The sequence below is a fragment of the Bactrocera neohumeralis genome, chromosome 6 (genome assembly GCF_024586455.1).
Source record: "Bactrocera neohumeralis isolate Rockhampton chromosome 6, APGP_CSIRO_Bneo_wtdbg2-racon-allhic-juicebox.fasta_v2, whole genome shotgun sequence".
Classification (NCBI taxonomy): domain Eukaryota; kingdom Metazoa; phylum Arthropoda; class Insecta; order Diptera; family Tephritidae; genus Bactrocera; species Bactrocera neohumeralis.
In genome coordinates this window covers 25,941,705-26,013,793 of record NC_065923.1, presented here as the reverse complement: position 1 = coordinate 26,013,793, position 72,089 = coordinate 25,941,705, and the positions used below count along the sequence as shown (strand labels likewise).

Here is a 72,089-nt window from a genome sequence, read left to right as displayed (position 1 = left end):
ATTGCCATGCATCCGTTATGTGTTCTGTTATGAAATTTCTCATATTCTCTGTAGTATGTCCAGTGATGTTTTGTCTTTGTTGAGCCACACGATTTTCAATGCTTCTATACTTGCTCTTTATCAATTCTTTTTTCGTTTCATCCATTTTGGTATGCAATCGTTAATGAAATCACCTAATTGTCTGTAGATCATCAAAGATAATATGGGCAAAACTAGCCAAGCATCCTTGAAGAGATAAACATAGCATGCCACCATAAAGAGAACCAAATCGGTGGAATAACTCAGCGCTGAACGGACTTTTTCATGCGCTTCCTCCTCCAGCTGCTCGACGCTCTTCATCTCCAACTCCGACTTCTCCTTAGCGACCATGGAGAGTAGCACTTCGGGTGGTGGTGGCAGTATACCAGTACCGGTGACCGTTGCTGGTAATGGACGTCTGCCGTAGGGTCCGGGAGACTTTGATTGGCCGGTAGAGGTGCGTGTACGTGAGAGCACACGTCTCCTGACCGGCGCTTGCGCATCGACGGGAATATCAAAATCTATATCTTGCTGCGATGCAGCGCTCGATGGTGGTCGGTTAAGTGAAGCATCTCTGGAACGCGATGGCACGCGCTTCTTAATGATACGCTTCACCTTGACGATGCGTGTGCGTCCGCGTGAATCTGGACGCTCGTAGGTTGTTTCGCTGATTACCTCAGCGGTGGTGCTATCATCGTTCGCCAGCAGTTCTGACATTATTGTTGAGGTTGTAGGTGCTATAGGTGTGGGGTTTATTTTGTTGTTAGTGGTTGGTGGTTTGCTTTCTTTCACTGCTGGCATGGTGAACGCTTGTGAGCTACTCTCACTCGGCGTTGGTGTATCTGGTACCGCTTCCTTAGGTTGTTCGGTGTATGCCATGCCACTGCCGGTTTCACGTACGTGCACCAATTGACCGCGTTCGGATATTGAGAGACGCGGTTTATTACTAATCGGTGGTATAAGACCAACATCTGGTGATTGTGAGCGACGCATGCGCATTTCTTCGTCGTAATCTCGATTGTCACCCACCTTGTTCAGTTCATGCTTGTCGAGATAGATAGGCGTGTGATACTTGCGTGTGGTACTAACCTGACTTACAATATCGCTGTAGTGATCTACAACGGCGTAAGCTTCTTCACGCATGACACGTTCGGCTTCCTGTCGTTTTGCATTCTCCTCTTCCTTAGCCTTGCGCTGGGCTTCCAATTCTGCGGCGACAACAGTGGGGCTTAAAGGCATCGGTTTACCTGTAAGACCGCTGGTACTGGCATTTTCCTCGTTATCTTTCGCGGTGTTCGTACGCGTATCACGCTTAAAGAATGACATAAAACTTTCGGCAAAACCGGACTTCTCCTGGTTGGCAGTGTTGCTGGCGGTTTGATTTTTATTTTTTTCGCTAATGTTTTCTATGTTCTCCAAACTATTCTTCCTGGCGGCTTGATTTTTATTGTTGTCGCTAATATTTTCTATGTTCTCCAAACTATTCTTCCTTACATTATTATTGCCATTATTATTGTTATTGTTATGTGGCTCCGCCTCGACAAGTGGCTGCACGTTCTCATTGGACGGTCGCTTCAAAATCGGCTTCGGAATAAAGTCCGGATCAGTGAGCGGTGCTGGTCGCGTAAGCACGACTGCGGCATTATCCGGTAATGCTGCACGATATGGCGTAAACACGCCGGCCGACATATTGCGAGGATGATAAGTTTCCATATGGTCTCTAGGTGGACTAGCTCGCGGTGGACTAGGTGTTTTCGTGCGTGCCCTCAATTCCATTTTGAATTTTTCAATTGAATCGTCCTCTGAGCTTGCAGTGCTCTCAGTGTAGTCGGACTCAATTTCGAAACTTGCTTGTTTTGTCGGCTCTGCTCTAGCTTGATAGCCACTAGCAGTGTCGCCTTCTAACAAGTCATCATAGTCTTCAGCATCGTAATCTTCTTCTTCTTCTCGCTCATCTTCGTCACGACTTTCGTCTTTGTTTAGTAACATACCCGTCGTGCGTGAAAGCTGCTTCGTGCCAGTTAAATTTTCACGTGAACCCCAACGTGCCACGGCTGTCTTAAGATCTTGTACAAAACTCTCGGATTGGCGACGTAACTCACTGCGACGTTCGAAAGAAAGCCGCTCTGCTTCAGTCATAGAGCCGAGACGCTTGCGCACAAATGGTGGTTGCAGACCTCCACCAGCAATTGGTTTATCAATATCCTTCTCCCAGCCCTTCTCAGTATCTCGCTGCTTTTCCTTATCCTGTTTACTTTTCAACTTGCGCGCCTTTTCAGCTTCCTCCAACTCGACAGCTTCGTAGAAGCGTGCCATGGCTCGTTCGTACAAAAGCTCCGTTGAGCTAACCGAACGCCGAAGCGGGAAGGTGTGCAGATTCGTAAATTCGAGTGATGCGAGATCGGGTGAAGAGATAGAAATCGGTGGGGGTTGTAGTGCATCTTCTAGATCCAATTCAAAGGAGTCTTGCTCTGTTACTCATGAAAATAAAAAGAATTTTAGACACTTACATAATAAAATACTTGAGTACTCACTATTTTTATCCTTAACTTTACTATGTTTATCGAAGACGACTAACATAAACTCATTGCTGGTGTGTACATCATCATGTTTCTCCGCTAGAGAGAGCGGACTGTTGGGCGGTGATGGTGAAATGGGCTCTTTTGTTGGTGGCGGTGCGCTTATTTGTATGGTTGGGTTCGTGAGTGTAGACACGTTTTGCTTTTTATGATTGTTGTTATTATTATTTTGACTTTTTTGCTGAAGTGCCGCATTGTTGCCGTTCGCCTTTTCGACCCATTCAATCCACTCGGCATGCTTGTCTCTCTGTGTTTGTTCAAGCCTCTCTTTTTGTTCCTTCCGTTTCAATTGTTGTTGGCTTTCAAGCTCTTCCAGTTGTGTCTTTCGCGAATCGAAACGTTCAGTACGTTCACTTCTCTCTGCTTTTATGAAATCCTCGTGTTGATCCTTTTGAACGTCCTGATATTTTTGGTCTATGCGCTTTGTAGGCTCACTTATTTCCGTCCGTTCTTTTCGCTCGGTTATCTGCTTACGCTCTCTCTTTTTTACTTCGGGCGACTTCTGCGCTTGCATGCCCATTGTGCCAAGCGCTCCTGTCGCTATGGCTACAGCTAAGGTTGGTGCATTTTTCGCGGGACTTAGACTGTGACCTGAAAGCCGTCGTACTTGCTGATTCACGCCCAGTTGTACGGGTTCGGCACTACGCTGCAAAGCCGGTGTCTTGTTAATCACTTCTGGTGGAGTGGGACTCTTGCGTAATGGACTTAGACTATGCCTGCGATTTAATGAGGAACGAGATATTTCCGGGGTGGTAGATTTTTCGGGCGTGAGTTCTGGTTCTGGGGTTGCTAATGCCGGTCTTATCTTTTGAGTCGATGGTGATGGTGACTTATCCTTAGACGGTAGTAATTGTTGCAAGAATTGTGGCATTGATTTCTTTTCAGCCAGTGGAGAGCGTTGTGGTGATTTTCCAGTTGGCGATGCTGGAGACGGCGTGAGTGACGGTTTTGTGCTCATCGTCAAAGCTTTAGGGCTTGGTGAGCTTGGCGCAGATTTTTGTTGTGTGCTAGGATTCGACGGGCTACGACGTATGTCCAGCTTTAGCGCTTTATCGGCAGCGCCATAGGACATTTCTCGATGTAGATCTTCTGTATCGATCAATTGCGGTTTTGGTTTACGTAAAGCACCAGGTGATATTTCCGTCGCCGCATCTGCATGTGGACGGGGCGGAGATAATGCTTTTCGACGTGGCGGTGCTGGTTTGTTTTTCTCTTCCGTTAATTTAGAATCAGACTTTGGTTTCGTAATGCCACGTTTCGGATCAGGTATGAAAAGTACTTCGGATTCATCACTGGGATCGCTAACGCCATACGGATTTTCTGCTTTCACGCGAAATTTATACTCGGAACCTTCGATTAAGTCATGTAATGTGGTGCTGAGGGACCTGGTGGTGGCCGCTTTAAGCCAAACGTTCCAACCAACACGAAAATATTCGACAATATAATAGCCGATTTTACACCCACCATCGTCGAGTGGCGATGTCCACGACAATGTCGCCGACTTGCCAAACGACATGTTGAGCTGTACTTTGCCCGGCGGATTCGGACGCGCGGTAACTGTGACCAGAAATGAGGTCACATCTTCGCCCAACCGATTCCACGCGCGCACACTGTACTCGCCACGATCATCGCGCTGTATACTGTCGATTTTAAGCAATGAATTACGGTCGGTGTTTGAAATTTCAAAGCGTCCACTATTAGGTACTACCTCGCCTTCATGCAACCATGTAACAGCCGGTGGTGGCTGCCCAGCCACGCCAACCTTCAAACGCAATACCTCACCCGACTCAACGATTAAACCATCTTCATAGGTGCGTGGTAGACGTATTTTCGGTGGTGCTTGCACCATTAGTTGAGACTTGGTGGCCACGTGGCCAGCTCGGTTTGTCGCCGTGCACTTGATTTCACCCTCATCGGTGAGCGCCACCTGATGAATAATCAAGACACTGACGTCGTTGTCGTTTAAAATTTTCGTTCGTCGACTACTGAATATTTCGTAACCGTCTTTGAACCAATTGATTTCGGGTGCTGGTTGTCCAACTACACGCACACGAAATTCAATGCGTTCGTCTTCGACGGCCTGGCGATCTTGCAGCTCCTCGATAAAACTCGGTACACAGATGGCGGTGCGCTGAAGTGTGACAGTAAGTGCATCTGACAAATCACTGGGATCTGAGCGACCCACAATATTCTCGGCAAATACGCGAAATTGGTAACGCCAACCAGGCTCTAAACCGCTAATGGATACCTCGCATTGTGGCACTGCTACAGGTGTGGCGCGTACCCAATGTGGCGAACCCATACGACGATGTTCGACAACGTAGCCTGTAATAGGAGAACCGCCATCCAGCTTCGGACGCTCCCAGCGCAAGTTGACGACATCCGGTTGCTGTTCGGAAAGTGGTATTAGCACGGGACGTCCAGGTGGAGAGGGTCGTTCTGAAACAAAGTGTTGTATTAGTATATATAAAAAAATGTTTTATGGTGTCAGAGAAGAGTGTCAGACTAGCACAGATGTAAGTACGAAGACCTGCGTATTTTCGATCTGGAAAGTGAAATCTTTAATTGTTGGAAAAGAAGCTGATAAGTGAAAAGAAAGAAAAGAACATGTGAAACGCCCAGAAAATGTCTCTGGCATTAAAATTTGTAAGGCGAATAAAGAAGGGCATATAGTATATCCCCTATGAAGCAAACTGTATAGGGAGCAATTAAAAAAACTATGGTTAAAAATCTACAATGTAAAAGGTTACTTTAGAGAAAGCTAAAGGTATCTGGTAGATGTTATGAAAGAAATGGAAAGTTTATGTTCCAGTTACTTTCTGTTAGCTTGGCCCAAATATCGAAAACAATGAAGAAATTCCAGTGCTTATCTTTTAAAATGGCTATTATTGGGTTATGAACTTTTAAGGGGTTACAAACTGAATATAATTTTTTTCAATGGTGGATCTATGTATGTGGGAACTGTGATGAAAATATAGACAAATCAGATCGCACTGCCACAGTTGGGGTATAGGTCACTAACAAACCTCAGCTTCTTCAATGGTGGCCTGTAGTGAAACACATTCAGATCTTGAGTCAAATCTCAAAAAGAAATTAGTTAGATGAGCCTGAAGAAAATCAGGATCTACTTCAGTCATATTAGCAACCCTTACTTACGTGGGATTTCTTGTGCAGAAAACCTTAATCAGAAATGCCGCCTGAACGCTACAAAAATAATTAGTTTTTGCATCGGATTGTGACTGGTAATGGAAAATCATATGTGAAACCTGGCCAACCGACCAAATCAACGGCATTGCCGAATATTTATGTCGCCAGTGTACTACACGGCATTTGGTGGAGTCAGAAGGACATGCTGAATTATGAACTTCTAAAACCAGGCGAAACCATCAATGACTACTCTTCAAAATTCAAGGGAACGACTGTCAAAAAAGCGTCTCAAAGTTGCGCCTAGATACGAGACAATAATTTTCATCATGACAACGCTCGGCGTCATGTAGTCAAACCGCTTAAATACTATTTGGTAACAGTGGCGGGGTTTTGCCTAACCGGCCTTATAGTACATATCTTATCCTTCTGATAACTATTTGTTCCGGACGCTGCAGAACGCCCACACTCAAATACAGTTCACCCAGAACAGGGTGTCAAAAATTCGCTTAATTAATTTTTGGAATCGACAAATTGCCATAAAGATGGGAAAATGTTATAGATTCAGATCAGCAATGCTTTCAAAAATATCGGGTGATCCAAGTAGATGTACTTTTTTCAATAGTCGTGAATCGTGTCAAGCTGCCATGCTTCACGTTCTCTAAAGAATGTGTTTCGCGCGCTTCGGTCAACTTATGGTCAACATAATCGGCCTTGGCGCATTCTAAGTTGAGATTTTAAATTGACTTTATGGGCTCTTAAAAGTTCACAAAAGATCCGTTGATTTCGAGTCAAAGTTTGTTCAACGTTGAGGCCTATTTCCGGCTTAATAGGTGTGTAAACAAGCAAAATTGTCGCGTTTGGGACAAAGAGCAACTTGAAGAGAATTAAGAGCTGGTATTTAATACAGAAAAAATAAGGGTTTGGTGTGGTTTGTGCGCCGGTGGAATCTTCGGTCCATATTTCTTTAAAAATGAAGTCGGTGGGAACCATCAATGGCGATCGCTATCCCGACATGATAACCGATGCCTGAAATGGAAGTTCGTGAGCCCGACGAAATTTGGTTTCAACAAGACGGCCCATTTCCCACACATCGCAACAATCAATGCATTTATTGAGAGAACACTGCGATGAGCAGATAATTTCACGTTTTGGGCCTGTAGATTGGCCACCAAGACTATGTGATATCACACCGTTAGACTTTGTCCTGTGGGAATATGTAAAGTCTAAAATCTATGCAGACAATCCCGCCTTGATTCAGGCCTTGGAGCAAAACATTACGCATGTCATTCGCCAGTTACTAGTCGAAACGCTTGAACGAGTCATCGAAAAATGTACTCAACGGATGGACCATCTGAGACGTAGTCGCGGAAAACTTTTGAAAGAAATAAGATTCAACAAATAAATGCCAAAGAATGATTTTTCGAAAAAAAACTATAACAATGTCAAAGTACTTATCATCCAATTTGAAATATACGAAGTCCCTATTCGAAAATATTTTTCATTGAAGTCTCAGCAATTTTTTGATACAAACATACATCGAAACAATTTGCAGCAATTAAACAAGCTTATTGCACTCATTGCCGTTACTTTTGCAAAATGCGCGTGCAACTTGTTGCACATCCGACACGGTCTCGTTACTTTTGAAACTCGTGTCCACTCGTGTCAAGCATCGGTTGCTTACTTTGTATTATCACATTCTGAAGCGCCTTCAAACAATAGAATTCCTTTATTTTCGAAAAATATTCTGTGGCACCTTTTTGTGTTTGTACGCTTTATACACAATATAGGCTGTGGAAGAGCGCCACAAAGCAATAAAGCGCATTCATAAACACCCAAAAACGATGTCAACACAACCAAACATACATGCGTTACAGGCCGACGAATAAAGGAATTAGCCGAAAGAAAGCAGGCTGACAGGCAGCAAGCAACCAGCCAGCCAGCCAACCACTTGAGAATGAAATTTCTAAAAATAACCTCAATTCTAGCGCTCCCACCGTTTGACCCAAGACAAACCGACTGCTGTGCACAAATTTCTTTGCTATGTTATGTGGACTCTGTGCTAGGCTATTTTCTGTATCGAAATATTTTTTTTTAATTATTAAAATAATCGCATATTATTGTTAATTAAACGTTCACTCACCTGCTGATTTCCAAGTAACGACTTTTTTTGGTCTTCCGCTTTGATTTTGATTTTGTAATTTTCCCTGTTGATTGCCCATTTTTTGACTTTTCCGACTTTATATGACAATTTCGTGGTTTTCCACGGCAGCAACACGCCTCGTAACACTAAATGCCGTTATATCTTGCGTGGATATACTGATTTATTTTCGCAACGATTTGACGATGACGACGAATTCACGGAAATTGCCAACGCATCAGCATCAATTTTGCAACACCAACAACTATGCCACCGACACCAACACCGAAACGTTAGAGAACGGCTAGTTGAGCCACATCGATTGGAATTTGATTTTCTGCTTTTCAGAAACACCAATTTTCACGCACTTCAACTTTTGTAATGATTTCGCAACACTTGCACTTGCACTAGAGTTTTTAACGGTATTTTTTGTGGTTAGTAAAAAAATAATTTTCAAAGCCTATTATACACTGGACTAACGGCGCAGTCCATTTTCAACGTTAAATAATCCCGTCGAGCGGACATCGCGTACATAATTCGTAATTGTAGTATCTGCTGTCCGGGATAAGCTTCCGAGTAGAAGTGTATGAAAATTTTCAAATGCGACGAATAATTTTTGAAAGTAATTTTTCAAATTTTCTCCTTTGCTCAACACGTTCGTGACACGAATATCAACACGATCGCCTACAACAGCCCACGAGTCTCCGCAAATGCTTCATACGAACGTAACAAGAGTACGCATTCTGTCACTTACGCTCAATTTTGGCTCTCATTTGCTTAGCATGCACTCATTTCAAATACTAATTCGTTGCGTCTACTCGCTCAGAAAGCTATTTTCAGCTAGGTGGGTGCAGATTAGGGTGTTTCGTGCATGCGGCGGCGACGGTGGGTGGTAAACCGTTATATATAGTATACATATACATACGTTTATAAGGAAAAAATGTAAGGAAAGGCAATAAAAATGCTTGTAATGAGAAAGACGCGAATAAATGTTGAGCAAAACAGAGAATTTGTAATAAAGATCGGTAAAGTTTTTAGGAGAAATGAGCAGAAGAAGATGATAATGTTTGAAATGCCGCTATTTAAAATGAGAGAGCACATACTTTTGTACCACGTGAGAGCGGTAAGCATAAAGTGTGAATTATAAAATGAATGAATGAAATTGAGGAGTGAAAACATTCAAAATTATTATATACTATATGTATATTTGCGACATATTCTAGGAAGTTTATAGGTACATGTACTTATATACATACATATGTGTATTTATATGGGCAATATATATTTTTGTTTGCACAACAAATAAAGATTTTAAGAAATTTTAAAATCCTGAACAAAAGAAGAAGAAGAAGTATGATCGGTTTTCCGACTTTCATTTGAGAAGATAAGAAATTTAAATTAAATTTTTGTCAAGTGAAAAATATTTTCTATGATTTAAATTTCGTCTCAAGCAGAGGAATTTTCCATGTAATGTAGCATTACATGATCTCTTTAAAAAAACTAGGCTACACTACAGTCTAGAGACACTTGGGACTTTTTTTCTCGATAAGAAAATGGTCAACTAACATATTTAGTCAAAATAAACTCAATAATTAGTGCTTTCACGCACAATACCAATGTAGAAAAAAAACAGGAACAAGCAAGTAAAGGCTAAGGTCGGGTGTTAACGAACAAAGCCAGAGAAATAACTTCAAGTGCAGAAGGTTTGTAAGTTATATTTGGGGTCTAGGATAAGTTTTTACCTGATTTTATTCATTTTAGGCACAAGGAAAAACAGCTCTATAAATTTTATTAAGATAACTCATATATTGGCCAATATATGCGGTATAAAGTCAGCCGGAAGTTCGAAAATCTTTATATTGGATATATGACGGCTAAGTAAACTATAGAATCTATTCAACGAGTTCTAGACTTTCAGACATATTATTATCAGGAAAGGATTCTCTCCGAATTTGTATAGCATATCTCATAGATTGGCCAATATTCTCGATAAAATATTCGTAATTCGGACTTTAATCCACATATTCGGCAGATAGGGGCTTAAAAAGTTTTGGCTCGATTCGGACAAATTCACATACTTCAAAGGCACTGTTCAAATTTGTATTTCGTCATATAATTTCCTTCTTGTCTTTGTTGCCAGAAAGTGTAGAAAACCAGTAGAATTAAAAACTGATGTTCAGGAAGATGTCTTAGCAAATAAAAAAGTTGTCCATACATAGACTTGATTTGGACCGGTCAACATGTATGGAAGCTATCTGCTGTAGTGATCCGACGATTTCAACAAATGACCAGCCTCTAGTGGAGCACAGGACAGACAGACACACTGACGGGCATGGCTAAATCGATACAGTTCATCATGCTGATCATTATGTATACACATGTTTATGGTTCTAGGTTTTTACAACGAATAGCTAACGACATGCGTATTAGTTATGGGAATGCTGAATGTTTAAAAAGAATTAAGCTTTTCAAACTGAAGAAGACATTAAGGGGATATTCTACTCTAGAATTTTGAAAAATTCGATTTTTTATTTAAAGTTTAGACCCTTAAGAACATATCCTCCAAGGGATTTTTAAAAATTAAAATTATTTTAAGAGCTACAGTTACTTTAGTGACGCAGTACCTAGCCCGGTTCGGCCGTATCGAATTTTTTAAACGCGTTTTTCTCGAAACTACTTTTTTCCACACGGTACCGGCATTATCTCAAGTTCTATACAACCGATTTACCTGAAATTTTGTGAGAACCTTCTTTATATAATCCTTTATCGTTCCTACCAGCATCGTGTCAAAATTTTTGTTTTTAATATTTCAAAAAAATTTAGGAATTTCAAAAAAAAAGCGTAAAAATGATTTTTATTTTCAGGCAGTCGCCATTTTTCAAAAATTTTTTTTTTCGTGTTCCCTGAAATAGGGACTATAACAGCATCCTTACTGATTAAGAATTTCTTTTGATTTTTTTTTTCAGACCACCAGGAGAGTCAGGATCATTGCCACCAGGATGCGCCATTTTTGTTTACACCTGACCACCGCCCCTTCCAATTCTTTTAATTTTTAATATTTTTTTGTAAATTTTTTTTTCTGTATTCTTAAAATATCAATAAAAACACCATAAAAAATGGATGGTAAAAATTTTAATTGCCTTTTTTTACGACACTTTAAAAATTACCTGAAATTCATGCTTCCAGAGTAGAATACCCCCTTAATTGAATAAACCTATAGAAAGATTCGAAGGAGATGATGCACGAGTCATCGAAAATTGGACTCAACGGATGGACCAGCTGAGACGTAGCCACGGACAACATTTGAAAGAGATAATGCCAAAGAATGTTCCTTCGAATCATAATAAACGTTTCCATTAATTTTGAAGTTTCTGTGTTTTTTTTCTTTATAAAAGTAGGGAACCTCGAAATGGGTTACCCTTTACACACATATATCTAATAATTGAGACAAAAACTAATTACCAATTCTAACCTCAAATAACCTTATACTTAACATACATACATATATGTATATATATATATATATATATATATATATATGTATATATAAAGCATAGGGAAGGTGTAAATATTGATTACCGAAAGAATTCTTTCAATTAACCGTCGCAGTCAATTCAATAATTATGATAATTTTCATAATCATTCTAACGGGTCTCTACAAATTAAGCTCACGCGAGAGCTTTGTAAGCCGGCTACTCAATTTTATTGTCATCTCAATAAAAGCGGCAGCGCGGCATCAAACGATTTTTACAGAAGAACGAATAAATTTGTAAATAAACTAAAAATACAAATCCAAGTGAAAATCCGTTGGCAAATGAAAAAGAAAAGCGTTTGGGAAGATTAAGCGTTTTGCATAAAAAAATAAATAAAGCGAAGAAAGAGTGGCTATGGAATAGCTATTGAAGAAATCGAAACATAAAGCACACACACATACATATAAAAAAAAAAGGAACAAAACAATGCCGCTGATTTGGGTCACACCAAGGGCATCCACTTGCCCGGCCGCCCGTTCGCTAAGCGCAGATGAATCGCCGAGCTATTGAATGAGAGCCAAAGCCGTTGGCAGCAACAAGTGCACGCAAGAATTTGTCTGGTCTCAGGTTTGCTTGGCGCGAGCTGCTGCGCGTCTGCGGCTTGGTTAGGCGGCTAATCGCGATTGTATTATGGCATGGTTGGCAGCGTCGCGCAGTGAAATCAATTCTGGTTTTGTTTGCTTGGCTTTTTTTATTATTTAAACTTTTTTTCGCTTTTTTGTTTAACATAAGAGTCGTGAAAAGTAGGCTTTTCGGTTTTGTTTATTGAAAAGTCGGACCGGTATCTTCGGTTTTGTTTGTTCTCACTGTTTTTTTGGCTATTCGTGGCACTTGTTGTTTGTTTTATAGAAAGTGGGTGTGGTTCGTTCACACTTACAGTAGTAAGGTTTCACCGCAGGTGCTGCAATTAATTTTTATGCTATCATGGGTTTCATAAATATTAAATGACCTAGAGTTCAATATAATTAGATGAGTGTTTAAGATAGTTGTCTTCCGACTTTAAGGTGTATAGAGGATGCTTATCAGAAGAAGCCAATATGCTTGAATGAACTGGCTCCAGCTGTCAGAGACTCGGACCTACTTGTATAACCCATGACTTATGACGATATGACTTAATTTCGTATCGGCTTAGATTAGATTAAGTTTGATGGCTGATCTAGAGATCGCACTATAGCGCCTTGTGGTTAGTAAAAATTTGCTCAAGTCTTTAATTTCTATTTCCCACCCGTTCGGTGGGGCATCTGAAAATGTAAGCTACCAAGTGTTTAAGCCTTGATCTTGAAAATGCGGGACATTTAAGAAGGAAATGCTGAGATGTCTACCTCGCCCTCTTCCATACAGCTTATCTTTCTGGATGTGTATATTATTCAAAAAGAAAAGTACTATGTATATCTCAGCAATTTTTGGACTTTTGATAAGTTCAAAGCAAATAAACGAAATCGCATTTCCCCTCGTTCTCAGGTGAAAATTTTCATGTTCGAACTAAGTTCGAATTTTTTACGCAAAATTATTGGGCTAAAACTGGATTAAATATAAACGTCCCTTTACGGAGTTATTAACCAATGATTCCTCAACTATAGTACGACAACATTTTTTCACTCATAAAGAATCAATTAATTAGAGAATTGGACGAAATTCAAAAGTTCTTATTTAAGAAGAAAGAACAAGGAACAGACCATAAAAAAGCCTTAAGTTAAGAAGACCCAAGAGGAGACTTATTTTTCGAATTATCCAAACTTTGTACATTTAATGAGTTTTTGAAAAGGGACGCTACAAAGTAGACCAACAGGGACAGCAAACGATGCCTGTTTTTCCCCGCTCTTTGTTTTGCAGTTTTGCGAAATGATCTTGGCATACATCCTTACAAGATCAAATTGACGCAAGAACTGAAGCCGCTTGACCACCAGAATCGTCGTATGTTCGTGAATTGGGTTGAGCAACAGCTTGAAAATGATCCGGATTTTCATCGAAAAATCATCTTCAACGATGAGGCTCATTTCTGGCTGAATGGTTTCATCAATAAGAAAAATATGCGGTATTAGTCAGGTAGCAATCCACAAGTACTCCATAAGTCACCAATGCATCCTATAAAAATTACGGTTTGGTGCGGTTTATGGGCCTTACTTCTTTAGTGATAATCAAGACCGGCACGTTACTGTGAATGGGAATCCCTACCGCTCAATGATAACCAAATGTTTTGGACCCGAATTAGATGATATGGATATGCAAACTATGTGGTTCTAACAGGACGGCGCCCCACGCCACACAACGAATGTCACAATCGATTTATTGAAATCCAAGTTTGGTGAACGTGTTATCTGACAAAATGACACAGTCAATTGACCGCCTCGGTCCTGTGGGGCTACGTGCAGCAGCAGCATCGGCCGATTTATGCTTGAAAACCGTCGAAAATTGGGTTCAGCGTCTGGACTTCTGCAAGCGTGGCCTGTAGTGGCCACGCAAAAGAAATCGAGATCCGTACATAATGACATCGAATGTACTTTCACAGGAATAAAGAATTTCAATGATATCTCAAGCCGTTTTTGTTTTGTAGAGCTCCTATTGAAAAACCCGTTATATTATATATGTATATTTTATAGGGTCTCTGACGCTTCCTTCGAAGGGTTACAAACTTAAAATACCGCGGGCATAATAAAAAATATTTCCAGTTTGGCTATTTTTGTAGTTTTCTTACTTTGTTTTTTAAGCCTCCAATATATACATTACTCACATAATGGCGCTAATTGATACTTGATTTTAAAATTAAATAAAAAAATATTAATAAACCGGTCTTAAAAGAAAGGCAAATACACGAATGAGCAAAAAAATTATGGATAACACGCATTCTACGTAATTATTGAGCAAATAATGTCACTACAATTACTGCGCCAGTATATCAAAATCGACGGCAATAGAGATTTGAATAATAAAATTGGCCACGGCATGCTCCAAGCGAGCGAGAGGCACCGTAGGTTGGTGGCGCATGCGCATACGAGGTGAGTAGGCGTATGAAGGTATAATTACATATGTATGCATTGATCTAGGTACATATGTATTCATTTATAATGAATGTTTGTCTTTCTTGGCGCGGGCTGAACTAGACGTGGCTTTGGTATGCGAAAAGTGCGCCAAATTACTGTAAGTATAGCTGAAAGCAATAACAAAACAAACTAGCAAACCTTCATAAATATATCTACATTTGTATATATGTACAAAAACACATAATATACATACGTATGTAGCTACAAGAGCGCATTGAAACCCGTATTGCATATGCGAAGGCGACACAAGCTGAAAGAAGGCAGAAAATCTGTGAAAAAAGCTGCTCAAAACAAATAGCTCGAGTGTAATTTCAGTGGAAATGTAAAAAATCAAAGCATGTTTGTGCACATGTGTGTGTAGCGACGTGATTATAGCAGCGCTGTCGTCACCATAATGCCTATGTCAGCGCATAGCTTAGCCATATGTGGACACACCATAAAGGTGAATATGTATTGCAAATAAAGCACGTGCATTGTTTGCTAGCTCTGGAATGTTGCCTGCAATGCCAACAACAAAAGCGCACACTTTTATGCACCACATGTACATATGTATGTATGTGTGCAAGTGAGAGCAACAAGTAGCAGGCAAGACAACAGCAACAATATTCGATGACGAAGCGTCAGCGAGCAACTTTTAAGCGACCAAGGCAGTTGCCAGCAACAAATGTTCGATGAAGTGCAGCGGTGTTTTGGTTGCATGCAACTTCGAACCATTGGAGCAGGCACACACATACATACAAATGTATGTGTGGTATGCTGGCGCTGTTTGGCTGTCAAACTTGGCTTGGCGCATGGCCAACTGGCGGCGATCGCTCAGTCGTGTTTGAGACTCGGTGCGGTTTTGACGTGCTTTTCTGCTCTTCGTTGAACTCGCGCGAGTGTGTGTGATTTCAGAAAAAATTTCAAGTGTTTGCTGTTGTTGAAAAAAATCAATAAAAACAAAAAATATTTAGCAAAGAATTAAAAGAGTCAGCCTCTCAGTCTGCGCAGAAAACGAGTGTCAAACAAGAATATCAAAAAAAGTATTAAAATCAATTAACATAAAAAAAACAAAAATACAAAGTCTATAAAAATCAATAAACGAAAGGTAAAACAAAAAAATACAAAAACAAAAAAAATTAAAAAAATAATTTTTAATTTTACAACTGGTTATCGAAGCTTTGCCAAATGCCAGCAAATAAAAGCTAGATGTGTTTGAAGTTGTGTGCGTGTGTGTGTGCGTAGGCAAATTCGGTGCCTTATTTTATCGTTTTTTGTTGCGTTTTGCTTCTACTATTTTATCAATTCAAGCTGCGTTATGATTTTTCACTGTTTGTGACTTAATTAACGCTCTGCGATTTGCATATGCAAAATTATGCGTAATTTCTGCCCATTAAGCATTCTAAATTACATAATTTGCTAATTTAAAAAAAATCATAAAAAATAGAGCAAATTAAATAATAATTACATATATAATTAAGGTGAATGAAAATAAATAAAGTATGGCTAAGTGATTGTGCGTGCATTTTTGAAATTGAACAAAAATATAGAAAAGCATTCATATTCCTATATTAATTGCAGGTATGTTGTTGTAGAAAACAAGCTCAAGGTTCAAAAACCCGTTATTTTGTTGAAAATATTAAAACTTTGATTTTGTGTGTAATATTTTAGCTCTTGACTTTTTTAAGTGCTAACAAGTGCATGGTGAACTTTGAAATATTTCAAGGATAAGAAAAAAATAATATTCAGTGCTCATGCTGAAATATTGGAAAATATTTGTTTTTTATTTTTCGGAAACCGATTACGTTCATATCTCAAATTATCAACAATTTCTAAAAATTTTAAATGGACTAATAAAACAGCAAAAAATGTTAACATCGGCTGCATCGCAGCTATAAAACCCTTCATAAATAAAAATGTAATAAAAATATTTCCCTACAAGATCGCTCAGTTTGTATGGCAGCTATTTGCTATAGTGATATGATCTCAACAATTTCTTTGTGAATCTTACCGTTTTTTTGTATAACGATGCCTGTCAAATTTCGTGAAGATATCGCCTCAAATAAAAAAGTTTTCCATACAAGAACTTCATTCCGATCGTTCAGTTTGTATGGCAGCTATATGCTATAGTGTTCCGATATCGTCCATTCTAACAAGTGCGCAGCTTTTTGGAGAGGAAAGAACGTGTGCAAAATTTCAGATGGATATCTCGAAAACTGAGGGACTGTCATAGTTCGTGTATATACAAATAGACAGATGGAATTGACTCGTCACTTTGATCATTTACATACTACATATACTATATATTTTTTAAAGGGTCGCCGATATTTCGTTCTGGGTGTTACAAACTTCATAGCAATCTTAATATACCCTGTTTAGGTTATAAATAATGCTGCTTTAAGGTTTTTCAGTATCGTTCGCGAATTTCCTTCCCTGACGTTTATTATAGGCTATCTAGGGAACAGCTTATCTAATTTTGGAAACAGAAAAAGCCCACAGTGAACCGAATAATGTAAAAAATTTGTCTGCTAGAATTTGGTTGGCATGCCTACTATACCTCATACATCTACTCGATGTCTTTTCTTTATAAAAATTTAGAAAATCATCTAAAATATTTTGAATGAATCTTTAAGGACTCTTCAGACCTCTGCTATTTTGAAAACAATAAAGTCATTGTAGGTTGACACCTATTGGAAACCAAAGATAAAATTACAAACATTAAAGGAAATATAATTAACGTGTTATCTGAGCTGGGGAAGAACAAGGGGAGGTTCGTGGTTGAATTTTTAAGGGTTAAAAATTAATCAAAGCACAAAATTTTTTCTTCACGAAAAAGATATTTTGATTTTGAATTCTAAAGTGAATTTACAGCTGGTTTCGCGTAAATATTTCAATTAAAAGCGATTATAAAAACATATGCTTACAATATACTTATGCAGGTATGTATGCATGTAAATACACCTATAAAGTTGTAGATGAAACCAGCTGCAAATGAAAAAATAATTAAATTTATAACCTTTTCTTAAAACATATGTTTAAGCTGGTGTGCGTCAGAGACAACAGACAAAACGACTTTTAAAAGCAAATTTCTGGAAATGACTTAGTGAAGATCACACCTGATTGAGTTAAATTTTTGCATGCGAAGTTTAAATTACCCGTAGATACTACTCCCTAATGCTTATGCATTTATTGATTTAAAGACGGTTAGAGAATATGTTGCTTTTTTGGTATGAGTTTCAAGAAGAAATAACAATCAAACAATATTTTAATGATTTGGTCAAGCATTTAGCTTTATTTTTCAGATAATGGTCGGCACTGGCTCCAATAAATTCCAGCCGAAGAGCTCTGTGCCAGAATAATGCACCGAATATTATCTCATTGAAAACCACACGACTTAATAATGTTCATATTCCCACAGGAAAAAGTCTAACGGTGTGATAAACAACGATATTGGTGGCCAATTGACGGCCCAAAACACATATTATCTGCTCACTGATGTGTTCTCTCAATAATCCCATTGATTGATGCGATGTGTGGGAAGTGGCGTCATCTTGTTGAAACCAAATGTCCGCAAAATCACAAGCTTCAATTTCAGCATCAAATAGTTGGTTATCATGGCGCGACAATGGTCGCCGTTGACAGTTCTCACCGGTAACATTTTTGAAGAAATATTAACCGATGATTCCACCGGCCCACAAACCACACCAAACCGGTGTTTTTTCTGGATGAAGTAGCAGCCCTTGAATCTGTTCAGGTTGCTTTTCGTCCCAAATGCGGCAATTTTGATTGTTTACATATTCATTGGGTCTCATCGCTGAACAAAGTTTGGCTCGAAAACGTCGGATCTTCTTGGAACTCTTCAGGAGCCCATAAAGCAAAGCGATGTCGCTTGGGAAGGTCCAGCGGCTTCAATTCTTGCACAAACTGTATTTTGTACGCTTTCAATTCAAGATCGCAACGTAAAATGCGCCAAGTCGTTCCATACGAGTCACAGTCTTCGTGAACCCCTCAGCTACGGCTGCTATTTTTTTCACTGTTTGCTGGATGTGGTCTATTCGGTCGGATATTATACAATAATGAATGCTGGGTCTCAAGATGGGTGATGGTGTTGCGAATAGTACGATCAGTAGGCCGATAATGTTCACCGTAAGTTGAGTGAAGCGCGCGAAACACATTCCTTACAGAACGTGCATTTTCGTAATAAAGTTGAACGATTTGTAAATGTTATTCACGCCGAAAAATATTGGACAAAAATAACTTGACAGCTTTACACGGCTAACGTGATCTGTCAAAAACTGACGTATTGAACCCGGAATTTTATACAACCAAGGACAGACAGCGTCTACTGAATTCATTGGTGAATTAAGAAATTCGGTTATTATAATTTTCGCTAAAAGTTCTTGGTCATGTCAATTGCCAAAATCTGACTTTCTTTAAAATTGCCCAATTAAAATAGAAGAATAATGTTTATGCTCCCAAAATTCATACCAAAAAGTAACACTTCGATGACATGTAAGCTTCGAATATATATTGTTTCTAGTTGAAGGGAGACATTTCAATATTTTTGAAATGCAAACCTACAAGCTAATGAAAGTTACTGAAATTTTATAATTAAATTTCAACATTGTGTATTCTATATCAACCTTCCGTTTTCCAAGGAAGAATAAAATTTTTGGCGTAAATAACCTAAAAGTTTCACTAGAAGTACACCAAAATGAATTTTTAAGATTGAATATGGCTCAAATAAGTATTATCGTCTTGTTGCGCTAAATGGACCGAAACAAATACTGAAACGTGATTCTGTGATAATCACGAAATTAAGCGTAAGTTGGGAGTTTACTGGACAGTCCTAACAACCGATTGGAATGTTTTGGTGTAAAACGTGTGAAATTGCTCAAAAAACACGTACGACGCCAAGACGAACGATGTACGAAAATTCTGCTGAACTCTACACCTATAAATATACGTATGTATGTATGTACATACATATGTATGTATATAGCCAGCGCGTGCAGTTTTTTTTGGCTCGAGGCATGTTTCTTACCTGAAAACAGTATAAATCTACGATCGGCAATTTTGTTTCAGAAAACATTCCTTTTAGCTCTACGCACACATACAAACATATGTAACGTACATATATACATACAGGCAAAGAGTTGTAATTTTTTATAGTCAGTGGAAATTAGGTTAGGCGTGTGCTAGAAATAGGAGTTACTGAACCACAACAACACAAAACTATCAATAACAACAATGAACAACCACAAACTGCATATTTTCAATATTTTAGTGCCGCACCAAACACGTCAACCGAGTAAGTACACACATACATGCATGCATGCATACAGCGGAGCTCGCTGATATGCAAACAAGCCGAATCGCAATAAAAGCCATCAAACCTCTAAACACAAACAACAAAGTTTGCCATAAAACCCACTTTTAATGAAAGTCAACCTACACACACTTAAAAACATACATATTTACGTATACATTCATATATGTACATATGTATGCAGGCATCAACATATCGGCATATTCATTCGCGATTGTATTATGTTCTGTCAGTTCAACGGCTTCAACGTAGTGACATTTAACTAATTGAGCATGCGCGCAATTCTTCGGTTCTTGTTGTTTCTTATTCACCTTTTTTCCGACCATTTAATTTATTTGCGTGTAGGTAGTTGAAGTATCAGCACAGCACAGCTTTTCAGTCAAACTGAAAAAAAATGCCGTCAACGGTTTTATTGTAGACCTCTGTCTTCCAGACGATCATATTTGTTTGCGAGAAGGGCATGTGTGTTAGCGAGATGCGAAATCCAATAAAAATGTGTGAGTGAAAAGGCAGTAAAAATAGATGGGTGTGTGCAGGCAGTTTAAGTGGAAATCAACAAATAAATTTCAAATATCTTCATAAATTTACGATTAAATGAGATTAAGTTTTTTGTGTCAGCGGTTTTAGTGCTGGAAAAGGGTTAAGGTTTGAAACTTTGTATTAAGAATAACATTTGCACAAACAAGAACAACATTAAATGCGGATTACGAGGTTATCACTTTCAAAGCAATCTTCGGCTTTTAAGACAATCTGAGAAGATGTTTTTTTAAGTTTATAAAGCGATCATCTAGTCAGTTCTCAGGGGGTTAACAGCTGAGTGAGTGAGAGCCAATGTTGAGTAGTGAGTGCAATCAAAGGAATATTTATGGAGGCAATATATAGTATTTAACTTCGATTTTGTAAAAGCTGGATAATGAAGAAGGAAGTGACTGGGTGTTTCCATCTAACCTTCTTTCATACAACTTTGATAATGTGCGACCGACAGTATTTTCAGCATTATAGCATGAATGCTTAATGGACCATATGGAGAAAGAAATCTTACAATTGCGGCAGAATTAACTTTGGTAGGAGGAAGTAGTTCAGTAGATCTCTTGCGTTCTACTATAGGTCAGCCGGATCGCGCAATCACACATGAGCCGATGATCGACCAATGACTACTAAGCTCACACGTGGTTCATAGATCCAGTGCTAGAACGCAAGATGACAATGGAGATTCAACTCGTTCCCACAGCGGTGTAAGTAGGCTAAGGGTACTCTTTCTTCTTAATTCGCTGACTTTGCAGTTTTCAGCGATTCCGCTATGCCCAGGCACCAAAACGAGGTTGATAGTGAAGTAGCTTGAGCTGCTACTGGCACAGTTTGCGAGCTCAACTCTAGTATTTCCACTATGTTGTACGAGGAATGTTCCTTTCTGGTGCCGAAACATTCAGATTGTTGTATAAGGCCTCCGGTGATAATTGTTTGACGACAGCAAGTGGTTTTGATTGGTACAAATTATTCAAAGAGAATCATGTCCAAGACGGCTATCAACACGTCAAAAAAATCAAGGAATTGGTGCTTGAGAATCGACGATTAACATAAACGATAATAGATCATACTGGCATTGTTGGAATATGCGAAGGATCAGTGAAAATCAGTTTGCAAGATCATTTGAGCCAAAGAGAAGCGAATGCACGACTAGTTCCAAAATCACTAAATTTTTTCGAAAAACAGTGTCTCGTAAACGTCTGTGAAACAATGCTTTGCGACAACCAGGATGTCACAAAACGTATTTTTACTAGCGATGAGCTTGGGATCTATGCTTACGACCCGCAAACAGATGATCAGTCGGCCGAATATCGTGGCACAGGTGAGCCGAAGCCAAAAAATCTACGCCAAAGTAGTCAAAAATTAAAGTTATGTTAACAGTTTTCTTCGAGTATCGAGGTGTGGTGCACTCCGAGTTCGGTCGGAAAGAGCAAGGGGAAGCGCGGTGGAGTTTTTGAGGGTGAAAACCCGTTTAACTTAGTGCTACAATTATGTTTCATTGTAAAATTAGTGATTAAATAGCTTTATTAAAAGTAATTTTGCGAAAGTCAAAAGCAAACTCGTACAAACAAAAGATTTTATTTAAGTTGCAAGGCAAATAATCTGGAGCTCTCCGCATTTAATACCTTGCATTATTTTTCTTTGCTGCCGTGATGACTTTCAAGTAATTTGCAGCAGTGCGCAGGCGCAGCTTTCCGTATAATTACCAGCAATGACAACAGATTATACGAATAACCGAACCTTATTAAATAGTCATAAATCAAAACAGAAAGTGTGGCAACAAACACTCCTGTTAGACGCTGATTTGAGAATATCATCATTTATAATTTAATTCCATATTTTTTTAAATGTATGTACATATATATGTGTGTGTGCATAAGTATTTTTATGCATTGGTTAGCAATTACATAAGGTAACCATTTTTCATGCCTAATTAATACTTCATCATTTAATGTTACGGTCTGCGTGTGCATATCGGAAACAGTTCGTAGTTTTTTGAGCATTTCAGTGACAGATTTAACTTTGCTGTGCCCAGCGGCGAAGTGATGGTCGCGTGAAATGGCAAACAATTGAACAGGAAACGTCTTTGGTTGATCATGACAAATGACAGCAGGAAATGTGTTGGTGGCGAGCACTTTAATGCCGGCACTTACGGTTATGGATTGAACGCAGGTCAAACGGTGACTTAGTTGAAACACATATGAAAATATATACATACACATAAAATATATAAGTGGTGCGTATGCTTAAGACATAAATATATATTATATTTCAAAGGGAATGTGTATATAAGGGAAATGGGAGATTAAATTGCTTATTCTAGTATTTAGACCATGACGACATAAATTTCCTATTTTATTTCCTGTTCCACGTATATTTGTTTGAATTTGCCGCTTATAAAAGTAGCTTTGCTGCTATCAGTTACTGCTAGCAAACTACTACCACAGATTGTATGAATTATCCTAACTAAATTTATTTTAAGTACTATCAATTTCGCCGACGTACTAGCGCTGAACTTACGAACCTCGCGTGAGCTTATCAGGGGTTGGACGATGACCGGTTCCTGTGCGACTGCGAGATCCGTCTAGCCTGGAGTAGATCGCAAGAAATCTACTGAGCTATTTGCTGTTAGCAAAGTTGCAATCTTCGCAGTTCTTACTAAGCAATATGAATTCCCCAGCCGGCAGGCGGCACAATTTGCCCGCGGTAAGGTAAGCCTGTCGTAATAGGCGACTAAGATCCAATATGCACTATGTCTGTTTTTTGGCTTGCCTCGAAAGCAAAGTCTTGTTAGAAATAGTGCTATAATAGTAATCAAAAGACATTTGAAGCTCAAGTGACAAATGTCACCAGGTTTGACCTGACGGCCCAAATTGCCAAAAATTGTATGGAGAAAAGTGAGGCAGAAATACTCAAGCACTTTCTTCTCCAGTGTCCAGTTTTTGCAGGACTGAGGTGGAAACATCTCGGCAGTCATACTTTGGGTAAATCAGGAGAGCTGATATTTGCTACCTCAAAAAATTTTAGGGTTTAGGTGTCACAACGGACCGACCTTATAGGGTATCCCTGTTGTAAAATGTTCGAAAACATTTTCAAATACGACTCTTGAAAGCACAGAACACACACACACATTTCTAAAGCTTGGGAAATCTAAACTGAAGTAGTAAAAACATATATTATACGAATATTTTAACTTGGAATGAACATTTCTCAATTTTCGTACTCTCAACTTAAAATAGATGTTCGATATTAATGTCAAATAGTTCTGCAAACTAATACGGCTGTTTAAACTGACGTTCAGCAATACGAAAAGCAATACGAGGTTTGAGACAAGACGACTTCCTAGCGTGGGACTTCTTCAATATACTGCTGTAGAGCTGGATAGAGAAGGTACAGTCTTCTAAAAGAGTGTACAACTGCTTGCTTTCGCTGATCGCATCGATATCATTGGCCGTATCAACCGCGCCGTGAGTTCTGCTTTCTCCAGGTTGGGCGGAACAAATGGGTCTGATAGTGAATGAGAGCAAGACGAAAACTCTCCTGGCATCAAACAAACAGTCGTCGCATTGGCGACTTGGCTCCCACGTCACTGTTGATAGTCATAACTTCGAAGTCGTAGATAATTTCGCCTATCTTGAAACAGCATTAACACCAACAACAAAGTTAGTCTCGAAATCCAACGTAGAATATTCTTGCCAACAGTAGCTACTTCGGACTGAGTAGGCAATTGAGAAGTGCAGTCCTCTCTCTACAAACAAAGACCAAATTCTACATGTATGACGAGTGACTGATCCGTCCATCTATATGGTGCAGTGGCATGGACGATGACATCTGACGAGTTGGCGTTACGATTTTTCGAGAGATAGATTCTGCGGAAGATTTATGGGCCTTTACACATGGCATCGGTGAATACCGCTGGCGATGTAACGATGAGCTGTACGAGATATACGAGGACATTGACATATTTCAGCGAATTAATAGACGGCGGCCACGCTGGCTAGGTCATGTCGTCTGAATGGATGAAGACACACCAGCTCTGAGAGTATTCGACGCAGTACAAGCCGGGGGAAGCAGAGGAAGACTTCTACTTCGTTGGAAAGATAAGATGTAGAAGGATCTGGCTATACTTGGAACCTCCAATTGATGCGAAACAGCGAAAAGGAAGAACGACTGGTGCGCTGCAATGGCTCGCATATAACCGGGTATGAAATGAGGATGAAATAGACGCTATAATATGCACTTAGAGATATTGTATATGTTTTCTTCAACAAAATATTGACTTTAAATCTCCACCTTAGTACTTTTAGTGGCCATAAATGGCGCAGACAACACAAAGTGCTACCCGACAGTCAAGTGAGTTTGGTTTTTAGATAACCTAGAAGATCGTCGTCTGGTTTCAAAGAAATGAAGAAAGAATGTCAACCGCAACGAATTACTTGTCTCCAGCAATACTTCGTGGCAATAACACACTCGCCACACGCACATACAGATCAGGGCGCAAGTATAGCTGCAAGTGAAATGCATAATTGTAATCCAATACGGAAGCAATGGATATGTTCGCACGCGCTTACGCACACTTCGCTCTAATAGACACACACACACATACAAACATACTAGACTGCTGGCCGCACTGGTATGCAGTAGGCCCGTTGCAAGCTAAAACCGCTAACCGTCAACTCGTTTTGCCTGCTATTTGTCCATTAAACTGACAAGCCGAGTGCGCACAGCTGGACAATGCCGAAGCTGTGGTTCGCTGGCAATGCCAACTGGAGTGTGTGAGTGCATGTGTGTGTGTGTGTGTGGAAAAAATGGTAATAATGAAAAAAAAAACCAAGGAAAAACAACAACAGCTTGCTTAGCCAATGCATTACCCGCGTACATTGCCCCCGCTTCATCCCGTCGCCAGCGCAAAAAACTCGAGTCATCGCTACGCGGCTTTTATAGTCAATTGACAATTATTACATGTTTTTCATGGTTCGATCTTCTCGGCCAACTTGCCGCACTGGCTGCCATGCACCGGGGCAGCTTGCTTTTTGTATGCTTTTGCAGTAGCCATACACTTGGACGAGCTTTTAGTCGTCACTGCAGCTAGTACTCCATATATGTATGTGTTGTTGTCGCTTTGGCAGCTGACTCGCTGTTGCCCTCTTTTATACGCGCTGCTGCCACATTGCATACTTGCCAGGCACATTCCAATCACTTTGCCTTTAACCACTTTGCTCACTGAATTTCTTTCTTATCATTTACGGTTTTTGCAGCCACCACAATTCATCAAAGTCTGTCCATATGCGCTGGTGTGCCGTTTTTGTTGTTAGCTGTCTGATACGTAATTCCATAAATGTAGTAACTGCTTCTATTGGCATGCACTTCTGCGCATTAGGGTGGATTTTATTTGCCTTTATTTCTGGTAAACCGATTTCTCACGCCTTATAAGTTCCATAAGTCGGAATTTTGGTAATAAATTAGTTGGCTAAAGGACAGAATCAATTAGTCTAGAAGGACTGACGATAGTAGCCTATTATATATTATATAGTTATATTTAGCAGGAACTGGGAATCAATTATAAAGTGTTTACCTACACATTTTCCATTCGTCTGAGGAGTTGAACATCGAACCCTCTGAGTAACCACTAAACTAACTTTTATATTTCCAATTTTATACTTTCCAAGGATCTTAAGGCTAGGCTTCCTTTCATATTTGAAGCTCTGAATGAATGTTATTACTATAATTTTAATTACCATTTCATTTATGGTGTGAATGAAATACTTTTATCACACAGAGTTAATTCGATCTGGATAAAAATTAAGAAGGAAAGTTTTTGCGTTATAGACGTATGGTAAGTACCTGACTCGTCGAATAAGATTAGCAAATACACTCTCATCAAAACTTCTTCTTCTTTACTGGCGTAGACACTGCTTACGCGATTAGGATTATAGCCGAGTTAACAACAGCGTGCCAGTCATTCTACCTTTTCGCTGTTTGGGTTCAATTAGAGATTCCAAGCGAAGCCAGTTTCTTTCTCACCTGGTCTTTCCAACTTGTTGAGGTCTTCCTCTGCTTCCCCCGGCGGGTATCGCGTCGAATACTCTCAGAGTTGGAGGCGAACGTAGCCGCTGTTTCTTAATTCGCTGAAATATGTCAATGTTGTCGTGTATCTTGTACAGCTCATTGTTCCAAAGACTACGATATTCGCTGTTACCAATGCGCAAAGGACCATAAATCTTTCGCAGAACTTTTCTCTCAAAAACTCGTAGCTCCAACCCATCGGATGTTATCATCGTCCATGCCTCTGCACCATATAGCAGGACGAGGATGATGTGTGACCTGTAGAGTTTGGTCTTTGTTCATCGGACTTTACTTTTTAATTGTCCTACTGTCAAGTTCTAAGATAGACGAAATTATGACTGCTAACAGTGACATGGGAGCAAAGTCGCGAGTTCGACGTCAGTTTGTTAGCAATTACCTCAATATTTTCCTTTCACATAATTTAATTGATCTTCGTATAGCCCATCGATTGCGATTAGAACTGCTCTAACTTAACATCAGAACTTTAAATTATATGTAGTACCGTGAATGATTGAAAGTCTTTCAATTTAAATATAATATATTGGGTAGTCGAAAAAGTCGTTTCGTATTTCTAATCAAACTTCAACTTATTTTTTATATTTATACTGTAAATAACTAAACAAATATGTACCATTTTGGTTGACCACTTTTGCCTTTTCTTCGATAAAGACATTATTCCATCAGTGTCAATAGACATTTCGAAATTTCTAGAATATCATCGTCTCCGTAAACCTCACAAATTTCATTGGTGGCTTGCGTGGTATTTTTCCCTTTTTATACAAAAATTTCAAAATATAGGAATTTCTTCATTATTTTCACTCATTTTTGAATAGCTGTAACTTTTTTTTCAACTTCCCCGAATTTAATTTTTCTTTGGTTAAATGAAGCTTAAAGTCTCACCTTTCCAACACTATCTGGTATGACACAATGTGATTAGCAGCACTGGAGATATACGACTGCAAGAACATCTATCGAGAAAATACGAAAAGACTTTTTCGACTACCCAATATTGAAAGAAATAAGCGTTATGGGATACCCTTGAAATATCGTTCCTAAAATCGAATTGTGATCATATGTATATATATTTATACATTAGTCTACATTAAGGTTGTCGCCTTAGAAATAGTCACCATTTGCTATTATGTACTATTGCCAGCGTTTTTTTCCAATCGTCGAAACAGTTCTCAAACTCGATTTTTGGGACAGATTTCTGCTCTTTCAGCGATTATAATCAATCTTGTAAAACGATTTTAAGGTACTTTCTATTTTTGGAAATAGGAAAAAGTCACATGGAGCCATGTCTGGCGAATATAGTATTATTTTTGAGCAAGAATTCACGAATAGGCAACGAAGTGCCATACTTCAGAGACATGTATGAATATTAATATAATTAAACATAATTTAGACAATTGGGCTATCCAAAGCCGCGAAATTTCAAATTTAAAAATTCCCATTATTTTTCGAACACTTTACAAGGTCTAACAAAAAGTGATCCATTATTTATTTAGCATCTTTGGAATGAACCGATTTAATTCAAATGTACAACGTTTTGTTCGATAACTTGTAACATATTTTGAAGGTAATTTATTTTTACTACACATAATATTAAAAAATATATTGTTATGAAAGGTATAAAAATTTTAATGTTTGTTTTTTACAACATTTGACACGCGACCAGTTTATGTTCCAGCGTTCGTTTTTCGTAGAGTGCAGTCAAATTCCAGTTTTCTGCTAACTCAAGTTTATTTTTTCACTTTTTTTATTTTCACTCATTTTTTTCAATTTAGCGCGTTTTACACATACAAAAAAGCGATGAATATGCCCACCATAATTCTAAATAGCACACGCTTGCCGCTGAGACTTGACTTGACTTACAGTTACATATATGTACGTACTTAAGTGCAAACTAACCAACTGACAAACATTTTACAAGTGCTTAGCACCGAAAACAACAAATCGTTGGTTTGGTGAGCAAACAAGTATGTATGTATGTAGACGACACTCAAAAGTGTGGCAGAAGGAAATTGTTTAAGCAACGTTGTTGCAGTAGCTGCAGGAGCGCTTAACGGCTTTCAAGCCGAATGGGCTGACCGCTCCAACGAACGAGTCAGCGCACAAATAAACAAACAGCAAAATAACATGCTAAACTGACAGCCCATAATCTTAAAGCAAAACATAAAAGTAACAACAACAACAAACAGCAACGACTACCGACAACTGCATTTTAATTGAAGTCAAAGCGGCCCACTTAAATACCCTGACCGATGGCCACCGACCGACCGGCCACCGACCAAACGTACAATCCTCCGACCGACCAGTGATGGGTTTGCCGGCCTGACGTTGCATATACATACATGCATACAAACATACCATAGGTAGACTTGCAGCGTGTAGATGGATTGTGGCACTTTGTAGCTCAAATGGCGGCGAGTTCCAGCTTGACTGCCCAGAGCTGTTCTATTTTACTACGTGATTTGTATTTGTAAAAATGTACTATTTTTAATTTCGACTTGCAACACATTGAGGAATATGTGGAACTATGCAACGTTGTGATATAAAAAGTTATACAGATATGTTTGTATGTGTTGTATGTGTGCCTGCCTGCATTATGCCCCGAATAATTAAAAGCTTTGTTAGCTCATTTGCCTTTCTCCTATGTTGTAATGGATTTTCTCGTAATGCTTTATATGAAATCGTTCGGTATTCTAGGTGCGTAGTTAAAGGGGTCCGGCTGTCAGTCACTTTGACGTTAGAAATGAGTTAATAATGCTTTAAGTAGAAAACAAACAAAGCCTGACTTTTTCGTGCTAATTTGCTTACAGATTAATAATTATGTGTGATAATGTGAGAAACAATTTTCAATTTTTTTTGAGTGCCAAATATGCAATATTTATAGAGCCTGTGAATGTGCTTATGAGACCTTGAGTTTTTGCGGTCAGAACTTCGGCTTAAAAGTAACTAAAAAGGAAAAGAAGAAGCGGTTTAATAATAATTAGTATTATAAATAAAACAATCACCAAACTACTCAGTTGGCACCCCCAGTGACATTGTGATCATTTAAAAGTGTTTTACATCGAAAACGAGAAAAAAACCTTAACTTCGGCTATAATACCCTTCTGAAAAGAGCATTTTTATAGCATTAAAGGGTATAAGAAATTCTTTACCTGCTCTTTATCGTGATCGGTCAGTTTGAATGACAGCTATATGCTATCGTGGTTCGATCTGAACAATATGTTCGGAGAATGCAGCGCTACCTTTGACAATATCCCATGCATAATTTCGTAAAAATATCATGTGAGAATAAAAATTTTTCCATACATTATTTATTTTGTCGACTTTAAAGTAATCTGTACCATATGTAATACACTTATGCCAACGATTTTTCTAGTCCACGAAACACTTTTAATAAGCCTTCAGTCCCTTAAGTGAGTTTTATTTTATCTCTTTGATCGACTGAAAACGGGAAGGAGCAAGGAGCGGAAATTTCATTTTGGAGAACAAGAAAAAATCACACGGAGCTAAATTTGATGAATACGGTGGTTGATCGATGGTATTTTATGCGTTTTGGCTTTAAATTCGGTCAGAATCGCTGCGATGGTGCATTATCTTAGTGTAAATCCATTAATTGTTCTTCCAAAATTCCGGCTGTTTTCGACGGATATTCTCACGCAAACGCCTCAATACCAAATAGAACTCATTATTGACCGTCTGTCTCTCTGGAATAAATTCGTGAAGCATCAAATCACGAATATCGAACAATGAGCATCGCCTTGATTTTTCAGCGGCTTTGGCGGGGTTTTTGGGTTTCATAAACATATAAAGCATACATTGTAACTGAGTGTTGTTATCATGTTTTCGTATAACACCGTCTTGAGGGCGATTATGCAGTACCAATCTCCTCAGACTACCAAGGAAAGGGGGTAACAAGTGTCTACATGTCTAAGTTTTTATTCATATTATGATTCGCGGACAGATATTTGGATTATATCCATATTATCATCCTAATTATACGGTGAATTTCGATTAGTTTTTGATGTTATATGCAAAAGTTAGGTTAACAAAGCAATTATACTCTATGCAGCATGTGGCGAGAGCATAAAAATTCACATCCTTAAAATAGCAATTGCTTCTAAAGCTTACGAACTGCTTAATTAAATATGTATATATTTGGAATAATACTTCACTTACCCCTTAAGAGCTTCCGGTGGATGGTTTCATAGTAGTATAGTTCAGATGATTCTGATATACTCGTCGAATATTGACTTTGTATTCAAGCCGATCTGAAAAAAATTTATTACTTTTAATAAATTTTTTAAGAAACAAAAATAAGACATATATTTGGTAAAGTTATTGTATTATGATCTGAACTACCTAAACCACAGCCTCGTAAATATTATAATTATAGCCGTTATTATCCAAAGAAAAACGGAAATCGGACATATTCACAAAACCAAAAGTAAATGAGATATAAACAAAGTCACTAATGGAAACGCAGTTTCTTTTTCAAATGTCTAGGTGACTTATATGTAGTCTAAAACATTACTATATCCTAGAGGATATAGAACTAAAGCTAAAGAGAGTCAGACTCGACGATTCCCTCTTCATCAACGTTAAATTTCTTTCCAGCGATCATTCTCTTTAGGTCTGAGAAGTGGAAAAAGTCTCTGGGGCCAGATTTGGAGAATACATAAGATGCGGAAGTGAATTGAAGCAAAAGTTCATATATTCGAAATAAGTGCCCAACACGGTCTTTTGATAACTTTAGAGCATTAACCATGTGGTTGATCAGTCATCCGAAATCACCCAAGGGATTTTTTTATGTTTCCATCCATAACAAGCACGGCTAGCTTCATCATGTTCGGTGATCATAAATACTATATCCCATGAATCCATAGAGCGACTGCTTTATGTGACCTGGTCTATGGAAAGCCCCCTTTGGTGTCAAAAAGAAGGGTTTATAGCATTATTTTTAACGTCTAGTTGAGAACATATATATATCGATATATCATCATATATGTATTCGATTTTAGTGGTTTTCAAAAATATGAGACGCACTTTTCATCCAAAGTATATAAAGATTTAGAGTTGATCTCCAGCAGGCCATATATCTTCCTAGCTTAAATTGGTTTAACAATTATTAAGAGCTTTCACAGTACCTTTAAGAGTGCAATGACGAAAAAGCTACAAAAATCGGTTTGGTCGGGGGAAAACTCACAGTTCTAAAGTGACAGATATAGCGAGCCCATGTCCTTTCTAACAAATAAAAAGTTGGCCTGAACGAGTGACAGTTTATCATGATAATTGCTGTATTAAGGTTCACTAAAATGAATTCCAGAGAGCGTCAAAAACGTTAGAAGTTTAGCTTTCAGTTCTTTAAGGAGTAGATATGCCAATAGAAGGTCTTATATATTCACATATATATAATGTAGATAGAAATCTCGAATTATCGAGCTCTAATCGAATAATCAATAATAAACAAACAATTATCCCAAGCATTGTAAAAACAATTGAATTTTCATACCACATGGCAACTCTATTTTCGCTGATCAACTATCGCGTCGATAAACGGGAAAAATGCAATAAAATAGAGAATTAACCAAATATATGTGTCAAATGCAATTTGCATACGCTCCCAAAAACACAAAAGAAGAAAAACAATAACAACATGTGCAGCTGTTAGGTCATTAAATAGAAAGCTGGAAATGCAAGCGGCAAGGCAACAAGTGGAAAAAGTTGTAAATGAAAATCAGACGCGCGCTCGAGCGCATTTCTTCAATGCAGTCACAGACGCGCAGTGAACTTGTCCGACGAGTTTCATGTCAACACAAGCGCTTACAACAAAAGCAATACAACAATATGATAAGAAAAAAGTGCCGCGCGATTGCAGCGGAGTTGGTGCGAATGCAATTGACAGCGACAAAGTGTGGCGCGCCTGCGCGTATAACTGTGTATGGTAGTCGGATGACTTGCGTATTGACAACTACTATGTGCGTGTGTATAACTTTGTGGTGTGAGAGTATTGAAAATAGGTCTGTATAATATGCATAAATATGTTAATGTGCTTTCATAATACTTTTTGTCGCTTTGATCGCTGGTTTCCAGACTCTTTTCTTATTTATTATTTTTATACCCTGAACAGGGTGTATCAAGTTTTCCACAAAGAAATGTTGGAGGTCTTAAAAAGTATATATACTATACTTATACTATAGTATACTGCCTGCCGGTATATGCGAACTCGTTTTTTGGGATATCAGTCTGAAAATTTTCACACGTTCCTTTTGCCCTGCTCATTTGCCGAAATTTGCGTCTATATCGTACCACTATAAGATGTAGCTGTCATACAAACTAAGTAACCAGTCAAAATGAGTTTTTGGTATAGAAAACTTTTTATTTGGCGAGATATTTGCATGAAATATTTCTTGGATTATTCTCCGAGGCAGCGATAAAGTTGTCAACCAAATTATTCAGATCGAACAACTAGAGCTTATAACTGTCATATAAACATATCGATCAAAATTTATCCATATAATAATATCCTTATGTGGAAAACTTTTGAATTTACGAGATATTTTCACGAAATTTGCCATAATATTTTATGAAAAGTAGCGCCACAATATCCGAACAAATCAATCAAACCACTAAATCATATAGGTTAGGTTACGTTAGTGTGGCCGCATGCCTGCCCAGCATACTACTGGCTCATAGAGCATAATTCGTCTCACAATAGCTGTGTGGCACTAGTGCATAAGAGAGGGAGAGAGCCCCAAGTGTTGAACCCCCAGCTATTGAACATCTGCCTACACGCTTATAAAGGCAGTTTGCTGTCCAAGACTACCCTAAGGTATTTGGTGCGGTCCTTGGGAGAGAGTTGATTTCCATTTATCTATAGACGAATTTTGTACTTTCTTGTGAATACAAGCAGATCCATTTTCTCCGGGTTCCCAATACTGCTAATGGTGTGTAGACACCTATCCGTTATTAAGATGGCATAGCTAGGACTTACCGAGTCCTTAAAGCCTGGATAGTACATACTAAGTCTTCTAATGAGTACTGGCAGTTGTCCGTCCACTCTCCGCTACTCTTACGAATAAGACTCGGTGAAGCGGTGCTTTTGTATAATAATATCCTGACTCTCGCCACCTCGTTAGTCTTTTCAAAGTTACTACAAAAGTTCTTCGCCCAGCTGGGCCCAGTTTACAGGGTTTGTCCGGAAAGTAATAGGACTGAGTCGATTTAAAAAAATTTATTGAACCAATCGTTACAATTCTTTAAAATAACTAATGTAAAATAAAAAATGGGCTACTCCTACACCGATGCAGCCCCGCCAGCGCGATTTCCAAGCCTTGAGAGCCGAGGTGCATGCTGCTTGGATCCCCTCTGTCGTCTCAAAATACCTCTTTCTCTCGGGATCATACTTAAAGATCCATGACTCATCACCTGTGATTACGATATTTAAAATTTGACACATTTTCTTGGCACACTTCCACTCACCGCACTGTCTGGTAGACAGTTAGCACTTTTGGGACCATCTTCGCGCATATCTTGCGCATGTTCAAGTGCTCCGTCACAATGTCATGTACCAGGACTTGTAATAAATTCAACATCTGAGCAATTAGACGAATACTTAGTCGACGGTCTGAGTGTAAAACTTTGCGCACACGAGTCACATTGTCGGTGTTTATCGAAGTCCAGGTCTCCCAGCACCGTCTTCATCAGCGATCTCTTTCCGGCCCTCCAAAAAGGCCTGGTGTCGCCGAAACACACCACTTCTTGCTACAGCAACATCTAGGCAAGCCTGTTTGATCATATCAAACGTCTTTGTCGCAGATTTACAGAGTTTAACACAGAATTTAATCGCCCTTTACCGAATCCACTTGGTGCCCGCACGCTTCGAAGTACAGTCGCGGCGGAAGAAAGCGGTCCTATTACTATCCGGATAAACCCTGAAAACATTCCTGTACTCTGCGTCTGCAAGACCCAAACTCCTTATTTCACCAAGGGGGCTTCGTTTTGTGCTTGAGTCGTAGCGTAGTGAAGAGTTGTATTAAAGGCATCGTCAATACAGTATTGCCTTTTTCAAGCTCTTTATGTGAGTTATACACGCAAGATCTAAGTCTCTTGCCTAATAGTAACTGCCTCTAGAGATCTCAGTGTGTATTTCTGGGCTTTCTCCAAACCTCGTTTCTGATTTTTGCATATATATTGCATTACATACAAACCGACCGACCTAAATCAAGTCCTTGAACGGAAAGCGTATTAGTTTGACGAGAGATCTTAACAAAATTTGATTATTGAACAAAGGAACCCTATAATCTCCGAACAAATATTTCACATCGAACCAGTGTAGAATATAGCTGCCATACAAACTGACCGTTCAAAATCAAGTTCTTGTATTGAAATTTTATTATTTGTGAAGGGTATTTTATATTGTATCATATGTTTGTGTATATATTTATATGCGGATATGCAATATGCATTTCTAATAGATTTTTTTTTAACTATTCCCATTTTTCTCATCACACCACTTGTATTACTTGAATTTTCTAGCTCAACTTCTCAAAGTGGGCAACGCTGGCTGGACGCGGTCATATGAAGTAACATGCACACACATACAAACAAACACTTGTGACATTGCAGGAGAAAATTAATAAACACAACAACAATAACACCGAGAACAGCATGCAGCACATGGCTGCGCTGGAAAAAATTTAACGATGCCACATATTGTTGCAATTGTTGCAGAATGTGGAATCTGGAATAAAAATGCGCGCATAAATTACCGCGACAACGGCAGACATTGAAAAAAGAGCAATAAATTTGTACGCTGGAATTCGCAGCGACTACCAAATTGAGCGAACTGTGCAGCAAAGAAAAAAGATAAAATAAAAAGCAACAACAACACATTAAAGTGCACTGCCAACCGCGATATAGCCGCACGTTGCCACGCATTTAGCATTGGAATGCTAGCCGTTTGCGTCAGCAGCTGTTGCTCTAGCGTTTGTTGTTGTTGTGGCAGTGACTTTTCTGCAGTGCGGCAGTTAAGGTGCGTGGCGCGCATTCGCCATTGACCGGAAAATCAACGTCAACATTATTGACGTGCGCAACATTAAATGGCAGCACTGCAAGCAAACGCCAGCACACACATACATAAACATACATACTATGTGTAACGACAGCTGCCGGTAGACGTGGCTGAGAGCGTGTCTTTTAGCCGGCCTGGGAACCAGCGTTAAGTGCGCTATGCTGCCCGGAACCAAAGTCACAGCCATAAGCTACGCAAGACGCATGAAAATAAAGCAAAGCAGCAAGCAATAACAAGAAACAGCGAAGAAATAAAAAAAACTTGTAAACTTGTATGTTTGGAAATCGAATTGTAAAATCAGCAGTTAAGTGCGTCGTCGCGCCTCCCCCACATCAACGCAACCGCCTTCGCCGCGATGGAGGAGGATGTCTTAAATGCGCTGCAGACGCGCACGGCCTACTTGCCCGGCGGCTACGATCGCGCCGGCAAAATTATCGTCGTTGTTAACATCATCAATGATTTACAATTGTGGAATCGCCGTTGTTTGGAGCTATCGATTGCCTACTTAAAAAGTGCGTTGAGGTGAGTGATTTGCGTCTTCTTCTTAATTTTTCAGTTGAAAAATGTTCCCATATCAATTTGGTTTGTATATATGTACATTTATATGTATAAGCACATACATACATATACAAAATAGTAGACATGAATTTTAAGTTGGATAATACTTGAAAATTGTGAGACTCTTGAAGTGTTTGTTTAAAAGTTTCTCTCTCGAAAAGAAGAGAAAAAAGAAAGTTTTGTGTTTTAAGCTTATTCAGGTGGTTAACAAATTTTTATTCAGAGGTTTCATTTATGTAAAATCCTTTATTAGCAGAATATAGCTTCAGCTCTTTTCTAATCCGAGAAATGTTAAATTTTTTTTAATCAAGCGGTCTTTAATCGAAGTGAAAGCATTTAAAAGCTACGCTGCGGTATTTTATTGTTAAGAAAAATGTCTAGAAAGTAATAAAAAAAGTAAGGAAAAGCGGGTGTAACCGAACATTTTATACTCTTGCAACTTGCAGGCATCAAAGCTGGCGGAAGTCCTTCACGTGCTGACAAATCTTTGTACATTGCTCGATGAAATCGTGAAAAAATAACAATAACAAGTAAGGAAGGGCTAAGTTCGGGTGTCACCGAACATTTTATACTCTCGCATGATAAAGTAATAATAATTTACATATTTTTTTATTTTGCTGTAAAATTAATTAGATTAGATTGTTCTTTGAGTATTGAGTTGTATTTTATTTCCTAATGTATATATTATACAGAGAAGGCATCAGATGGAAACAAAATAGCGTTATATTGGAAGAAGGCGTGGTTAGAACCGATTTCACCCATATTTCGTACATGTCATCAGGGTGTTAAGAAAATATTATATACCGAATTTCATTGAAATCGGTCTGAGTAGTTCCTGAGATATGATTTTTGGTCCATATGGGCGGCGCCACCCCATTTTCAATTTTTAAAAAGCCTGGGTGTTCCTTCTGCCACTTCTTCCGTAAAATTTAGTGTTTCGACGTTTTTTGTTAGTCGGTTAACGCACTTTTAGTGATTTTCAACATAACCTTTGTATGGGAGGTGGCGTGGTTATTATCCGATTTCTTCCATTTTCGAACTGTATATGGAAATGCCTGAAGGAAACGACTCTATAGAGTTTGGTTGACATAGCTATAGTAGTTTCCGAGATATGTACAAAAAACTTAGTATCCAAAAAAATTACCTCCAAATATGCCTTCGCTAATGCGATCCTTTGTGCCGAATTTCACTTTAATATCTTTATTTATGGCTTTTATGACACAATAGGTTTTCGGTTTCCGCCATTTTGTGGGCGTGGCAGTGGGCCGATTTTGCCCATCTTCGAACTTAACCATAAAAATAAAATTTTATATAAAATTTTATAGTAAATCCCATTTCATGATATCTCAATTTTTACTCAAGTTACAGTGCACGGACAGACATCCGGATTTCAACTCTACTCGTCACCCTGATCACTTTGGTATATATAACCCTATATCTGACTCTTTTAGTTTTAGGACTTACAAACAACCGTTATGTGAACAAAACTATAATACGGCCTTAGCAACTTTGTTGCGAGAGTATAAAAACAAATGAAGTATATGTATGTAATATAAGCTTGACCGAAGAGGCTAACAGCCCTATTCTCATGCCCTCACAAAAGTCACCAACCTCACTACAGTGATGTTTCTCACTATAGTGAGGGTTACCTTATTCTGACGAAAATTTCAAATGCTCACTATTATCACAAATATCTGTGACGTGTGAAAGCAGCATCATAATACAAAACATCTGGGTTTGTTTTGTTTTACATCAATATTTGACATTTTTTAAAAAATATTTGAGTGTTATGGATATTATGTTATAGCATGGAGGAACTGTTCTTTGTGTATGCGAAAATTGTTGAGGAGGGGGAATCGGGGGTAGGAGGAAAATTTTGAAGGGTTTACGAGACAAAAGCGATCCTTTTACTATGCAAGACACAACAATTATAAATACATTTCGATTCCCAAAATCGCTATGTAAAGTACTTATAGGTGAATTGGTGCCGCATGATGTGCAGAAGTCGAGTATATCTTTTGATCTGCGTTTCCTGGCGTGTTTGTATTTTTACGGGCATGGCTCTTACCAAAAATTCGTTGGTAATAGTTATATGCTCTCTATGAGCCAGTCCTCTGTGTCTGGAGCTCTGCACTTTATTTCGAAATTAATTATGGATGTTAAGGGCAGTGAAATTTATTTCCCTTCAAGCGCGCAGGATGTTTCAGATACAAAGAAGGGGCAAGATAAATAAATAAAAATAAATATAAATAAATAAATAAATTTTCTCTTAAAGATTTTGCACGAAATTTGGGGTCAAGGGCACAATCGGCGCAATCGATTGTACCCATATTGGGATTGTTTCACCCTCAAGCACAGACGCGTACATATCTTTATTATCCATTTGTGTTTTTGTTTGTTTATTTTTATTAAAACAGCTGTTTGACAGCAAAAAGCTTTTTACCTCACGTGGTGACTTTTTTAAGCTTTTTTCTTATGAGGTTTGAGCAAGAATAGCCTCACAAAATATGTCTCACAAGAAATCTCTCAAATTTTTCCTCTCAACTCAGTTGAGAGGTTTTTTCAGAATAGGGCTGTAAATTTAAAAGCTATTGAGTTGAAGTGGAAAACGTCAACCAGAGGATCGGAATTCATTATATTAGGGATATGAGGTTTAGACCAAGGTATATACCAATTCCTTTCTAATTTAGCGCTAAATCATATAATTTTTAAGAAAACCTGTTCATTGAGTTTCATTTAAAATATCTCCCATTTTGACCAAAGTGAACGGTTAAATACAGATAGAAAGACGGAAATCATTAAATGACGTATATTGAGAGGAGAGAAAGAGACAGGTTGATTACATTAGATTGAACATTGCTCAGGTATAAGTACTTGAGAACATATTTTGAAGCAATTTTTTTAATACATAACTAACACACTGATAATAACGGGCGATATAAGTAGAGGTACTTTTTTCAATAGCCTATTCCGATGTTTTCGAGCTACATTTTGTTCAGCGATGAGGCCCATTTCTGGTTCTATGGGTTTGTAAACATTGCACTTGGGACATAAAGCCAGCTGAAGAGATTCATGAACTCACATTTCATCCAGAAAACACATACAAAGGTTGGAAGTGGCTAGTGAGCCGGTGGAATCATCGGTTCATATTTCTTCAAAAATTATGTCGGTGAGAACCTAATCGTCAATGGCGAGCGTTTTCGCGCCATGATAACCGATTATTTGATGGCTGGAATTGAAGCTCCTGATATCGGCGACATTTTGTTTCAACAAGACGGTGGCACTTCCTACACATCGCATCAATCAATGGATTTTTTGAGAGAATACTTCTGTGAGCAGATAGTTTTACGCTTTCGATATGACTGTGGGATATGTCTGAAGTCTAGGCGGACAATCCCGCTTCGATTCAGGTCTTGAAGCAAAATATCACGCGTGACTAGAACGAGTCATTGACAATTGGACTCAACGGACGGACCCTCTGAGACATAGCCGCGGCCAGTATTTGATAGAGATAATCTTAAAACAATAAATGCCACAGAATGTTTTTTTGAAAGTTAAGAAAACATTCTCGATATAAATTGAAGTTTTTGTGTTTTTTCTTTAAAAAAGTAGGGAACCTCGAAATGGTTCAGCTTTTATATGGTCACAAGTACTGCTTTTAGCATTAATGCCAAGCCTAATGTTAAAGAAACATTTTGTTTATAGCAGTTCCCTTGAATAGAGAATTTTTTTGGAATTTTTAAACAATTAATAAAATGCTACCTAACAATTCCGTATCAGTAACTTCTGTTTAAGGGGTCAGTAGGGTAATCTGGCCTGTTTTTTTGACATTTTTTTTCATAGAAATTTTATTCTACAAGAGAACTTTTATTCACATATCATGAGGTATATCGTGAAGTGTATAAACAAATTTTTTCGGATTTGTTGATGACATCTGTCGGAGATAGGGCTGAGTGAATGAGATGCGTTTTTTCACTGGCGGACACGATTTCTCATGTTTGGATCATCTGAAACACAAAAAAACCCCATTTATTCTTAAAAGGTACGTGAATGGTTATCGTCCCTACTAGAATCATGAAAAAATTTTGATAAATAAAAAAGCAATTAACGTTTTTATTTTTTTATTTTTCTCAATTTTTTTTTTACATAAATTTTGTCTTAACATTGTCAATAAATTATAAAAATTGTAGGGACGAAAGCCAGACGTTTTGTGAAGATTTAGAAGAAAAAATTAAGCATTATCGGTTGAGTAGTTCGACCGGAATCATGTCCGCCAGTTTAATAAAGTGTGTTTTGAGAAAAACGCGTTGAAAGTTTAAGGTGTGCACTCGCAGCGCTCAGAACGTCGAACGGTATTATTATTTTTGGACCTTTTTCGAAACCTTCCAATAGTAAAGTGGGTTTAAACATTAATTCTAATGGTATAAGGAAACAGAAAATGCAAGAAAATTTTTTTTTTTGAAAGAGATTACCCTACTGACCCCTTAACAACTTAAATATAACGTTTTGTAAACAATTTCGTTAATTTGGTGTTGCCGGTTGGTTGAAGATAGAAATGAATAGGCTAATGATTTCAATAAGAATTGTCTCATTTGGGATTTTTGGCTAACCTCTCAAACAAATAAAAGTATACGTAAATTCGGAGCAAACCTATTTCTTGACGAGTCGGGGTTTAAAATCACGTTAAGATATTTTTTGATGAAACAGAAAGCAGAAAAAACAAATTCAGTTGTTCAGAATGATCCTTAGAACATTTCCCGCATACGAAATTCTTTCGTTTTTTTTGCTCGCAGTAAATCGGCCCGCTCTAATGTGCATATCTAGCGATGATTAATCAATTTGATGAGTTCTTATGAATCTTGCTGATTCTAATTGATTGATTTGCCCAACATGAAAACCCATTTTTGGCATTAAAGCGTTGATGTATTGCTTGTTCTTGACTTTCAAACTCGAGAACAGCTTTAGAAATAAAATCGACGATAATTGCAAAACTCGCAACGATTTAACGGTTTAAAAATATACAAATCTCAAGACTGACTAATTTTCATTATCCAAGTAGATGTTGTTGTAGCAGCTAATTATGATAAATATTTTTTTGTTTTAGACTTTACAGAATTATTGTTGCTTTTCTTAACTTTCAATAAGTAAATTGACAACCAGAAGACTCTAATTAAACTTCCAGCAAAGTAACACCAAAGAGTAGTGAATTTTAATAAAAAAAAATCTAAAAATTAAGCACCTCATTCTTGTCTTCAATACTAACTGAACACTTTGCACTGTCTTTTGCTTGCAGCGCCGCCACTTTGCAGCGCGGCGTCACCGTTATCGTGGACGCGCAGAAGAGCACGACACGCATCACACGCACGCATGCGCGCATCATTTACGCGCTCTTCGATGAGATCACAGTCAATTTATTTCTAGTCAGAGCGGAGGGCTTCTGGGAGAAGCATGTGGACACCTGCACGAGCAAGTCGCAGGCGAAGGGCGAGGTGAGCGCAAATGATTTAGTGTGAGAATAAAAAGCGTTTTAACAATTGGAGAAAGTAGCTTAAAGCGCCAATAAAATGTTTTGAATAATTCTAATGCGCTTAATTTCCCAAGCTTTAATGAAATTATGTGTATACAAGGTTTTTAATTGCATAATTAATATTATGTAAATTTTTATTATTTCAGTTTAATGTAATTTGTGTTTTTTGCTTCACACATTTCCAGCCCGTTGTGCTCTCGAAGGCGCGTTTGATAAAATACTTCGACCTGTCACAGTTGCCAGAGGAGCTGGGCGGCACTTTGTCATTTAACTATGATTTATGGCTGCAACAAAGAAAGGTACCACAGAAATTATGGTGTGTCGGTAAAAATTAATTTAATATTAATTTATGTGCTTTAAATGTATTTGTTATATTTTTTGTGGCAATAATTTACAGAAATTTTTAGTTACAAAATGCAAGTTTAAAATTTATGAGGTCAACCCTATTTGTGTATTATGTAAATGGAATTATAAATCATTTCGATTTTAATTGCTTTATATTATGGAACTGTATATACATTAGAGTACATAAAATTTTTGTGAATAAAAAAAAATGTTAAATGCCAATCAAATAGTTTTGAGAGAAAAAACATTTAATATCATATGGCAACTCTGAAACTACATACATTATACATAAGCGTGCATCCATTTTTTGGAAAAAAAAAAATTAAAAATAGTTTTGACAGAAAAAAAATTTAATAATATATGGCAACTCTGAAATTATAACCTGACACAACAACTAAAATTATCATAATTTTTAGTAACAAAAATTAATTTTAAAAGATTTTTCGATTTATTACGCATTATAGTGCGAAGTATAATGCTTTTTTCAATAGGGACACTGCAAAAGTAGACCGAAAGGGACAGCAAATGACGCCATATTTTTTCCGCTCTTTTGCCATTTTTCTTCCTTATGGTCTGTCATTTCATCATGGAAAGATATACGATCCAACAACGTGTCGAAATTATTTGAATTTGCTGCCGAAATTCGAAGGCAGTGGCCTCAACTTTAAGATCGCCACGTCCAATTAATGGTCGTCATAATCGCCCTGTCAGATCAACAATTGAGCGTCTAGTAGAAAAATTTGAATCTACAGGCACAGTACAAAAGGTTCCCGTACCAGTGAGACAAAGAAGTGCCCGCAGTGTCGTAAGTTCGTGAATTGGGCTGAGGAACAACTTGAGGCTCATTTATGGCTGAATGGCTTCGGCAATAAGTAAAATATGCGTTACTGCTCAGGTAGCAATCCACACGTACTCCATGAGTCACAGTTTGTTAAAAAAAAAAAATAACGGTTTGAAGCAGTTCAAGGACTGGGGGCTTCATGGGCCGTACTTCTTTCTTGATGGCTCAATGATAACTTAATATTTTTGTCCGAATTAGACGATTTGGACTTGGACAATGGGTGGTTCCAACAATACGGCGCCACAAGCCACACAGCGAATGTCACAATCGATTTATTGAAAATCAAGTTTGGTGAACGTGTTATCTCACGAAATGGCTCAGTCAATTGGCCACCTCGGTCGTGCGATTTGACGCCCTTAGACTATATCCTGTGGGACTACGTCAAGTCTATGGTCCATGCCAACAAGTCAGCGACGATTGATGAACTTCGTACGATTATCAAACATGAAATTGCAGCAGTATCGTCCGATTTATGCTTAAAAACCGTCGAAAATTGGGTTCAGCATCTGGATTTCTGGAAGTTCTGGAATCGATTTCCATACATAACTTTTACAACGCTTTTATAGACATGAGGAGCTGACTTAGTCATATCCGACTGTCTATACGTCGGCCTGTCTGTATATACGGGAACTAGTTTCTCAATTTTGAAATTCCGATCTGAAATTTTGCACACGTCCATTTCTCCCCAAGAAGCTGCTTATTTGTTGAAACCTACGATATCGGACTACCCTAGCATATAGCTGCCATACAAATTGAACGGTCGGCATCTAGTGCTTGTATGGAAAACTTTTTTTATTTGACGAGATGTATTTGCGAAATTTAGCTAAAATTATGGTTTAAAGCAATCTCCCAGAGAATTGTTCAGAGCTGCCATAAAAACTGAACCTTCAAAATCAAGTTCTTATTTCCATGCCAGTTAACTTTTTTCTGGTCTTTTTACAAATTGAACCCCGAATATGTAATTTTTCCAAGCAAATAGCAGAGAACTAAAATGATAAATATATTTCATCCAGTTGTTAGTTGGCTTGACTCGATGTAAAGTTTATCAAAAGGAGCCTTAATGAAAGACGCTTCTTTTGGCGTTGATATGTACATATCTCGTGTAGTTCTCATGAAAGATTTTGATACTGAAATTAATTTAGATTCTAAAATTTATTCAGTGCATTACAACTTATGTTAATTTGATTAGAAGTCATCTCATGGGAGGAAAAAAGTTTTAGAAATTCTTACAAAAAGTCTATAGGTTTTATATATTGTAAAATTATTCATAAAATTATGGTAATTTGTTATCTAAAATAGGCATATGCCTTTAATTTAAAAGCATCACATTTAACCATATTCCCAGCTATTTATGTATGTAAAAATGAATAACTGATTTTCCTTTTACTTATTTTCTCACGCAGGCCATTGATGAGTTCCAAAAGACTTTCGATTCGACGCTGAGTAGCATGGAGAATCTGCACGTGGTGCTGCTGAATAATAAATCATTGCGGCCAACGGAAGCGGATGTTGAGTTGAAGAAGTGTGCACAGCTGCATACGAGCGTACAACAACAAATCGAAGTGGTCATCGAGTTGGGTAAGCTGATAAGAAGAGGTTTCAGTAATGGGCTATAAGCTCAAAAAATAAGATGAACGCTTAATTTTTGCTTTTTATGTATTTACGAGCGAGTAAAGCGCTTAAATTAAGACATCAACTACGCCGCACATAATGTAATTTAACATAAATGTAACATAAAATACATGCCTTACACAGGTGGCTATGCGTGTGCGTGAGTTAAAATTTGAGATAAATGATTATGCGGCAATTAAAAATTCAAAACAGAGAAGAGATAAAACAAAAAAAAAAAAATAAGAAAACAAAAAAAATAAAACTTATAAGAAAAACAAGTGCTGACGCATTAACACTGGCCGGTTGAAGGTCCAAGTTTGCTGCTTAAGTCTTTTGTTTCGGCAAGCAAAAGCCCAAATGCTTGGTTAAAAATGCTGTTTTTGAGTTTGAAGTATATTTTTATTAATTAATGTAAAAATATTAATAGTCAATTTAATCATTTTTTTTTAATTTGAGCTGTAGAAGTGACTGAAGCTTTATGAATGAAAAATTGTGCGAGGAAAAACTTGAAATTTCGACTTTGAAATCATAATAACGCGCAGTTTAGATGAAGAAGAGATTGTCATAAAGATGCATAAATGAATATATTTGCCAAATTTATGAACACTTTTGCATAATGATGCAATAAATTAGTGATTTGATGCGGTAGGTCTTTGAAGTTTATGTACATATGTACATACTGCAATGAGCAAAAAATAGTAAGACATGTTTATAATGTTATAGATATGTTTATAATTTTGAAATTCTTTTTTGAAAGACAAGATTTAAGCTAATGGACCAAAAAAAAAAAATACTTCGAAGAATGAGTTTTCGAGCGAAATTCAAATGAAAAAGTCTTACTATTTTTTGCCCACAGTAATTGTCGTATTTTTTGTTCAAACCATGTATATTATACAATACATATGTATGTGCCGCCCTTGCTGTATATTTTTTCTATCCACCTTGAATCTAGTTAGTGAAATTAAATGCATGTTATTCGCTCATTGCCAATTAGCACTCGTTTTGTATGACAAACACGCTTGTGGTAACAATGAGTTTTTACGCATTCAAAGTGTAAAGTGTTAATATGCAAAATAAGTAAGCATTGAATGAAATTGAAAAGTATTTTCATTTACTTATCTTTTTGTTTGTACTATTTTTTTTTTTTTTTGTAAAAAAATTATTTATTAGGGATTTTATGTCAGTAATATTTGGCTCTATAACGTTCTTTTGTGCTTGAAATTGCTTTTTTTGAGAATTTTCATGAACAAATTTGTTTGAAAAATGCATTTAAAAAAAAATCGTATTAGTTTAAAACATGAAGATGTTCACATTCACTATGAACTATATTAATTGGTATAAATATGATTTTCTATTGCATATAATTATATTAACTTGCGAAAACTTAACGCAGTACGTTCGGTACTAAAATCAGATCTCCTTTGGCATATCCAATACCAGATAGTTCACTTAGATCGTCAAGCGATTGTCAATATGCCTGTTCTCGCAAAATCTGCTTCTGTCAGTAAAGCAAGCCTAAGATGATTTTTCTTCACTATGTTCCAAAAAACTTCACTATTAACGGTAACACATGATAATAATATCGGCTCTGCCTGGAGTTTTCAAGAGGCTCGTTTAACAGTCCAAGAGTGGACTATAAAGAACTAAGAAATCACCATCGGCTTCTAGTCTAGTGATAAACGAGCAAAGGGGGTTTTATCATTATACTTATATCATCAGAATTATAGTTTTCACCGCTTTAGGATTTAAAACAAATCCTGTAAATTTAGGTATCAGTGAAAAAACCCTGTTATAATAGCGAATAATGCTTCTATAGATAGTAAGTACATTGTGGAAATGAGCTACTACATAAAATGTGCCTTCAAGAAAAACGTTTACGGAAGAATTAGCAAGGACAACTTATTTAGAAACAGCTCGATACAACCCAAAGTGAGCTTCATCAGAAAGTAGAAATATTTTAAGGAGCTTGCCTAAAAACCGATTTTTTTGGAATTTAAATAAACTGATATATCGATTGCTTAAAAATTTTATTCATAATCATAATATGTTTCGAATTACAAGCGCTACTCCGACTGCACTAAGAAAGGGTTCGTTCACTGCTTCAGTGATTCCGGCCTTTTTCATTGAAGAAATCTAAAAAAAAATTTCTACTAAAAGATTTTATCCATACAATGAGTTGCGGTCTAAAAAACACTTAAAACAGACAAAATGGCGGATTTCAAAAACGTGATTTTAACCAAAAAACTGTGGTCGTTTTAGGACTGCCAAAAATCGATTTTAAATCATTGTATGGAGAAATATGTGCAGAATAGCCATACTTTAGAAGTCTGTACCTTAAAGTGTATACGAAATATTCATTTAAAATTATATTAATATGGGCTCTTTAAAGGTTTAGAAGTGTGTTCAATATAAAACAAGAAAAAACGTTAACTTTAGCTGCACCGAAGCTAATATACTCTTCACAGGTGCATTTCTTTTAGTAACTATGTGTTCAGTTTATATGGAAGCTATATGCTATAGTAATTCGATCTGAACAATTTTTTTCGGATATTATATTATTACCTTAAGCAGTAATCCGTGTCAAATTTCGTGAAGATATATCGTCAAATGCAAAAGTTTTCCATACAAGCCCTTGATTCCGATCGTTCGGTTTGTATGGCAGCTATATGCTATAGTAACCGATCTGAACAATTTCTTCAGAGATTACATTGTTGTCTTAGAAAATAATCTGTACTAAATTTCGTGAATATATTTTGCCAAATGTGAAAGTTTTCCATACAAGAACTTGATTCCAATTATTCAGTTTGTATGGCAGCTATATGCTATAGTAATCCGATCTGAACAATTTCTTCGGAGATTACATTGTTGCTTTAGAAAATAACCTGTGCTAACTTTTTTGAAAATACATTGTGAAATGTGAAAGCTTTCCATACAAGAACTTGATTCCGATCGTTCAGTTTGTATGACAGCTATATGTTATAGTGGTCCAATACCGGCAGTTCCGACAAATGAGCAGCTTCTTGAAGAGAAAATGACGTTAGCAAAATTTTAAAACGATATCTCAAAAACTGAGGGACTAGTTCGTATATATACAGACGGACGAACGTACGGACGGATGGACTCAGCTCAACATACTGATCATTTATATATATACTTTATAGGGTATCCGACGCTTCCTTCTGGGTGTTACAAACTTCGTGACAAACTTAATATATCCTGTTCAGGGTATACAAAAATGCTTCCAAAACGTCATACTACGTGTGCCCGTAAGCAAGAACGCGTTTCATACCTAAAATATCCACCAAAATTATTCGGACTCGCGAGAAATGTCAAACTCTTTTTTCATCTCTTTAACACTTGTCTGATGATTTTCAAGAACCATATCCATTACTTTTTTTTAATATTTTCATCAGTTGAAGAGGTCGAACGTCTTCAACAATATCTTGACCATCTTAGAAGGTTTTGTACCACTTGTAGGCTTGTGTTTTTGATGAAATTCCTCACAGGAAATTTGATTAAAATTACAACATTTTGAGACAAATGATTTTTTCAATATTTTTATCTATTTTAAAAATCGCAACGCACCACTAAGGTGTACCGACTTAAGCAGTTGCTGTAGTCAAACAGATCACGCTCATATTTGGCACAGTAATTTCGGACAGTCCTAAAAACTTAGTAAAATACATTTTTTGAAATATCATTCACACGAGGAGTTTTAGTACAATTTTCGACTGCTTTTTTGCCTCAATGTATATCCTGAAAATATTTATAATACTTTCATGAATATAAAATGTTCCTATCATAAATATTTTTTTTTAATTCATATACGAACAGCGAATGACATGCCATCGAAATTGAATTTAGTTTGACTTATCTTTTTTAATTATTTCTAATTACTTAACCAAATAATAACTCAACTTAATAATGATAATTTTAAATAGTCCAACGTTATTGAAAAATTAAATAATTAGCCAAAAATTTAAAAATTGTGTAATTTGCATGAAATAGCTGTAGAGAAAACGGTAATGAATTGAAAAACAATTGAATTCACTTTACTAATCACCTCTACTTATGTACAAGAAAACTTTTACATAACCTAAAACCAAAAAGATTTCGATACACTTGATTGCAGCATTCAATTTGCTACCGCAATTCACCTTTCACCTGCAATTGAAGCTAAAAAGAAAGCGTTCAATGCTGAATAGACATTAACGCGTTTGAAAAGAGATAGAGTTTGAAGAAAGTGACCGCCGATGTGAAGTGTGGTTGCGAGACCGAAGTGAACACGTAGAAAATGAAGTGGCCACTTAGGCTGAGAAAATGAAAAAAAAAATAACTAATTCAATATTTCAAAATATTTTTAAAAAGCAACCATATATAGATTACAGTTTTTCTTTTCCCTCCTTTCCAGGTAATCGCGTGTTGAATCGGCTATCGGAAGCTTATGCGCCGCCCAGAGTGGCACCAACGCCGCAAATATCCGCCACAACCAACGTCTTAACACCCGCTATCAACAGCACAGCAACAACATCCTGCCATGAATCCCACAACAACAATAACAACAGTGTACAAACACAAACGAATTTCAACTGCGCCACAGCCAACACACCCGCCACACGCTTGCCACTGCCGCCGGATCTGCAATACGCACGCGCACGCATCGAACTGCTGCTGAACCAAATCGAACGCAAACAAACGGAAATACGTACCGCGTGGCTGGAACTCTTACAGAGCATACGCGAGGCACGCGAACTCACACATCTGGAAGAGGGTGTCGCCTTCGTCACGAACTGGATACTACAGACTGCCGAACAGATGCTCAGCCGACAGTATAGCATTGGCGGCGATGTGCACAGCTGTGAGACGCTGCGCGCCGCACACGATGTACTCGAACTGGAATGTCGCGAAACGTATGGCTTCTATGCGGAATTGTTGTATAAAATCGATGCATTCGCTGGGGTGAAGGACTCGCACGCATATAAGGATCTGATGTCACAATGTGATTTTATGCAATTTGTGTGTCGCTCATTCGCCACACGACTGGAGCGGCGTCGGAATGTGTTGATCACATCTTTGCGGTTTTTTCGACTCGTCAGCGAATATTTCGATCGGACCACTGCGGTTTTCGAAACACTAGTCATGGGTAATAAAATAGCCGAGGAGAATTTTGTGACGGCTGCGGAGACTTTGCAGCAGCTGAAGGAGAGTCAGCTGAGCTTGGGTGAGTGAGAGTGCGCGGGGTGCTAGGGGAATGATCGTGCTGTGTAGAGGTTGAAATAATATTGAGCAGATATTTATGCACATATTATATAGCATACAGGTGCTTGTTTTTAGTTTGTGGTTTGTGTGGGAAATGACATTGAGGAAATTTGATATAGTTGTAAAGCATATTTAGGTCTTGCCTAAGGCTTGCAGCTATAGGTTACTTATTTTTTCATACAAGGAAACAAAATTATTTATAAAATTCCACTGAATCGACATATAAAAATTATTATCACACATTATTTTGTGGCCTCAAAGCAGTCAAATTTGTTAGACTAACGATTCAATGTATTTATTTGCCAGTTCCGCCATTCCTCTTAATTACTGCTGAGAGAAATATAAGCTGGGTTGTTGGAGTGAATCGAAAATATAGATCTCAACATATCAGCTCTGCTATAAAGGCCATGAAAATGTATTCATAGTAGTATGTTTGTAATCATACCTGATGATTGATAGCTGAAGGATAGATGGACCTTAAATCAGAAACTGCATTCCTATTTTGATTTTTTTTTTCAGACTTGGGGAACAGATTTTCTTTGAAAAGAGGCGTACTTTTGGTGTTTTTTACTTCAGCTTATCTTTTCAAATTGAAGTAGAAGTCTTAATTCTCTCAAAATGACATAGAATAAGGGCTCGAATAGTAATAGAACATCCCGAAATGAAAAGTTTAGCAGTAAAACAACCCATTCTGCTCTAAAAAAAACAACTGCGCTTATCTTCTATAACAATTTCAATTAAACTGAAACTAATACATATTGTACTTGTACTGGTGTACTGGTAAGAATTACTGAGGTAAAGATTTTAAAACAGGGAGATATACAACAAAAAAGCCACAAAAAAGGAAATGGTGGAAATATGAAGCCATGAAAAAGAAAGGGCCATACACAGAAAACCGAGGCTAGGGAATGATTGTGTAGAATTTTTGAAGAAAATATTTGCTAAAAATTGTGGCAGAGAACCCGGTCTGCTATACATTCCGCGCCCGGGAGAAATTGTTACCGATCTTCTCCCTATATTTCACGATAAATAAAAGTATATACTTGTATGTATAAGGGTGAGCTAAAAATGATTCTATCGAGTTTATGGGTTAAAAAGAATCAATAGCCATAGGAAAAAGATTTTAGCTTAATTGGTGCATCATGAATTTTTTCCGGAAGAACAAAGGGTCAACTAGGAGTTCTATTGAGGCGTTTGCGTGATAACATCCGTCGAAAACGGCCGGTATTGTGGAGGAACAATTCATGGAATTTACACCATCGCATCAAGCCATGATTATAGCCGAATTAATGCAAAAAATGCAATTAATACCATCGATCAACCAACTTATTCAGCAGATTTAGCTCCGTGTGATTTTTTCTTTATCCATAAACATAAATTGCCGCTCAATGGAACCAGTTTTCAGTAGATCGAAAAGATAAAACAAAATTCGCTGAAGGACCTGAAGGCCATCACAAAAAGTGCTTATGAAAAGTATTTCGAGGACTGGAAATATCGTTGGCATAAGTGTATTACATCTGATGGGGATTACTTTGAAGAGGACAATACAAATGCTGATGAAAAATTAATTAGTTTTATTTACTACCTTTTTACTTTTTTGTCACAATGTATACAGAATATTCGAAAAAAGTTGGTAGTGATGAGATCCTTTGTTGATGTTTCGAGATTCGTTCAAAACTTTATCATTCAATTTTTAAGGGTTTAAGCTACCAAAATATGAAAAAAAACGAATCTTTAATTTTACACTAGATGTGCTTTCAATATTTATACCATATTCTTATCAAATTTAATTTTTCAATTAAAACTTCTTTACTACGTGAAATATATTGGAGAGATGAGCTCGAAAGACTAAGATTTCCTCCTTATTTAGTTTAATTACAGCACGCACACTTGAGCCTTAAGTAATTTCAAGTTTTCTCAAAATTCTTGAAATAAGGCCAAGTTGTAAAATTTTCTCCCTAAAAAAACCGTGACTTGAAACAAAACTCTCAATTTGCCGATAAGCATAAGTTGTACATAACTTTCTTAAGTGTATTTTTTGCGCACAAAATTTCACTAAAAATATGCATGTTACTTGCTTTTTTCTTTCATTTTCTTCTGCCCTTCAACCGTAAACATTTTTCAACACAACATTTCACCGGAATCCAATTAATCGCCCAATTGTGTTGAACACACAAAAAACGTAATTCACAAAATCGGCACAAACAAATCGGCTGGCAGGCAACCTGGAACGCGAACTCGTTAAGGAGGGCGAAAAGCTCAGCGATATGCTGGCGATGCCGGTGAAAGATGCGCTTGGCCGTGACCTACACATCGACTACAGCGAAGATATCGGCAATGTGCGCGATATTTTGGACACGACGTTGGCGCGCCGCAACATCTTCGGCGACAGCGTTGAACTGCAGAAACTCACCTTGGAACAAGTGACACACATTTACACATACGAAGCGGATGGCCGTATGGCCATTAAATGGATGGAGGATTTGTACAATGTCATGATCAAGTGCCATTCGCACGTCGGCTGTAATATACACGAGATACAGGTGCAGAAGGATGAATTGCAGACATTTCAAGAAACTGGAAAGGTAAGTCGACAACTATACTACTTACATGTATGTATGTATGTGTGGAGATGTATGGTTGTGTGTGTGTGATAAGCACAGTGAATACAAAAAGCCATTCAGTCCAGTTGCTCATTGAGGGAATGTGGCTATGCATTTGTATATACGGCTGTATATGTGTAAGTGTGTTTATGTATAGGCATGTATGTGTGTGTGTGTGGGTCCGCAAGTTGCCTGTGGGCAAGCTGTGTGGCAAGTTGCCGTTGGAGTTGGGAGTCACCGTGCGCTACTACCGCTGACTTGGTTTCGCTCTGTCGCTTTTTTGTTATAAAATTGTAGTTGTTGTTGCTATTGTTGTTGTTGCCGGCTTGCAGTTAGGTGTTGTTAATGGTCAGCCGTATGCAGGCGATTTATCACAGTTTGTAATCATGTTTTGCATCCTGAGTTGTTGGCATTGCTTTGTTTTTGTTTTTGTTATACTTGTTGTTGTTGTTGTTGCTCTTGTTATTATTGTGGGTTTGTTATTGTTATGGTCAGTGAGTTAAAGCGGTCCAATTTCCGTTCATCACCGGTTTCTCCTCTGTCTTTTTTTTACCTTGCACACATTTGTTGTTGTTGTTATTATTACTTTTTTGCATTTATGTCCCTCTTATTATGCAGAACCTGTTCGACGTAATTCTGGTTCTACATGCACCGCATTGATATGGTGAATGGTGTAATTTAGCGCAACAAAATAATTTGCCGTTTTCGCGTTTTGCTGTCGCCAATTTGATGCAGGGAGACGACGATGCGGCCGCTATGTTATGACAGGGGTAGGTGGTATAACTAGCTTAGGTTAGTACCGTTACTTGTTTGTTAACCGCAACCGCACACCTGTTACAGTTGATTTAACAATGTGCATAATCTAAAGAGGAAAATTCTAAATAATTTTGTCGATTTAATGGAAATTTAACAATTTAGGTGTTAGTGATCTCGGAAGTGAGGTTAGATGTTGCTAGAAACGTGAGACAGTTTGGTGATCATGAGATCATTAAAAAAGGGGTATAATACGTACTATGACCACAAGTATGAAATACTTGAGCGGAAGTAAATTTTATATTAGCCTGATTAATCAGTTATATTCGGAGAAAGACTCAATATGATTCTTAATATTTGTTATGAAAGCCTCTTAGGATATTAAGTGTATATGAAAATTTGTGAACTGTGGTTCAATCCCATATCATCCAATTCGGCCCAAAAATATTCGTTTATCATTGAGCGGTAGCGATTCCCAATCACAGTAACATGCCGGTCTTGATCATCATGGAAGAAGTACGGCCCAATGACGCCGCCGGCCCATAAACCGCACCAAACCTTAATTTTTTCGGGTTGCAATGGTGACTCAGGAAGTACGCACAAATGTACTCTCAAGGGAATACATCATTTCATTAATTTCCCAAACCATTTCTGTGTTATTAAAAAAACAAAAAAAAATTGTAGCGCTCTTATTGAAAAAATTAAGGCCACTGACTCCGAATTTCGGTAGTAAATTTTAATATTTTCAAATCATTGTTGTATCGTATATCTTTCCATGATGAAATGGCAAACCTTACTGAAGAGAAATGTCAAAAAAGCGGGAAAAATATGGCGTTGTTTGCCATCCCTATCAGTCTACTTTTGTAGTGCCCTATTGAAAAACTCTATATTTAAAAAAAGTCTTTAAAAAAATTATTTTGGATAGTTATGGAAAATACTGATAATACCAAGAAGTTTTTTGACATTAACCAGAAATATAAGTATATACTGGCCTGCTTAAGTCCTATACTAAGCAATAGACAAATATACACAAAGAGGAAGATAAAAAAACGTTCACCAACAAAGGCTCTGAGGGTTATCCTCGATATCCGATATCCAATACATACCCAAGTGAAGTATGATGCGGCCGCCGGCTCATGAATTTAGGCCATTGAAGTTCGACTTGGTGTCAATAGCGATCTTGTTAATGAACTCACGGTAAATTAGCAATCATAGAAGAGCAGATAAGTGGTTCTATGATCTACAGTTTCAACGGCGACCATATTCACTAACAAATCAAATTGTGAAATAGGAATAGGAGCGGACTTTTTCTGTTTCAAACTAAAATACTATAATTCAGCCTTTCATTCGGAGATTGTTGGCATAACAGAAGGTTCCAAGTAGTTTTCTACTCTAACCAATAAATCTATAAACCTTCTAGTGGACACCCAAGCGGCCAAAAAGGCTATCAGCGTTACGTTATTCCCATTGGCAACAAACATACTCTCAATAGATAAATCGGTTAATACCGTCTGGGTATAAAATTTCCCTAAGCTGTGCCAAGACCATTCAGCTCCTTCAGAGCTTGTCTGAAGCAACCACAAGACTTGAAACACAACAACACGGGGCAAACTATACCACAAAGTCACTTTGTTAGCTAGTTAGGGAACATTACAGAGCTCCTACCCTTAAGATACTACTTTTAGAATATTGGAAAAGTGGAAGCGGTGGACTGTAAAGCATGCGTGGAGGATGATAAGAAGACATTATCTTTGCGAGAGGCTAGCATTCAGCCAGAAGAGGCGAGATATATACCACAGCTCCCAATGTACCAACTAAGGAATATAGGGCAATAGGGAGAGGGAAAATCAGTTTTTGTTTTCTAAATATATTGAGATGCTGAACAAAGCTTAATTTGGTTATCACCTTGAAGCAAAATGGGTCAAATGATGGTTTAAATGTGGCTGCTTGAGGTCTATCGCTTCAGCGTCTCCTTTTAAACCAACCGGCCAAAAAGTAGCTTGCTATTTGTTATCCGGAATTTAAGCAAGGCAGAATAACCATTCGGTACTGTTTTGCGAAAATCTGTACCGATTTTATAAGCAGCGACAAAAATTTATAAAGATTGTCAGTCCGTCATCTGACCATGATGATAGGAACCTCTAGTTAACGACCAATTGGTGATGCAATAACTGAGCCTCAATCGGATATCACACTTAGATCGTTTTCAGCATGACATTTGTGAAGACATAATGTCTGAAACGAAGAAACTTATGTATCAATGAAATATTCTAAAACCGTTATAAAACTGCTAAGGGTTTAGACATCCTAGATAGTTGAGGAGGTGAAATGTGCTTTCCCAGAAAACTTCCGAAACTTTCCTACAGAAAAAAAGAAAACTGTTTAACCTTATTGCACGGATGTCAATCAAGCAGTGAGTACTTAGAAGCCCTAGTTCTAGATAAAGATATGTGTTTCTTATAATGAAACAAAGACACGGAACCCGTATGAGCCTCAGTGGAAAAATTACGATGCAAATGTGAGGTTAGAAAGTGGTTCACTAGTTATATGCGAATGATCAGCGAGATGTAAAGCGAGTGCTTACATTTATGAATTACTCTTACATATTTGTTCATTAATTATATTTCTTGTTCTTAATTTAGTTCCTCATTCCCATTACTGTCTGATAAGAAGAAACTGTTCCACCTGCCATTGAGTCGACTCATTTGTTCGCTTGTTACTGCTTCGCCTTCTCTTTTTTGAAATCACCTGTTCTACTCCGTGTGCAAGAATTTATGTTAAGGAAGTCTATCTATCTATATACATAGATTTATATGGATGTATACATATACTATACACATGTTCTTCTCTGCATACATACATACATATGTTCTTCTCTACATACATACATACATATATACAATTTACATATCCCCTAACTATTTATCACCCCAATAAACACACATACATGCATTCCACATTGCAGAGCATCTACAACTATGGCTGTCAATTACTGGAAGCTTCACAGGCGCTGCGCATTTCCTGTCGCCTCGATGCCGAAGCAATACCACAACGCATGTCACAGCAATTGCAGCACACTTGGCACCGATTGCAGGCCGTAAGTCAGGAACATATGACACGCTTGCGCGTCTCGGCCGTCTTCCATCGCAGCGTTGAGGAGTACTGCCAACAGCTGCAGGAGCTGCGCTTATCGGTGCGTAATCTGAAGCAGACGCCGAACAGCAGCAGCGGCATCAGCAGCGAATCGGACACACGCGCATCGCCGCCAATCATCATCGGCGGTAGAGAAACAGTAGACGAGACGGTAGAAAGAAGCAGCCGCGATGGCGCAGAAGAAGTGGGAACTACACACAGCATTGGTGGCTATGCGGACAAGTCGACTACGACGAATGGCGCAGCGACGACGACGACGAAGGGGGGCGCAAGCGGTGCGGCGGCGCTGCTGCGTGATCAGCTGCGTAAACATTTGGTGGTGCGCGAACAGCTGCTGCTCGAAGTGGGTCGCATGGTGCGGTTGGGCCGACTGTTGAAAACCCGTTTGAAAGAACCATTCGTCTTGGATGCCGTTACGGGGATGAGGTGCGTATAAAAAAGAGTTTAATTTTATCTTCAAATATCTCCATGTATGTTTGTTGCTATGTTGGTTGGTGGCTTCAGCTTCAGGGAAGTTCGTTGGTGCGTTAAGTTTTAGTTGTAATGTTGAAACAGCTGTTGCAAATCGGGTTAGCGCGGCGTTTCTACTAGTTTTAACGGGTTTGAGTGTGAATTGTGACACTTTTTATTACACTGCCTTCTTGGTACACACATATTTCGGAGATGCTGAGCTTTTATGAAGATAAAGTGCATGAAAAACCGTTTTATGCGCTGCTTATCGCAAGGGCGATTACTTAGTATAGGAACTAATTTCACGCCTCATTTCTTAGCACTCAAGCTAACCAAAATTCTACAAGCGTTTTTTATAGCATTTCAACATGAGGTTCTCATTCTTGTCATGACAACCGGTTTCAACTAGTACCTCGTATGTCGTACATACATACGTACGGGTAAAGCTATTAAAAGTGGTCGTGAGTGAGTAGTCACAGTGTTGCCGCATGTTTGTGCCACCCACGGCGCGTGTTAAAGACAATTGACCGTCGGCTAAGTTAACTACTTCGTTTGTTGTTATTGACGCGTGCTCAAATCGCTACCGTTCGCATGTAGCTCGCTGACGTAGGGCGTGTCATTTTTGAAAATTAATCATCATTTCAGTTTCCTGGGCTATGCAAGGAGAGGTATGAAGAAAGTAACTGCAGCTGCTTCTCAATATTTTTATAATGCAGCAACTGGTTTTCAAATCTCGTGTTAATTAACTTCGTTTGAAATGTAGAACGACCGCTATTATCAGAAAAAAACAGGAAAAATTTGCTGAAGATTTGCAGAAAACATCTTAAATGTACCACTGGGAATGAATTAGTTCCCAACACATATATTTAGGACATAATGATAGATAGACGAATCTTTTTAGGTTATAATTGGAAATCGTTTAGTTTAAAACTGAATGATTAGTTTTAGAACTTCCAGTACTATGAAATTAGACCAGTTCGTAAAAGCTTCGGGTACAAATGGTCTAAAATTATATCTTTCTGTATATCCTCAAGCTTAGATTTAAAATGTCCTTCTCGAGCCTTTTTGCCAGTTTTTTAAAAAACTTCAATGATTTGGGTTACTATTTTTTCGTATGTATAGTTGATAACTCTTGTGGAATCCCTTGAAGTGATCTAGTAACTGATGCCCAGAGTATACTGAAATTATGATGGCGATACTTCTCCAGTCTGCTGAATGGCAGTGAAAGTATAACGTCAGGAGAAGGCGAACCCGATTCCCCAATCTTTGACGATGGAGCAGACGTTCCATTGCCTGACCATGAAGAAGTTCGAATAGCAATTATCCGTCTGAAGTTCAACAAAGCGACGGGGGCCGGTGGATTGCCGGCTGAGCTATTCAAATACGGCGACGAAGAACTGATAAGGAGCATGCATCAGCTACTCAGAAAGCATGCCCGGCGATTGGAATTTCAATGTGCTCTGCCCAATCCAAAAAAAGGGAAACCCTTCAATCTGCGCCAACTACCATGGAGTAAACCTCCTCAACATTGCTTATACGGTTCTATCGAGTAGACTGTGTGAAAGATTAAAGCCCACCGTCAAGAATGGACGTTATCAGTGTGACTTTAGGCCTACAAAATCAAAAACTGACCAGATATTCACCATGCGCTACCATGTGATCTTAGAAATGACCCGTGAAAAGAGAATCGACACGCATCACCTCTTCGTCCATTTCTAAACTGGTTTTGACAGCACGAAAAGGAGTTGCCTTTATGCCGCGAAGTCTGAAAATGGTATCCTCGCAAAATTAATACGACTATGTAGACTGACGTGGAGCAATACCAAAAGCTCCGTTAGGCAGGTCAGACAAGGCGACTCCCTATCGGGTCACTTCTTCAATTAATTTCAGCTTTGAACTCCTTTTGCCAACAGGTACTACTTCGGACTGAGTAGGCAATTGAAAAGTAAAGTCCTGTCACGACGAACAAAGGCCAAACTTGTACAAGTATTTCATCATTCCGTCCTGCTATATGGCGCAATATCTGATGGGTCGGTCTTAGAAGTGAAGAATTATGGTCCTTTGCACATTGGCAACGCCGATTATCGCAGTCGATGGAACGAATTTTTTCAGATTGGACTATCAAGGCATATGCTGTTATGCAAATGGATCGATAAAAATCAGAATAAAAATTTTCATAAAGGATTTTTGTTTCTAATTCAATAACTTTAATTCGATTTGAAGTATTTTCATAATGTAGGATGCAAAAGCTTGGTCGGTTAATTTACCTAATAAACTACAATATTTTCTTATTGTATTCTACATAGAATAGAGAAAAATGTTAGTGATCTGCTTTGAAGCGCCACCACAGCCACTCCTGTAACTATAAACAAAAGTGTTTGTATTAAATATTACTAATGCCTGACAAAAATTATGCTTTAACCCTCATCATCTCATTGGCGTCTTTAATACAAATTGTAAAGACCACACACGGTCAATTGTTTGTCGCACATTCGACTCTTCTGAGCAAAGACAAATGAAATGCGTTCAAAACACCAATTCGATTTCGATTATTATCGCTTTAGACACCTTTGTCGGTGGCCTATCCAGCAAAGTGACATTTTTAGTGCCATATTTAACTTCACGTATACACACACATATGTACATACAGACCTAAATTTACATACATAAGCACTTATGAGAGAATGCGCTCAATGTGTGTCTACAATATGTCTGCTTCCGCATGTTCTTCCCACACGCGTGTGCATCATTTACATATTTACATGCTTTCTTTCTTTTACTTCCTTCACGCATTGAGTTCTGTTCCTCTTTTCCAGAACCTAAGTTAAAATTATTGTTCGTCGCCGCACGCAAATGAATTAATTATGAAGATATTGCATAACTTTTGTAGAACCATGTGAAGGAACTAAAAGAAAAAAACATACATAAGCTGCCTTGTAGGAAATTAATGAATTGGCATGCAATTGATTTTTTTGTTATTTTTATATCATGAGGTGGGTAGTATTTGGTGTGTCACAAAGTCTGTAACAGCCAAAAGAAAAGTCGGAGACCATATGAAGTATATACTTGTGTATAAAGGTAAATGATCACTGTGTGAGCAGAGTAAATTTATCCATGATCATTTGTCTGTCCGCCTATATATTGTGTAGTCGAAAAAGTCTTTTCGTATTTTGTCAATAGATGTCTTTGCAGTCGTATATCTTCTGTGCTGCTAATCACATTGTGTCTTTCCATATAGTGTTGGAATGGTGAGATTTTAGGCCTTTAAAAAAAAAATAAATTCTGGGAAGTTGAAAAAAAGTTACAGCTGTTCAAAAATGAGTGAACAGAGTGAGTGAATGAAGAAATTCGTTATATGTTGAAATTTTTATATAAAAAAGGAAAATTGCCACGCAAGCCAATGAAGTTTGTGCAGTTTACGGAGACGATTCTGTATGAGTTCGTGTAACACAATAATGGTTCGCTCGCTTCCGTTTTGAAAATTTCGATGTGAAAGATGCACCACGCTCTGATCGACCTATCGTTGAAAAAGTTGATAAAATTATGGAAAAGATTGACCAGGACCGTCACATAAGCAGCCATGACATCGCTAAAGAACTTAACTTTTATCCTCAAACGGTTTTGAACCATTTAAAAAAGGCTGGCTGCAAAAAGAAGCTCGATGTTTTGGTATTACACGAATTGTCTGTGAAAAATTTAGGGGACCGAATTAACTTCTGCGTTTCTTTGCTGAAACGAAACGAATCGAACCATTTCTGAAGCGAATGGTAACAAGAGACGAAAAATGGATATGACAATAATGTGCGAAAAAGAGCATGGTCCAAGCGTGATGAAGCTCAACAAATGGTCGCAAAGCCAGGATTGACGCCCCGAAAGGTGTTTGTGGGATTGGAAAGAAATAATGCACTATGTGCTGCTCCAGCCTGGTCGAACGATTGATTCTACATTTTACTGTCAACAACTGATGAGATTGAAGCAAGCAATCGAAAAAAACGGCTAATTTTTCGAAACCGCTGATATCGGCTATACAATTGCCAGATAAACTAATCGATAAAAATCAAGTTCTTGTATGGAAAACCTTTTTGACCAGATATCTTTCCGCAATTTGTAATTGTTCATATGCTATAGCATATAGTTGTCATACTTATTGACCGATCAAAATTAAGTCAAAAATCTTAAAAAGATACAACTGGGGTACCCTTTGAACCATTCATAATGGGGAAACTGATCTAAAATATGCAAAAGACAACTTGGTAGCACTGAATATAGCGACTATACCTCTTTAATAAGGTATTTGAGGTATGTAGTGGTATACTCTCTTATACGAGCTCAACTCGAAAAATTAACAGAGAGCAGAACGAGCAGAGGAATGGCAAATGGAAGGTGGCTTATTTCGTTCAAAATGTTCCACATATCAATATTTAGATTGATCAAGTTAAATTAATCGCTTAGCACTTAGATGGGGTCAAAAGGGGTGAAAGCTGTGACTTTTTTGTGATATCATTTTATCTATACTCTTCGACTCTGAAAAAAATAAAATTGCGAATTTTCTATCTCAATGAGTAATTCAGAAAATTTTCTGACATAAAACTGACTCAAAGACTCTTTTTCCTACAAGCACACATAGTTCTGTCCTTATAAAACAGTGGACATGGCATATTTCCTACTAAACCTTCGTTTATGTTGTCTTTTCTGAGTGTTGTTGTTGTGGTTGCGCATTAGTAAACCATGCATACAACACTTTAAGCATTAATTTGCGTTTATTGCACTTTTACGATGAGTTTCCACCAACACCACCAGAATGTCAATAAACACTACTGCAAACATATAATATGTATGTATATGTTTGTATATATGTGTTTGTGATAGAACAGTAGCCAGTCTGTCTGTAGGCTGAGGTTATTGACTACCTTTCAGACGCCAAACTGTTGATTATAGCGAAATTATGCTACGTGTACTGTAAATGTAATTAAATAGAGTTACGTGATTCGAAGCTATCTTTTGATTGAGTGTGAGAAGGGTTCTAACTTTAATATTTATGAGCAATTAATAAACAGTAATGTGTTCGGTATAATTATGGGTGGGACAAGGCTGAGCAAACAACAGTCGGGAAAGTCCCATATGAGTTGCTTAGAAATGAGAATGTCGCTCTTCTGGCAATAAGTTTGAAAGCAAAGACAAACATAAGAAAAATGATGGTGAGCGTTATTTTCGTTTGTAAAAATTTAAAAGGAATTCGCATTGAGAAAAAAATAAAAATCCCACATTAAACCGCATGACACTTTGGCAAGCACTCATAATGCACGACGCCCCTGCAAGCGAAGGAAACTGTTAGTAAATTTGGCGCACTTTTTTCACTCTTAACTCATGCAGCAGCTTCCATTGAGATGATTGAGCTTTGGTTTCCATATTATAACCATAAACGCTGATTCGTCACCAGTTATGATACTCTAGTCATCGCGGACTTTGTCGAACATCTCCTGAGCAATGTCAACACGGCGCTGTTTTCGAAAGTGAGCAATTTGGGCACAAATTTCGCGACTTGACTCACATCCAAATCAGCGGTTAAAATCGAAAGGCACGTGAAAATCGATATGTTTGGTTCCTTCGCAATTCCTCGAATAGCGATTTGACAATGGGTCAACACACTTCGTTAATGTTGTCGTCTTTTCTTGAAATTTTCGGGCGTCCGGCGCGGTCTTCGTCTTTCATATCTTTTCGAGAACATTTTGTACCATAAAACGTTGCTTTTGTTCAAGGTAACTTCATCATATGCATTCAGATTATTTGATCCATTTTGTGGAATAAGCAACAATCGAACACGCGTCCAAGTGAAATAGCTGTCAACAATTAACTAAACATTGAAAATGGTCGACCTTGTCAACATAAGTTATGGATATGACGCAATAAAAAAATCGAAAATCGAGTACACGTAGCCCGGGAAATTTCAAAATTCGTAATACAAGTACTTTTTGTACAAACCTCGTACAGTCAAAAAGGGACAAGAACTATACCTCGCTAATGAATGAACGAAGTGAAACGCATACGTATGTATGTATATATATCTACATAAGTAATTCCGAAAAAAAATTCATCAGAATCCCTGCAAGAACATCGAATATTTAAATTCACTCCACTTAGTCTATCTATCTACAGATATATTTAGGATTTATGAAGACTAAAACATTCCGTAGATATTTTTTTAATATAGAGAGCTTCATTGGACAATGAGGTACTAAGAAAGTGGAATAGTAATACATTAGGCAAAATTCTCAATAAAAAATAAAAAGTGTTTTTCCAGCTAAGGTCTGTGTTACATATGCATACGAGTATATGGGGTATATTGCATATGGTATACTGCGGTCTAATTGATTTTCATTATCATCTGACGGTGACGTGTTCTCTTAAGGGGTTACATGAGTTTTCTCGTGTAAAAAACAGCATCATTTCTAATTTTTTTTTCACATGAAAATGAAATATTGTATTAGAATTTTTTAAGGTTAGAAACATATTAGCAAAGAAATTCTGAAATTTTTGGAAAAAGATATTTTAAACTCGGCCATTGCGACGCCATTTCCGATGACCCCTCGGAAAAAAGATGCACCCGCGTTGGCAGGTTAACTCTTTACAGGATCATTTAAAGTGAAAAAATACGTGTTTTGGTTAGAACTTTAACTTAGAACTTGGACGAAGGAAAAAACTGATAATTGGATTTATGGCAGACATTTTCACAAGAAAATTAAAACTTCAGTAAAAATTTCGCGACATTTTTTTTTCAAATGTAATCGAAAAAAAATCTTAGTCCAGCTAGCGCACAGCGCACAAGTTCTCAAGTTTATATCTACGAAACTATTACTTAGATCAACTTGCAAGTTTAGGACAATATTCTAGAGGTGTTGTAGAATTTAATAAGGCAATAAAAAATTCGATGTTTTGAATCCCGTCAAGTAATACCTTCGGTGTCTGATAAAGATATCCTACCAGGTCGGGTCATACGTAGAGCCTCAATATGTAGAGTTGAAAGCTACTTTATCAGGCGGATATTATTTCTGCTCTTTTAGAAAGTGATGTATTTAGAATGCAAGGGAACTCATGCGTTGTTATGAGATACCTTTCATTTAATATTGAAATATATAATTCGGGTTATAACGTTGCTAGTAATATATATTCAATTATGTGGCAACCCTAAATATTACCTTCAGCACCAAATTTTCTACAATCTGTTTGATTTTAAGCCCATATTGCTCTATGGATATCCCGATTATATTTCGTATAATATCATAAAAAACAGGTGGCAGCTCTACACAAAAAAATTTGTCCGCAAAAGCAACAGTTGGAAATTAGTCTAAGCCAAATATTTTTTAAAGATACTTTTATATGAGTTACCGCACATTTAATACCGAAATAGCAATATTAAATTCAGACTGTCAATTTGTTGGAATTAATAATTTCAAACAGGTGGCAACCCCAAAAGAAACTTCAGCAATAATTTTCATACGATCTGTAGAGCATATTGCACTAGCTCACACCATTATGTATACTAATTTAATATAGCAAAAAATCAGGTGGCAACTCTACTTAAAATTTTTCTTCTATAATTCTTCTTAAACATCTTAAATTTTATTTGTTTTTCTAATGAAGCTCACACACTTATGTATATTAATTTAACAAAGTGAAAATCAGATGGCAACCCTGCTCAAATTTTTCTTCTGTAATTCTTCTTAAACAGCTTAAATTTGATTTTTTTTTATTAAAAAATCCAAAGTCTTTGTAATATTTTTGTTTCCTAGTGGGTCATTTTAATAATATATTTATATGTATGTATGTATGGCACGTGTGCTCAGAAATATTATATATATTAATGATCGAGTCATATATAATATTGGAGGAAACCGCAATTAGATAACATTATGCAAACATGAAAACATACACAGATAAATATAATATATATATAGTCTTAGATAAATACTATAGTTATAGTGCGTCAGTACGGATATTCTTGGTTGATCTCAATTGGCTAAAGTTTAGTGCAGCTGTTGGCAGAACCGACCAAAGAACAACAACAATAAATATAAACTTAAAACGATTTTGGCTTTGAGCGATGCTAAGTAAATACATAAATACATATATATAATATATTTAAATATATATATATAGTATATACATATATGCAACTAAAGGAAAGCGCCGGAAAAAACGCACAGGAAAATTGCTTTCACCCAAAATTCGCTTTTACTAAAATACAAAAACAAACACACAAGAATAAAAAAATAATATACTAAAAAAATAAAAAAAAAGAAACGCAGAAGAAACGTCACATAATTTTAGCCATCCACGCGTCGCATCTACTCACGAACCAGCGAAAAAAAATACAAAACTCAAATAAAATAGCAACAAAAATGCCACCGCATTCACTACCAGCCAGGAATACGCGTTTAATAATAAATATTTTTGAAAAATTTAGAGCTCGCCGAGGAGCAGTCTGACAGACAGACACAATAGGCAAGTTAGTATATTTTAGTGCGCGATCCAGCGTGGTTCTTCAATTCGTAATCAAGTACGGGAATAAATATTTACCGTTGTGTCGTGGCGTACGACGTATAACCAGGCCGTTGGAAGGTTATAGAAAAACGAGCGGGAGCGTGAGCGCGAGCGTGGCGAGGTTAAGCTTTAAAAGAGTGCGGGTTGCATAAAACTGCATTGCTTACTTTCAAAAGAAAGGAGCTACCGGTGAAAATTTGTGTTTCGAAAATTAAAAAATAAAATATCTCAAAGAGCTTGAAAGCAGTGGTGCTGAAAACGCATGCAACATAATAAATCTTCCGAATATTTAGTTAAAAATAGAAACGTTTTAATGCTCTTCAAAATATTTCGCACAATTGTCAGTTAAAGAAAGCACATTTGGCAAGTAATATATTAATGCATAACACGAGTGAATAACAGCAGGCGAGCTAAGAAGGCTTGGAGCACACTTACGAAACGCGCTAACCGAAACTAACGACTTTTGGAACGAAAGAAAAATAACTGAAATTATAAAAAAAAAATTTAAACCAAAAAATTTAAATTTTTTAAACGAAAATGTTTTCGCGATTTCGTAATTTATTTGCGAAAGCAAAAAGCGAAGAATCGCCCGAACCGGAAACGGAAACGGTAACTACGGAAAATGAAAACACGCAGACGAACGGCGGTACCGAACAAACGAAAACTGAAAACCACTTTGAAGACAAACCTGAAAATGCAGAAAATACTGTTAGCGCGGTCGAAAAAATTTCAAAATCCGAGACCGAAGAGCAAGTTGCAGCGATCGAGCAAAAAAGCGCGTTGGACGAAAAAGTAGAGCTCGCGCAAATTACCCAGCCAAATGGGCTTCAAAGTAATGGCAACGTGGTACACGAATTAAGTACCGTAACACTTGAAAATAGCTCCACGACGGCAACGGAAGGCACTTTGAATGAGTGTGACAACAAAAATGAAGCGGGAGAATCTATAAATACGACTGAAAGTGAAAAGACAGTGGCAGATGTTGAAACGAGCGCCAAGAACGATAGGGAGGCGGATGAAAGTGTGGAGGATAACACAAATAACGGGAATGGGGTAGAAGCATTTGACAGCGTTGACGAGCAGCAAATTGAGGTCAACACTCAATCAGCTGAAGTTGTCGAAAAGCCAAATGAGACTGCAACTGCAGTTGATGAGAGTGTAAATGTGGTGAAGGTGGGGGAAATTAGCGCAGTTTTAGAGGAGACTAATGAGTTAGGGCAGGTGCCAGATGATACTTCACTAATTAACGCTAATGACAGCGATAAGAATGGAGTTGAAGCACCAACTGTTGTAGCAAATGGAGATATTTTAGTCGAAACTTTAGTAGAACCAACTTTGAACACGTCTAATGTGGTTGCTAATGAAAATGTTGAAATTGCTTCTAGCATTACAGTTGATGAACTGGCAACGGATGCTTCCAGTTCGGCCGGCGATACGCAAACACAGTCGTCGTCCAGTCCAGTTGGTACGGTCGATAGCGCCAGCACCGCCGATTCCAATACTATTGTTATAAAACCGACGGGAAATAATGATATTGCCTGTGCAGCGATCTCGCATAAGTTGCAGGAGATCGCTGAGGTGGCTGAATCGCTGGATGCTGCGATACGTGACGTGCAACAGGATGCGGAAGCGTTGGAGGTGAATGCGACAAGCAGCGCTGAGAAGAAGCGCGAGGCTATGCGGAGTTACAGTAGTGAGGTGAGTTGGATGCAATACATATTTAATAATATTAAGTTAAGTAAAGTAGAATTTAAAAAAATTTTAGGAATAATTCGAGTTCGAGGTATTCGAAAAAGTTTTTCACCGACATGTTTTTCTCAACCTTTGTCGTGAAATCGGTATAGTACCACTATTTGGAGGTTATTTTCGCCATTACCATTCTTTTTTATGGATATATGATCCCCTTATATTTTATAGGAAACTATTACTGTGAACTTTGATGAGGTTTTAACCTCCAATATACATTTTTTTAGGCCGGTTTTACTGAAACAGGAGTTTTGAAAGACTCTTGTTCGAGAATACCAAATACTACTCACCGATTCAAACAGGGTTAGTTTGCCGCAATAACAGTCCTTGGCCGTATTGATCCGCTAACATACAACCGCCTGTTTCGTGAAATGCTTATTCGAGGACCAAGATTGACGGTTTCTTATCTATCATATTAATCGGGGAATAATATTTGAAGGTGCTTCAATAACCAGCAAACCACTGACATATTTTCTCTGCTTCACGCACAAGTACGACAATGCTGGAGTGTGGATAGGCAAATAGGGATAAGAAATAACGAAAACGAGAGTGCAAATAAACAAGAGAATAAATGGTCCCGTTCTACCATAGTAAACACACATTTTTTTGGCAAAATTAGTTTTTTTCAACAAAGTTCCGTTGAAAGAAATTTATAGTGACTCTCCAACTGTTGATACCATTTTTGTAGTACGATTTGTGCTTTGCTTCCAAATAAGACACAGTTTCGCCGATCTCCTCTTCATTCAAAGAAAATTTCTTCCCAGTGAGAATTTTTTGAGATCTAAGAACAAGAAATTGTCGCTAGGGCTCTGATGATGGAGTATATGGTAAACGCGGAAGCAAGGTTTTTCGAAATAACCTAATTTGTCATTATCCCAAAATCCTTGTTCAAGCAATGCGTTTATCCAGAAAAAGACAAAGTTCTCTAAAGATTGCCAAAAATCATGCCAATCTTAAAAAATTTAAAACAAATGAAGTCAAATGAAGGTTTTATTAAAAATAATAATTAAAACTGAATATAGTATCCAGGATGAAATATTAAGCGAGAAAACACTCAGATATGATCTCATTCCATCTGATCAAATTTGACCCGGACTGACAAAAAAAATATACATATTTTCACATATTTCAATAGAAATTTCAATTAAAACTGACTTAGAATATACCATTCAGGATGAAATATTAAGCGAGAAAATATATATGATTTCATACCATATGATCAAATTTGACCCGGACTGACAGAAGAAAATATTTTCACATATTTTAACACAAACTTTTATTATACCCTTCCTGCTGGTAATGCCAATTTTCCGCACACTTGTTATAAGCCTCGGCTAAGATGACCATCAGTGCCTTCGGTGAATTTTGTTTTTGTTTTCGACTTCGGCTCAGTGTTGGAGCGCCATTCGTTAGATTGTTGTATAATAAATGTTCATATAGAGTTCACAGCTACGTTGTCAAGTATTTTTTGCGACGTTTTTGCAAAAGATTCGGGGCTTTTGACACTAATTAACACGAGAGAGATCTCACTTCACGCGAAAAAAAAAATGTTTGTATTTATCAACGTAGGAAAACAATTTTTACCGATTCGGTTTGCGCGTGCAGTTTGAATGGACCAGGATCAAATGAATCCGGGTGAAATTTGATCAGATGATATACTATGTAAGATTTAGCTGTCGTACTAAGCTTTCCAACTTGTGAGTCTCGGAAAAAATACGTATGCCGTTTCCAAAATTATAAGCTATTTAGTATAAAACAATGCTCCGAAAAGCACTTTCAACAAAAATAATATAAATTCTCCTATCCTTCTCCAGGACTGGCACTCACGCTCCACCGAAGATGACTCCTTCGTTACCGCATCCGAGGGCAATTTCACGCCACACTCGCATTCGTCGTCATACCAAACGGCGTCCGGACGCACTTCCTCGTTCATTAGTTGCGATAAAAGCTCATTTGATGTGAGCGAAGCCGATGACTCCACCTTCGCATCGACATTTGAAATACCCGCGGACATTAATATGTCCTACGACGGTACCGAACATAGTTTTGTATCCGCACAACAGCAAGACTCCACACCCTCACCACAACGACAAGAGCTACACCAACAACAAAACATAAATGATTCACCAAATGATGGTGGCGCCTATGCTTTACCACCCGCCCAAAGCGACGACGGCGACGGCAGCAGCATCGCCGACATTGAGGAGCTGCACAGCCAAAGCGTGACACCGACACCGGGTGACGGCGATGTAGAGCACTATAACTACCAAAGCATACCAATCGAGTCGGAGTCCGACTTGGAGTCAAGCTGTATAGCAGATTCGCCATCGCTGCAGGTGCTAACGGAGGAGGTGCCGGTCACATCGGTGACGCCGGAGGTGAGCACGTGTTCAAGTACTGAGCCACAGCAAATGCAAAAGCAAAAGCAACAGCTACAGCAGCAACCGCAAACCAATTATAACAATAACAATAACAGCAATACTAACAACAACAACAACACTAGCAATACGAGTAGTAATCAAAAACCGAATGCGGCCTGGCGTCGCAGCAAATATTATGAGAACATAACCAAGCAAACCATCAAGGGCTTTCTATAGGTGAAATGCGTGAGTGCATGCGGGGGCGTTGGTGGCGTCCGCAAAGCGACAATGCCAACACCAACGCCAACGCTGGTTGCGCTCAATATACAACAACAGCGCTTTGCATGCACACACACCCACACAAATATACATATTTTAAGTGTGTATGTATGTCGAAATGTGTGAACACAATATCCGAGCATATTTTCGAAAATTTATTTGCTTTGGCTAAATTAGTTTGCTATTTATTTGCTGATAGGCAGCAACTAACCATGAACTTAACCGCACTTTATTGTTGCCTTGGCGCGCTCGAGCAGTCGGAAATGACTACTGAGTAAATAAGCAGTTGTTTGTATGTATGTATGTATTTTTTGTTTTTGTATACGTTTTTGTTTTTGTTTTTTTGTAAAGTAGCTTAATCATAAATTTTCGTAAATGACTGCGGCAAAATCATTGAAGAAATTTACATAAATATTTTTGTTTATGTGCATAAAATATATAAGTATGTTTCTAGAAAACTTATAATTTATTTATTTTGGAAATTTTAAGCAAATACAAGTGCCAAATACATGCCTGGTTGGCTTTTGGCGTCATTTGGCAGCACCAAAGCGCTAAAATATAGAAATTGTACTGTGGGCAAAAAATAGTAAGACTTAAGCTCTTTATCAATTCTGGCTATTATTCCTGAAATTGATTTTAACAACTGTTTCGAGGATTGAAAAAACGTTGACACAAGTGTATTAGCGCCAAAAGGCATTACTTTGAGTAGGACGCCATAGATTTTGAAAAATATCTTTTTGATTTTTAAAATTATGAACAAAGTCTTACTATTTTTTGCCCAAAGTGGTCAGCCCATGCATACAAACAAAATATATATAAAAACAAAAACAAAAATAAAAAAACAAAAAATAATCAAAAAATAGCTACAAACAATTATGACCAAGAAATGCCTGCGAATGCAATTTTAATGCAACTAATTTCTGCTGATTACTTTACAGTTTAATTTGCTGATTATTTCGAATTTCGTATTTACTAAATTTACCTTTTGATTCCTTATCTATATATTAATGCCGGAGAATTACGAAATTTAATTTAGCAAAAACAACAAATATGTATAAATGTTATGCCGTTACATACTCTAGTGATAATTATTTATATAACATTACTTCTAAAATAATTACTACTATTTTAATTTATTATATTAATTAATTATTAATTTAATAAATTACTTAAAATTATGACAGCTACAACTACACATATTTATGTAGAAATGTATTTGATAAAACTTAGTCAATTTTTATTTAAGAAATATGCTTACACAACATACATATTGTTATATAATAATAAAAATAAAATAATTGAAATAAACACTTTTAATTATGCATGAAACAAATACAAAATTATACTAAATAAATTTAGAAAACTTGAAAATTTTTAAAATTTACTTATCCCATACTTTTGCGGCATTTACAATTATAATTTTATTTAACACATCTCTAAGGAATTTCAGCATATAATCGTTGGGACTGCTTTATAACTGTATAGTGTCTGTTTTTGCAGTGTGCAATTTTAAGGTGGCAAAAAAACACATTTTAGCAGTTAAAATGTGATAACAATTTATCAAGATTTAGATGATTTTAGTCAATTAATCGAATATTAATTCGATAATTCTATAGTATTGCTACAAAATTATTTTATTTTTGACGACAATTAAAATTTTATATGTTTTTAATTTGAAGGATCAACTTTTAGAAGATTTTAGTCGATTAATGGAATATGAAATCGAATAAATTTTCGATAAATTTATAATATTGATATTGGAAATATTTTGATGTCATTTTTAAAGCTGAGCATTTAACGCAAGAAATCAACATTTAGAAGATTTTAGTCGATTAATCGAATAGCAATTCGATAATTCTTTAGTATTGTTACAAAACTATTTTATTGACGACAATTAAAATTTTGTTTGTGTCTAACTTAAAACATAAACATCTCGAAGATTTTAGTCGATTAATAGAACATGAAATCGATTATTTTCGATAATTTCTTAATATTGATATTGGAAATATGCTGATATCATCTTTAAAATTGTGCATTTAACACAATATATCGATTATTTTCGATATTTTTTTAAAATTGATGTTAGAAATATTCTAATGACGGTATTTAAAATTTTAAATTACATTAAAAAAGTACATTATTTGAAAAAAGAAGATCGATAACTTTCGATATTTTATTAATATTGATTATTATGATATTTTTTTTTTATTGAAAGGCAATTTAATTATTCATAATTTAAAAATATATGGGAAAAGTTTTGGATTTTCGATAATCTATCCCTGAGTTCTAGTAGTACTCCCTTTTGGATTCCATTTTTCAAATTGAACTAGAATACAGAACAGGTGTTGAAATGAAAATAAATTGATTCCGAGGTTCAGAATTTTAAATCTATGACATTTTTAAGTTTACTTGATAACAAGTCCATCTTTCTTCAAATCAACACTTAGAAAATTTTAGTCGATTAATAGAAAATGAAATCGATTATTTTCGATAGTTTCTCAATATTGATATTAGAAATATTCTAAAGGCGGTATTGAAAATTATAGTACAATTAAATTTAAAAATTACATTATTTGAAAATTTAATCGATAAATTTCGATATTTTGTTGATATCGATTATAATT

The 72,089-nt window shown here is 37.4% G+C and overlaps 2 protein-coding genes across 4 annotated transcripts in view; one reads left to right on the top strand and one right to left on the bottom strand.

Annotated features, from left to right (window-relative positions):
* LOC126762949 (muscle M-line assembly protein unc-89) overlaps positions 1-8,481 on the bottom strand; it is a 9,459-nt gene extending 978 nt beyond the window's left edge. Inside the window, exons 1-3 of the mRNA XM_050480039.1 lie at positions 7,885-8,481; positions 2,553-5,036; positions 1-2,489 (exon numbers count right to left, since the gene is read on the bottom strand). The exon at positions 1-2,489 is cut by the window's left edge and continues 978 nt beyond it. Coding sequence (XP_050335996.1) covers positions 121-2,489; positions 2,553-5,036; positions 7,885-7,963 — 4,932 coding nt within the window. The 5' untranslated portion in view covers positions 7,964-8,481 and the 3' untranslated portion in view covers positions 1-120. The remainder of the gene's footprint in view (positions 2,490-2,552; positions 5,037-7,884) is intronic.
* Positions 8,482-15,492: 7,011 nt separating this feature from the next.
* Positions 15,493-70,565, top strand: LOC126762951 (SEC14 domain and spectrin repeat-containing protein 1-B). 3 transcript variants are annotated; one of them, XM_050480042.1, is made up of 10 exons: positions 15,493-15,542; positions 34,905-35,961; positions 41,291-41,486; positions 41,671-41,823; positions 44,114-44,288; positions 48,733-49,542; positions 51,801-52,165; positions 55,902-56,515; positions 66,466-66,778; positions 68,641-70,565. In XM_050480042.1, exons 2-10 carry the CDS (start codon positions 35,795-35,797, stop codon positions 69,421-69,423), a joined length of 3,576 nt encoding a protein of 1,191 aa, XP_050335999.1. In that variant the 5' UTR covers positions 15,493-15,542; positions 34,905-35,794; the 3' UTR covers positions 69,424-70,565. The 3 variants fall into 3 exon arrangements, with proteins under 3 accessions (XP_050335999.1, XP_050336000.1, XP_050335998.1); XM_050480043.1 differs by having other exon boundaries at positions 15,499-16,015; positions 41,710-41,823; XM_050480041.1 differs by having other exon boundaries at positions 15,499-16,015.
* Positions 70,566-72,089: the final 1,524 nt, after the last annotated feature.

What these genes read in the sequence shown, in the direction of transcription:
- LOC126762951 (XM_050480042.1), top strand. Translation starts at nt 35,795, where the DNA reads ATGGAGGAGGATGTCTTAAATGCGCTGCAGACGCGCACGGCCTACTTG. An exon ending in CGAAGTGGTCATCGAGTTGG is followed by an intron (nt 44,289 to 48,732) that starts GTAAGCTGATAA and finishes CCTCCTTTCCAG; the next exon opens with GTAATCGCGTGTTGAATCGG. An exon ending in TGCGGAGTTACAGTAGTGAG is followed by an intron (nt 66,779 to 68,640) that starts GTGAGTTGGATG and finishes ATCCTTCTCCAG; the next exon opens with GACTGGCACTCACGCTCCAC.